Genomic DNA, 72089 nt, shown 5'->3' on the forward strand with positions numbered 1-72089 from the left:
AAAGCTCGGTGACAAACCACATCCTTGCCTTTCAAGCAGTACTGGAAATTCTCACTCCTTTTAAGTTGCAGCCCAAAGCCACTGTGGTTTTACTTGTGTGCAGCCAGTGGGGGAGATTCGGACAAGGCAAGGCTTCAGTGCACAAACCGTAAAAGCTCAATAACCACCCACATAAAAAGCAGAAATGAGCAAATGAAAGAAAATCCACCATTGTGTATATTTTGATGTCATGTTTAACCCATTTCATAGCTTGAAGGAAGGCAGGAAGAAGAGTAATGATGAGTACATACTTAAGGCTGGCAACACAAGGATTTTTTGTTTGTTTAAAAAATAATTCCAAGGTCATCCTCCCTCCATAGCTTTTTCACAGTGGTATGTCCAGGTTGCAAGGTGCACCAGCTCTGAGCACGCAGGAGCTCTGCAGATTGCCTGACCTTGCCTGAGGAGAAGAGGGACCTCCATAACGCAAGAAGTCTGGAGCACAGATGCCTGAGGAAGCTGCTGCACGTTGCCAGGAAGCTGTACCTGTGAGACCTCCACTAGCAGATGACCTTTCTGCTGAACGGACTTGCACATTGCTGGTCGAGAGTTTGTGCATTTCTGGTGCCTGTGAAGACTCTGAATCTTATACACTCCGGTCCTGACTGAATCTCAGGCTCAATGCTTTCCTGAAGAGACATCACTCAACAGTGCCAGCCAGCCCTGTGCAGTTTGTGGTACAGATGATAATCCTGTTGGAAGCAGGTCTGAAAGTCCTATTTTTATTTTGAGTTGAACAATTTTATAGATAGTTTCAATGCAGGTTTGTGTTCAACTACTCTTATTTTAACCATAACCTTTTCACGTTTCCTAGATGTGATGCTTTAATGTTGTGGTTAATGTGACTCAAGACAAATAAACAAAAATATTACATTACACAAGGCTATGGCAGAGCCCCAGGGGAAGACACTGAGACCCTCCTTCTCATTCTGCAGATGCCTGCAGAAACCCTTTAGTCTGAGAATGCTCCTTAGGTATATTCAAGGCCAGAAAGACCTATATTATTGGAAAATAAATACCTCTCTGTACACCATCAGTCCCATAGAAACACACAGCTAAAACTGCTACAGTTGCAGTTTCAGGGAGTCTGGGGTGCGGAGTGGGTCTAAAAACTGGTGCAACATCTGGCACGAGAGCATACAGCTGAGGAAATACGTCTTTGACACACATAGCTCCATTGTGTGTATCTTTTAAAAGGCTATTTCATAACCAGCTTGGAATAAAAGTTCTGGGACAGCCCAAAGGTGGTCGCCAGTGACACTAGATGCCACAATGCTTATGTTCCTATACACTGGCACATGTAGGCAACCTCTTCTCTCCTACACAGGCTGCTGGCCCAAAGCTGATGTGTATGAAGCAATTCATTGCAAGCAGACATGAATGACAGTGTTGGTAACAAATTGGACAATCTGGAACCCATAAAATTTTAGATTATTTTGGCAGGAGAGATGCCAGTGAACATCTTTTTTTTTCAGTTGCCTGCGCTTTCCTAAGAACCAGACTCTGAGGGTCTGAGAGGTCTTTGGGGGCATTCCGTGATTCTGGCCTTTTCGACCCTTGGAAATCTGCCTTCATTACATTATTGCTGTCTTAAGCATTCCTCTCCAAGAAGGGACCAACTGAAAGACATGGGTGCCCGTTCTTCTTTCAGCCCAGATTCACACTGCTGTGGTGCAGATGGAGTGAGGTTGCCTGGTGATTGTAAGGGCAGGCACAGTCATTTCAGGTGTGTTCCATAAAACCACTGTCAGCAGTAAGCCTTCCTGTGCAGGCTAGACATACACATAGCTTTACAACTACAAGCACGGATCACGTCTCTACAACTTGTCCAGCCCTAAGGAGATTTAAGATCATGTCTTGGTTAAGTCAAAATAGAGACTGATAAAGAGAGGAACTCAGTTTACTTATCCTTTTATTTCCTCAGGGATGCAATGACATCTGTCACTCCTGAATACTTGCCACACTTTGTTGTTTAGTTCCTTAAAATAAGTATTATCTCATGAGGTTACCTACCACATTCCTTCTTTATCTGGTATGCTGTCTCTTTTCCTCTTCACCTGACTCTCTCTGAACTAGGAACTGCTTGCCTGTCTTTCTCAGAGATAATAACCTTCTTATCTCTATTGCTATACCTTGTTTTTTCTAGACAAGCTGGGGCCTACAGCCCTATAGATAAGTCCCTCTCTTGTTTACTGCCTCCCACATATTCCTTTCCTACAAGTGGTCTGAACATCCTAGCTGGCTTTTCTGCGTCAACCAGAGCATGCTATTTTGCACACAATTACAGGATGTTTTCTTTGCAAATTAGCAATGCAACACCACGATCTGTGTGTAAATCAGTAACAGATTTATTAGAGACCCACCTTGCCTTAGACTGTAATGACTCTGATCTCATTGTGGAAGCCTGAAAGAATAAATCACAGATGTCTTGCAGGTTGTGACTTCAGTTTTTCATTGCATTTAGGGGGTGAAACAGATTTATGAATTCTTCAGCAGTGCAGACTAAAAGCTGGATTCATTGGCAGAAAGGGTTGATCTGTTGTTTAGGGCTGTAATGATCATCAATATTGATTAAGGATCTGAACAGTAGTTGTGTTCTTTCCCTTATGTTCTAGCAAAAATCTACAGAATAGTTCTATAAATATATTAAGATGTCTTTCCCATGGTATTAACAATACATTAGCCTCTGAGAATGAACATTTACTCTACTTTAGTAGGTAAGTGGCTTCAGATTTTAAGTTTCTTAATTTGAAAGCAGGAATGATCAACTCCTGATAGAAACAGCATACGGTTTATTACAGTAAAGCACACCACTGTTTGTTGTTATTGGGAAGAGCTTTCCAACCCCTTTAAATTATATGTTAGAGGAGCTGCTTTGAATTGCTCGACCTATTTAAAGAGAAACTGATATTTGACTTATTGTTACGGCATCTGCACATACAGTGTCAATCAAAATGTCTACCAGCAAAAAAAGCTTATTCCTACCTTTGAACTGCTTTAGTACATCCATTTTTTTTCCTTTAATATGGTCAAAACATTCTACTTACCCACAATATCAGACTCAAGTATTTACCCCTTCAGAAATAATAGTTTCCACATGAGAAGTTTAAATTGTGTCCCAAAGAAGCCAGTAAAGTCAATGAAAAGGTGACTTTGATGGCCTTCATTAACAGACCTTCATGTGAGGGGCAGAATGCCGGGTGGGGTGGGAATGTCAGTGCCTCCAAGCGCAGCAACAGATGTTGCAATGTGTCCTGCGAGAAGCAGATACTGTGACAGTCCTTGCTCTCCTCTACACTATCTGAGCGGTACAAGCTCTACCCTGCTTCAGCGAACTTGCAACTCTGAATACAAGCAGGAGAGCCTGTGCCCCTGTGGCAAACTGATATCTCCTGGAGTACAGAGGCATTTCCAGATCTCATAAGGAGGACATATACATCTCTGCACTCCTGTCACACTGTCCCACCATGGCTTTTCTGGAATCTCTGTGTTTCCCTGGCTCTTGTGCTTCCAGCTCTATGTGAGTCTTGCTTGGCTTCTCAGTCCTTAGAGTACAGGCATAGGGGCCAGTAGACAGGTAAAGAAATTTGCCTTACACCTGGAATGTTTTCAAAGACTTTTGACTAGAAAAGATCCCTCAGGAAGTTGTTTGCTTTGAAGTGAATTATTCAACACCATGATTCTTTTTCTGCACTGTCTCTGGACAAGAAAGGGACAGGTGCTATGGTGCAGTTTGCTGAATATGTCTGAAAGGTCTCACACTAGAAAGAAAAAGTTCACCATTACAATCTTAAGTGATTAAATAGTATTTCATCCCAAATGAATTTGTGAGATTTTAACAACCCAAGAGATGTAAAACCTAATCCCAGGAAAAGGGAAAGAAAGTAGAGTGAGAAGATTCATTACTTTTAATAGTGCTTGTGAGGGCAATCATTCAGCTTTCATTGCTAGAGCCAGTGTGGGCTTGTGAAGACATCTTTTGCAGGCTGCTACATCAATGTAATCTTTTCATGCTACTATCACCTTCAGTATATTTGTGACATTTGCGTGGTGGCTGTACCCCATACACACTTTCCATGTCCTCTTGCCACAGTGTCACATCAGGGTGTGAGAGAGTGGTGATGAGATCAGCAGTCACATGCTAGCCATGGTATTGGGGTGGTGAGAACAGTCTGGCAGTATGTTGCATAACATCGAAATCCAGGCTGATGCTCCCACTGGCTGGTGGAAATAACAGCTGTGGGCTTGGACTCCAGTTTTGAAAATTTTTATCACAGATGCAGAGAAGAATAGGACTGGAAAAACTCACACAGTGCATCCCTCTGCCTCAAGGCAGGGAGAATTTCACCTCAGTCATTCCTGATAGCTGTTTATCTCATCTGTCCTTAAAGACATCCAATGCTGGAGACTACACAATCTTGCCAGTCTATCTGTTGTGTGCTTCACTGTCCTTGCTATTTAAAGCATGATATTATCTACCAGGCATTTCACAGCGGACTGTTTCTTCTAGTCTTTATCTTTCATTTAGGATGCGGGCCTGGGTTGAGAGGTTCACCCCAAAACTTTCATTCCCAAATATTCTGGATGCTCTGAATGCTGTTCTGCTGTGCTGATGTGAAGCCAAACATACACCATCCATTCTGTGAACTCTCACATACATCACGTGGAGAGTAACAACAGCACGCTGTTAGCAGAGCCTCTGGTCACTTCCAAACATTGCACAAAGGAGCCTTGAATAACTAGAAAAACTAGCAGCCTGGGATTACTTCCACACTACCCTTTGCTGAGCATGCCACATCAGGTTCCTCTACACAGTCTTATGTCTGGCATCAGATCCCTTTTTCGTAGGATGGCAGCTTTACCTTGCCGTGAAGCTGCAGTTGCTCAGCTGCTTACTTCTTGCTCTGCACAAACTTTTCCTGACAGGAGTGTATCTTTGACCTTGCATGGTCCCGCAGTTCTCACATGTGAGGCACTGGGTGACATGGCAGAAGTCTGCTGATTGTGTTTTAATGTTTTGTATGGAGAAAGGCTGTATGATGCCTCTACTTCTCCTTTGAGCTATGATTCAGGCCCACTCATGAATCTAGGGGTAAGCCGCACTGGGACATATGAGGACAACTGGAGGGAATTGAGAGGATGGGCTCATAAGAGCAGGTCCCATGCTCAGTATGCAAAACTTTATGCAGAAATGTCAAACTATATTTGAGTTGTGGACAGTTTAGCTTTTAGCTGGCCTTTTTATCCTCAGCATGGTGAGGAACATCAGTTCTTCTTGCTGTAAGACATTGTTCCACATTTGTAAGTCAATGACTGTTTGACTCTTTATTTGTCAGAACACAGGGAAATAGCCTTGGAATTTTGACAAGATATTAATACCTTCCTCTTTGTCCAGAATTGCTAGTATTATATACTGGGTTGTGCAAGTAGGATTACCACATGAATGGGTCTTATTTTTACTGTCTGTATGTGTGATTCTGTCACTTCTTTTCCTGGAATAGTACTGAAATTTGTACAGAAGTGCCAGCAGTTTAGAGGTCATAATAAGCAACTGAAAGGTAAGAATTGATTAAAGTCTGTTTCAAAAAGCCATGGATGCCATATAACTCCAAAAATCCTCTTCTATTTTCATTTCCAAACAGAGGGGAGGGGGTATTAGATTATGTAAATCAACCACAAGTTGCTTAACCTTTCCATGAGTGCACAGTAACTGGGGAGGACGAAATAAGCCCATTATCAGCAACAGAGCAGTAAACCCTTTTGGGGACCTCCAGTTGATTCTGCTTGCCCCCTCCAGTGCCATTGTGGAAATTACTGTTTGTGAGCTGTTCGTTTCTCAGTGCAGCTCTTCTCATCTCGGGGCTTAGAGCTGCGCGAAACATCCAATGTGCTTCAAAGACATCAGTGTGGAAAGCACCATATTCCCTGCATTCTATCACTACATCTGCAAGGCTGTGCGTTAGTAATTACTGATGACAGCCAATAAAATCAAATAAGCACATGTGCAAATGCTAATGGAGGAAAATAAAACGAAATAATGCCTTAGCAGGCCCTGATTACCTTGATCTTGGCTTGCTGTCACACTAGCCTGTCCTCATTGGGGAAAAAACATGAAGTTCTACAATCTCTTCAGCAGGAAAGGTATGCATGAAGGGGTTTTCATAGGTAATTATTTACAAATTTCCTGCAACCATGCTGCCTCTGTTGTTTTTATTAACATAATAAAATATATTATCTAGAGAAAAGCTTGGTGTATATAGCAGTTAAATTTATATGTGCTATTCTAGTATAACAAATATTTTGTTATAGTTTGCTAGCAATTATTCAGAATAACACAAACAGCTTGGGATGATTGTAGCCTTGCGAACTGACATTTGAAATATTTATAAGTACAGCCATCCTGCCATATGGACCCTCTTTGGAGTTATCAGTCACTGCATCCTACTGCTTCTGCAACTTGGGTTCACATTCTAATGCTGTCTGATTCTGTAACTTGAAGGAGCACAGCTATGGGCAGCGCGATATGCATCACTCCTTTAGCCATAGCTGTCAGCTTCAACAAAGGAGATGAAGGCTCGTAGTGCACATTACTTGCTGAGGCGTTCTGCAAACACCTGCTTAATGCTTGCATGCACTGTTTAATGTAACATGGTTTATACAGCATAATGGATCTCTCTGAAAGTGAGCTTTAAATGCAAAAACTCCCATCACTGATCTTTCACTTTGAATGGTGTTATTACACATTGAAGAAACAGAGGGCATCTTTCCTTGACCTGCTGGTTTATAGGGTCTCTCCTTATCATGTAAAATGCATATGATGGCCTGGCTAGCAAAAGCAGTGTCATGTAAATGTTTTCGCCTAAAATGAGCTTTTCTTCTCTCACATCCAACAGCTTATAAACAAATAGCTAGTATTTACCCATTCAACAGGGACTTGCATCCATGCAAAACTCTTATTGCCTTCAGTGAAATTACATTCAAGAAAATTGTGATGAGGTATGTCCTGAGCAGAGCCACACACTAAAACATATATGCTGTGTTCTTTCTTTGACTAATTAGTAGTATGCTTGAAATCTTTCACGTCAAAAAAGAAGGTGGAAATTCCCCCTGGTGAATTCAGTAAGTTCAGGGTTTCATTCCTGGGAATTCTATCAAGTGCAAGGATTATTGGAAACTGGGACGGGGGGTTAAGTAGGAAATATAGAAAAAAAAAAAAAAAAAGAAAAGAAAAAAGGGGGAAGAGAAAAGAGGAAAGGAAAAAAACCCCTAAAAAATATATTTTCTATGGACATAAAGACTCTGTCCATTTTAAGTCCTCATTAGCTTAGTAGAGTGATTATTTTGGGACTTGTGCATTTTGTGTGTGCATAGGAGAACAAACCCCAGAGGATTCCCAGACTCAGTGTATCTACAAAAGGGGTGAAGTAGGGGTAGGAAAGGGAAAATCATTTTTTGCTAGCTCTGGGGAATTGCTTCAGGCAAACTGGGTGAACAGCTCAGAGAATTAATCTCCCAAAAGCATCTTTTCCCCTCTGACTGCAAAGGACTTGCCAAACAACTGACAACTCCATCTTCCTATTGTCTACACAGTGCTTGCAACAGCTCAGAAGAGTTAATGTAAGCAATATGTGTCAGTGTTATATAGACATCTTCCTAAATGAGACAGTGAAAGTAGATGACAAGATGGACTTTACATGACAGGGAGCCTGAGTAACTACACTGAAGCGGGGACTGGTTGTTTTTTCTACACCGTGCAGTTCTGGAGTGCATCAGAAATGCGCAACCTCTGCATTTTCAGGTTTCTTTATTTGATGACAAAGCGAAAACTCCTGTCATGGTTTAAGCCCAGACGGTAACTAAGTCCCACTCAGCCACTCGCTAACTCCTCTGACTGGGATGGGTGAGAGAATCAAAAGAGTAAAAGTAAGAAAACTCGTGGGCTGATAAAGACAGTTTAATAGGTAAAGCAGAAGCCACGTACACAAGCAAAGCAAAGCAAGGAATTCTTTCACCATCCCCCATCAGCAGGCAGGAGCTCAGCCATCTCCAGGACAGCAGGGCTCCATCACACGTAATGGCTACTTGAAAAGACAAATGCCATCACTCCGAAGGTCTCATCTGCCCTTCCTTCTTCTTCCTCCAGCTTTGTACACTGAACATGACATCATGTGGTATGGAATACCCCTTTGGTCAGCTGGAGTCAGCTGTCCTGGCTGTGTCCCCTCCCAACTTTGTGTGCAAGCCCAGCCTCCCCTCTCATGGAGTGGTGAGAGGAACAGAAAAGGCCTCAACTCTGTGTAAGCACTGCTCAGCAGAAACTAAAACATCTCTGAATTATAAACACTGCTTTCAGCACAAATCCAGAACATAGCCCCATACTAGCTACTATGAAGAAAATTAACGCTATCCCAGCCAAAGCCAGCACAACTCCTCAGAACGAGAGACTTAATGAAAGCCTGATCAAAATGTCTTCGGCCAGAGGGAGCAGACCTACAGGGAACCAGAGCTTCTTTCCTTCTCTTTGTTTCTGCTTTGCTGGTCACCTTGCACTCAGTGTTCAAAACAATTTTGGTGAAAATCCTCCAAAAATTGCCTAAGAAGGGTCCTGCTGGACCTCAAAGGCCAGGAATATTTGCTTTTCTGAATATATCTTGAGAGGAACAAGCCAGAAAAGCTTCTCTTGCTAGCTGTGGTTTTGGCCTTTGCCTATATTGAGTTAGATGCTTTTACAATTTCTCCATCTGTAATTAAGTACAGACCATACCGAGGACAGTGAAAGAAAGTAGAAAGGATCTTCTCTTCAGGGAAACTCTCCAGCCTCTTTGGCCATGCCACAAATAGGAAACGCCCTGAGCATGTCTCCTGAAATAGAGGAGACAAATGAGAAATGTGGGCTTTGTTTGGAATAAAAAGCAGATGAGGCTCAAAGGCACTAAGGCACACAAGTATTAGAACACAGCACAGTCTTTCATTTGTCATGGGCTGCTCATCTGGGATGCAAACACCTTAGATGCCTCCTACTCTTTATCTTAAAGGAAATGCCGGAGACTCCTTCCAATTCTAATGTAAAAGAATGTTGACAGAGAGTCATATTTGGAGACCTGTGGCTTTTTGTCCCGGATTGTGAATCCCTTTGTATATGCTGACTGCCACAAGAGAAAGGACAAATTGGGCCACATGTGTCTTTTGTGTGGGCTGGAGGGTTAAGGGGAGATGGGAGGATGTGGCATGGACAACTGGTAAAATGGTGTTGGATCTGGGTAAACTTCATCTGTGAGTGGCTCTGGCATGTTGCTGTAAGCCAGAGAGGTCTGTTTGAGCTGAGAAGCCGTTTTGAAATTCCCCTTTGTTTTCCCAAATGAGTGAGTGTGTTAGCCAAGCAGGCAGCACCACGTGGCTGCCTGCCAGACAGACCCCCATCAAGCTCCTGCCCGCCAGGGCTCTGCAAATACCAGGGGACCTCCTAGCTGGCTCAGGCCTTAAAACTGTTCCTCCTACCCAGGTCTTGGACAATAAAGACTTCTGGTGCTCATTACACTGGTCAGCCAGCCTGTTCTTTTGGTTGCACAATAGGCTGCACAAAGCATCTTAGAAAAGAAGTGTCACACGAGGTAACTTTTACAGAGCTGAATCCATCAACAGCCTCTAGAAAGATCTTCAGACGGTGTAAACCAGAATTTGCCCTGCTGACACCAAAGCAATTACTTCTATTTTCACTTGCGGTGGATTGAACTTTTAATGAGTTATATTTTCTTATCATACCACACGCACAGGAGTTCACAAAGCCTGTGTTTATTAGTTGCTCCCCAGACCATTTAGACAGAAGCATCTTGATCTTCATCTTGCTTCTCTGCTGCAAGGCAGGAGCAATCCCAAAGAAGCAAGTGGAATTCCAGTGGTGTGAAAGTGGTGGAAGCCAAAACAGAATTGGGAATCAAGAAGTCTCATTGATCTTTACTCACAGTGATCTTTCAGCTACCCTTATCAAATATTAACAATAATGACTTATTTATATAGCACCAACTGTGAGCTAGGTGCAAGAGGATAGACGTAAGTCGCATAGAACTAACAAACTAAATAATACATACATATCAATCTAAAATAATAAATAATAAATCTCATATTCCAGAGTTGCTTAATTTTTTTTCTTCAGAGGTGTTTGCCCTCACTTTTTCTGATCAGCAGGAGGGCTTTGTTAAAAAGGTCGAATTAGAAACAAATCTCTTTGATGTTTACAAAGGCAATAGGGCTTTCACACCTTTCCAAGTGCAATCCAGCTGCAGGTAAAGAACTCTGCAGCTTGTGGAAGTGCTAATTAAAGCCAATAATAACATGACTCACCTTCAACCCTGCTCTGAAGTGCCCAGTGGTTTTTTTGCCAGAAGGAGATGTTGCATCTCCAGGGCACTACATTTGAGGAGCTCTCTTGTTTCAGGGATCTGCAATGTAGCAACCATTTGGCTAGAAGGGGAGGGAACAAAGTTGTTTAAATCAATCCTTGTCATAGGATCCCACTGCTTATTGATATCCTGAAGGTGAAAGGTTAATGCTTTGCTCAGGAAACCACTCATCCTCCAAAATACTATTATTGTTTATCTTGCTGAAATCTATTATTATATTTCCCAAGACATTTTTATTTAATTTCTGTTCCAGGTTGTCTTTACTGTGTTTTCGTAGTATCACTGTACAGACTTAATCCTTTTCCAATCTGATATTGCAAGTCTTGATGGAAAATGCCAAGTGTCTGGTATTCTTTTAAATAGAAAGATTATCAGAAATAAGAATTATTAACTTCAGGCTACTTATTTTAGTGGAACATGAGTTATCACGGACTCTAATCAAGCATTGAAGTTGAAAGTAACAGATCAACTAGAATAAACACTTGTCCCCAGGAAAAATGTCTTGTCATTTTAGCGGCTTGGAACATGTTCTCATTTATCCAGCCATTTTCTTGCCACAGCAGTTATAAAATGGCCAGTTTGAAACGAGATCTGTTTCCATTGATTTTATTCTCAACATCTTTTTTGGTTTTTATTAAGTCTTTGTACCTTCTGGTTAATAAAAGAGCAAGGAACTGAAAAGTAAACAAATCTGCAACATATACAAATAGCATTTCAGGTGGACAGATTTGCCTATAGAATTCAATGTGAAGGAGCTTCAGGTGAAATACTGAATAACTGGAATGTAAATAACTACTAACGTGCATGATAATGCCAGTAAGTGGATGTGTTTCTTCAGAACAGGACCAGTGTCTGTGATGCAGATGCAGCAATAATTGTCTTGTTCTCCTCCTGTTTTCAGCATTTAGGATCTTCCTCTCCTCCTGGTCATTGGTAGCTACTGGAAATAGCTAATAAATTTTTGGTCTGATGTAGGTTGGCAAATAGTCCCTACCTATATTCATTAACCTGGAATTACAAGAATACAGTAATCAGAAACATGAATTGAGTTTCTCTCATAAAAGGTATCTGAGAGGACTCAAAGAAAATACTTCATTTGTTAGAATTTACATAAATCATGTGTTGTTAAGACTATAAAAAATACCAAGGTCCAACCACAGCTACTGAGAAATTATAGAGAGGTTTTTATTAGTATGCTCATTTTCATAACATTGCCAAAGGTGGAAAAAAAAATCTTATTATTCTTGTATTTTTCGATGCCTACTAATTTCCCATGTGTTAAAGTGGAGTCTGAAAATGTTATTCAAATCAACTAAGAAAGTTCTTCCTAATTAGAGTCCTTCGTTTAACACGACAAATTTCCCCGCGTCCTGGAGGGTATTTCTTCCTCTTTGTTTAGACTGGACCCTGGACCTACCGCTTGACCTTCCTTGTCTGTCAGCTTTTTAATAATATAAGGACAGTCAAGAGTAGCTTCACCACAAACAGGTAGATTTCCACACACAAGCCCAGAGACCTGCCACACCTCTTGGGAAAACCTGAGTACTCTTCAATGCATTTTGCCTGGACAGAATTGTCCTGGAAAAACCTACTCAGAGGTGACTCTGCTGGCTCTTTCCCTGTGGGAATCACAAGCTCAGAGGTGACTGGAGAGTGATTAAGCAGTCTGCTCTTTATCATTCAAGGCAGCAGTGTCTGGCTCAGAATTAGAAGCTGCTATTTAGAAGCTCTGCTTAGAAAATAAAGTTTTGGGGGTTTATGGGATACTCAGAATTGAAAAAATTAATGTTAACATCAATAAAACAAAACAATTTGTGGTAGCTGATTAGTCTCCTGACTTATTCTCCAAAACATGAGGTACAGCTAGAAACTTACAGATCAGACCTCTTTTCATTTAGTGCTCTCATCTTCCTTGATCTGCCCACTCACGGTTTTTTCTCCTCCCCTTGCTGGGAGACTGTCATCCTCGGCACACAGGAATACCAGTGCTCACCTTCCTGCACATAGTAAATCCTTACAAAGCAGCCAGCAATCTATCAGTCTTCCAATAGTCACAGCAGGCAAAGGGTTCTTCAGTTTGGGTGCAAAATTGTGGAAAGGCATGAAAATAAATCAGATTTTATTTGCCAAGGGACAAAATTTTGCCTCCAAGCCAGTGGCCTTGAACTGATGATTTATGGAGGGCAGGCGCAGAGTGATATAGTCCTTGAACCAAATCCTGTTGGCCTCTAGAGACTCAAAGGTAAAGGCCAGTAAATGGCCCTCTTCTAAGTTCTTCAATTGATGACTTTGCTGACAGGCATAAGCATCCCATGGAAGCCATGCAGACAATGGTTCCCTGGACAACTGCTGGCAAGTGCAGTCTTTTATGAGTTATTCATTAAATCCATTTCCACTGCTGAAAGACAACCATTACTTCTCCTTTCCTGTAACGTTAGCAATTAAACACTGTCATTCCTATTTCTATCTTCCTGGTGGTTCTCAGCCATTCCCCACTGAGGACAATTCTTCTCTCTGGTCTGTGAAGTAGATCTCTGCTGCTGTGAATGCAAATCTCAGACATGACCCCAACCCAAGGCAGATCCGGAAAAACAGCTGTAAGAATGAGAGAAGCTTTCTGTACTGGCAAGCCACACTTCCCCCTGCTGCTCTTTCTTGCTCCTAGGAGTTATCCCATGTATTTCTCAGTTCAGCCAAGGCTCTTCCACCTCATCCTACTGTTCATCCTCACATCTGGATGTGTGCATACAGAGTCCCCTGTGCCTTCCCAGAGACCTGAATGTCAATGAGCCCAGCTTTAGCATATGGCCTGCCAAAAGCCAAATCTGTAGAGATCATATAAAGGACAGTAGAAGTTTTACCTTGTTTAAGCCTTGATTCTAGAGGGCTTGTTTCTTTTGATTGTCATTTAGTGATGTCTTATAGGCAGGTAGAAGCTGACTGCATCATTGATCATTAGACATAAGCTTTGCTCTCTGTCCAGAGCGAGGCTTTAATCTGTAACAATACAACTCAGCAGCAAAACACTCTCAGCATAACCAAGGAGGCAGAGGCCCTGAGCAACGGGCTATGCCTGTGTTTCAGGAAGAGTCACCCAAACTACCTAAAAGAAGCAACTTGCTGTCTATTGAAGTTTTTGCTGTGCCTGTTTGTCCCAAAGGACTGGCTGTACATGGGCCAGCAGTTATTTGCAGCAGCATTTTGGAAATGAAGAATGAGGGTGGTTGTACATTTGGCGTAGGATGGGTGGGATGTGATCAGGGTCCTGTGTCCAAAGGGAATAATTGAGAAGGTCAGCCCCTTTCCTCTATTTCAACCCTTCTCTATAACAAATCCCAATGGCTTTCCAGTTCCCCTTTCTGTCCACCCTGCTGATCTTTCTGACCTTCCCCTAAACCTCGCAGTTATATCAGAACCTACCTCTCAAGATTTCTTTTCCAAGAAAGTAGAACATTTTCATTTCCAAATGGTAGTTCCAAATGTTGGTTTCCAAATGTTGGATTATTTAAAGAAAGCAAATGTGTGTACACATATTCTCATTACAGAAACAAAAAGGTAACGATCAACTCTTAAATGCCACACACAGTTGCTATTGTAATTCAAGCACAGCATGTAATACAAGCAGCTGTGGTAGGCTATAACATTATAAATGTCACCCCATTGGTGATGGAGACAAATCAGATTATGTGTGAGTAAGTTATTGATTGTGCTTAGATTCCTTAATCTCTTAAATCAATGAAAGGATAGTAGATAGCAGAGGTAATGTGTGCTTGGAGGGCAAAGCACCTTTTAATACTTAGGTTTTAGTGAGCATTTTTTAATACTCAGTAATACCTTAACTGGAAACACACTTAGCCAGCTTGAAGTATATGTTACTATTTATTACCAAGAGGCCTCAATCTAGATTTCTCTCACAGTGTTTATACTAGACATCAATCCTGGTTTACTTCTTGTTGAGTTAATGAAAAGATGTTAGGTAGTTTTATTAAGGAAAATAAAGTCTTCAATTGACTGCCTCTGAAACAGTACAACAAATTCTGAGGAGATTAGCATAAGGATTAAACATACAGATTTTGTTGCAGGAGTTGTTTTCATGAATACAGTCTTAATTGATTGTAGCAAAACAAATATGCACTTTGGTAATGCATGCCGAGTCTCCAATTCAGAATTATTTTAATTAAGTCTTTTGAATGATGAATTTCAATACAGCAGATGTTCTTGAGTATTCAGGTATATGAATATAACCGATGTCAGTATCTGATAAGCCTACAATTTGAGAGTTTAAGCACATATGAAACTGGGCCAATTGTCAAGAGCTGAAAATGGAAGGAATTTGCTAAACCGTTGCTTGCACCTGTTTTGAATTATGATGTTGTCCCCTCCACACTAACCTCAGGGGAAAGAAAGAAAGAGTTTTGTGTGCAGTGCCAGAACATGGGGAAGGAGATGTGTTCACTCCCTCTTTGCAGTTTCTCATTAACCAATTGCAGCAGCTGATTCTTGGGAAGAGGGAATTTTGGTACATTTTATTTACTATTTTATTCAACAGATCTCCCTGCATAGCCACAAGCATTTCGTTATAGAATTGAAGGTGAATAAAAGAGTGCCAAACACTATGATTGAATGATTTTAGGGTTGAAATTATGTCTGCTCACAAATAAAGGAGTATGTAGGCAGTTGTTTGCCTTTCAAATAACGTCTGATTTGACAGGAAGCATCTAATGAATTTAAAAATGTTTGATGTCACTTTGAATTTTAAATGAGATCATAAGCATTATTGGTGATCAAAGTTTTTGGGTGTGTTCTCATGAAATATTCATATAGAGATACACCCCTGTGCATGTAGTTCTTGTGTCTCAGCTTAAGGTCATTCAGAGTCATCATTCTTTTGCTGTGGGAAATATATTGATGAATGGACTTGGCTTTCTTCAGTAACTTGACATTTTTATTGTTCTCTACCTTTAAAGACACATCAGCAGAAGAGCCCTCCCTATTTTGAGCATGTCCAGACTTCCATGGAAAAGCAGCAGAGCATCCCAGCTGTACGTGAGAGACTGAGGAAATACAAAGGTGAAAAGGAAACTCGAAAGGCACAAAGGTCTCCTACTGAATAACATCTGCTTTCAGAGTGCATTTCTCTATCCAGAGAACTTTTAGGCACAGGTGCTTACAAATAAAGATCATTTCAAGGCACCAGCCAATGCAGCCACTTGTAGGGCAAAAATAATCTCATATTTATCATATTCAAGTAAACCTGTGAAAGAATATGAGAGGGAAAATCAGGAAGGATGCTTTATCTGAGTCATTTTAGGAAGGCAGGATGTCTAACTGGCGTTGTTATCAGAGTTTTGGCTGAATTCACATGTGTTTGACCTGGCATCTAAAGTGTGACACCAGGAACAGCCAACCTGAGGGTACAGGTCCTGAGGAAGAAAGTCACCCCAGCTGTCACCAGCACTGCTACACTCATCACCTTGCACTGCCCAGCCAGATTTCTGTGAGCCCAGCATTGCCTGTAAGGTGTCAGAGAGACCTCATGTGAATTCTGGATATCGACCCCATTACCTGCCCTTCTTCCCTTTTCTCTGTCTTCAGTTTCAGAGACCCAGATTTATTTTTGGGGAACCTGAGGGCATGTTTCATAGTCAGGAGCAGCTTTTCACACAGGTACATTTCTATGTTCCAGAAGCCACATTGGTAAAGGCTGAGACAAATGAATTCATGCAGTTTGGTGAGTCAGAGCTTCCCAGCCTGGTCTCTGCCTGGGGCTCACATCTGGCTTGCCTCAAGGTGTAGATACCATGGTTGTCTTTTCCAATGCACTCAAGTTGGGAAATCAAACTCTACCCACAGTTCTGAATTCCCCTACAGCCCCCTCAGATTCACATTAATACACATCTTCAATATTTCACTACAAACATATCAATGTCTTGTTTTACATTATGTTCTGGTTCAAGATGGATTTCAGGGCCAGTTCTATGCACGTTTGAAAATCTCCCTTTCCGATATTTGTTTTCACACCTTTCTCCCTCCTTTTGTCCCTTTCATTCTCATCCCTGAGCTTTTCCGCCCCTGGAAGCCGAAGACAGTAATAAATCACAGATTATTTGATGTGAAGGCAATTCACAGTCTCTCAGCTCCTGGCATGTGGACAAGTGTGTTGGAGTATGACCTAACATTTAAATAATGATTCACCATTGAATATTATGAGAAATTGGCTGATAATTTCAAGGTAATGCCCTTCCAAAGATATACAGTATTAATTCTTTACTACCATATAACTGTATGTTCACTTGGAGAATCTTAAATAAAGTTTACACTTTGCAATTAATTTAGTGAAATCCTGAGTTAAATGACTTGCTATAAAAATATTAAACATATTACAACTGTCTGGACATGGTCTTCTAAATGAAGGGGAGGTTTAATTATTTTAGAAAAGAAATATAAACAGTGTCAAGATTTAACCACTGCTCAATTTAATATAACTTCTGCCTAATTTTACAAATCATTATTTATACAGTTAACATGCATAAAAAATTAATAAATGACCTCCATAATATCGCTTTTGGTACAGTTAGCAGTGTAGGCAATTATTACAGTAACATTGAAAAAATCCACCAGGGAAATCTGTACTTGCTTCCCAATCACAAGAATCACAGAAAGGGGAAGAAAAAAGGGAGGAAGATATGTAAAAAAATTAGCTTCACTGAGCAAACCTTAGTTATGAAGTCAGTCTTGCATCTCTTCTCCAAAAAGAGGGGAGAGAACTTGAAATCAAGGCTTTGAGGCAGTGCGGGACTTGCAAGCACAGAGAGTGCAAGCAAGGTGAAGCTTTCTGCCACTTTCTGCCTTCACAAAAAGCAGCTCCAGGACCAAATGAGAGCAGGAACTCGCTCCCAGATAGCTTTCTGCACTTAGAGTGGTGAAGCCTCCTTGGGGACTGAGAGCTCTGGCCAAAACCCAGCCCAAACATCAGTGCTACGAAGTGTCTTTTACAGGGAAGTTTCCATTAGGAGCCATCTGGCATCCCCAGAGAAGTGCAGGCAATGTACAGGAAGGACTGGGCTGCAGGTACAGAAACTATTGCTCTCTATTATCATATTCTAGTGTTTTCAACCTGTGGTCCACAGGCTATTTCTAGGGCTCCAAGAAAGATAATTAAGAAAAACAAGCTTTCTGGTAGCAGATTTACACATATTCTGAATACTGTCTCTCTATCGGAGATATAGGTGTTACAAGGAGGCTTCCAAAGTGCAGCCTGCCTTTCTTTCTCCAGAGGCTGTGTGGAACAGGACTGAAGTGGCTTTAAAAGACCACAGATAGGTGCCAGATATATCAAAATAGTGCAGAGGAAATCTCAGCCCTCCTGAAGATAGTGGGAGTTTCAGCAAGGACATGTCCCTCAAGCTTTGCTCTGAAATGCGTGCTAGATTTTCCAATAGAGTGAATTTTCAAGTATTTATACCACTTAAATCCTGGCTTCTACAAACAGAATACTATCTCCCCTTCCTTCTTTCTTGCTGACTTCCGTACTTACACACCCTGCTGATTTACATCTGGAAGTGTAGCTGTGATATTTAGAGGCACCCACTGTACAGTAATTACTTAATTCCTTTCCAGAAAGAAAGGAAGGAGGCAGGCAGGACTGAATGCAGATAACATTTTAAATGTTTCGTTATAGCAGCACACCCAAGTGATCTGATCCCATTCTTGTTCCCAAGAAGAAATAGAGAAAGAGAAGGTGAGAAACTTGTTGCATGTCCTTTTGAAGCATGATGTAAAATAAAACCGATCAGAAGTGGGTACTGAGCTACCACAGGGGCTGCTTCAATACCACAGTGCTTCAAAGATACCTGTTTGTCAGAGCCCTAGGTGGTACTTCTCTGTGTTTGCAGGATGAACTTCAGCCAATAAAACAACTGTGCAGCACTCTTTTCTCCTTTATTAAAAGGTTTCTGGCAGATAATAGAAAATTACCTCTTCAGACACTGCAGAGGGGTTTTATTACGCTAGATAATATAATAAAAGATATTCACTCTTCTGTAAAATTATTGAGGGTATTTTTTAAATAGTCTTTTGGAAGGTCAGCTGGTTGAGTCCCCAAACATCCCTCAGCAATGTTATATGCAGATTCATCTCCAAGTCATTTTAAGAAGAGGAAAAACTCTTTACACCCATTAATATAGGAAAGATTCAAACTATTTCCCAGGGGAAAAAAAATAAAGGCTGTTCTTTGGCCTCTTTGCATCTTTCTGCTGTATTGATTCTTTTGTCAGTTGAGTGAGCTGAACAGACTCGCTGAGTTATCACAGGAGCCAGAGCACCGGGGAGGGATGGAGACCAGGGAAAGAAGAAGGAAGGGGACAAGCAGGGAGGTATCTAACTGTGTGGAATCTCACCTTGAATCAATAGATGCTTTACCATTGGTTTCTATGGAGGCCAAGAGTGTCAGGGAGAGATGTGGAGCAGGTCTGAAGTCCCAGGAATTTCCCAGTTTCACATGGAGAAAACCAAATCATGAATGTCCCTGATTCCCATACTTTCTCCCCCTTTCCTGGCATTAACTTCCCAAACCCACTCAGTTGTATTCCCCTCCACTGTTTCTTCATTACCGAAGGCAGCTGAGAAAATCAAGCAGCACTTGCAAGTGTGGATTAGTGAGATTCATCAAGGCTTTACTTTAGTTTATCAGGAGCTCTGACACATGCTGGGCTGTGCCAATTAAGATCCAGCCATTATTCTTAATGGCTCTTGGCAATGAAATACCAGGACATGCTGCCTGCATTCCTATGTATTAACAGAAGAAAGAGCAAAACTACTGTGCATATCCCAGATCATCAACAGAAGAAGTTTATGCACCAAAAAGCCTGTCCTCAGCCTGGAAAACCACAGTTACACATGGTTGCTTTCTCTATGTGAGCTTGTATTTCAGCTGAGAGAGAATTGCACTGTGCTTTAGTGAACTGCCTGGTCCCTAACAAGACCAATATCTGTCTATATTTTAAGTTTAGGAGGGTATTTAACCATCACAGTTTGACGGTGCTTTGTATCATGCTATGTAAGAAGCCAGCATAACGTGAAACACTCTCTCTTTGCACCTTCTGCCTCTCACACTTCCCGGCACTAATTAGTGAAGTCTGACAAAAAGTCCTGAATCCAGCATGTTTGGGAGACTTGGAAACCAGCTCAGCTCCATATTTTTGCAATGACTTTCTCATATCTCGAATAGCTCAAAGCAGAACCACAGATCCTCTTAACCCTTAAGCTTTGGCATGTTTCAAATCCAGGTCTTGACCAGCATGCCAAGACTGTGAGTTGTATGAATCGTATATGAGGCACAGCTTGTGAAACTAAGTGTGTATTGTTACGGCTATTAGGAGTCCTTCAAATTGTTTGAGAGTCAGAGGCCATCTGCTTTCATTCTACTGGATAAATTCTGCCAAAAAGGTGCCAGCTGGACATACTTGCTCTGGACTATCGCTGCAACAAGATTTTGTAACTGAGAATCTTACTCTTTTAATAGTTCTAGCAGAGACATTTTTGTGCCATTCCACAGAATGGAGATGAATATAACTACCAAATATTAACATGGCCTCAGAAACAGTATTCTGAAAGCTTCCAAGATCACTGCTATAGAAAGATAGTATCCTATCTTTAAGTCATATGAAATACAGCAATAACAAATCAGCCTTCTCTGTCATGGTCTGTTTCTTGGCTTTTGTCTTAAATGTGTTATCGGATATTGACAGCCTAAAGTCTCTGTGTGTGGAGGGGATGGGTTACAGTCCCATCTGCTTTAAATGTTCATAACCTGTCTGCTTCTAAGAGCAAAGGACTGAATTATTTGACCCAAGTAGTCCCTTCCAGTTTCACATTTTTTATTAGGAGGTTCTCCCTAATCCCTGTGTCATGAAGGAGCCATTTATTTCAAGAGTGCTCTTCCTAAGGACATGAGTATTTCCTGCCTAAACTTTGCCCTAGTTTGATATTTCCTTTTTTTCATGGTATGTCCCTGTGTGGAAAAACAGATTTTCTGTGCAATCAAGGTGCCTGTACTTTTTCCCTCTGCAGCTGACTTGAAGCCTTCAACTTGTGTAGGTTGCTGATCAATGACTATGTAGCTTGGTCTTTCTAACGCTAAATTGGCTGATTACGAAAACCCACAAGAGAGTGCACAGAATAGATTATTGCATGTATATGGGCCTGCTGGCATGTGAATTCAGCTTTGTCTGCACATGCAAGTGCAAGGTTTCGCAGACAGAAGGAATGCAGGAGCCTTTGGGGTACAACGGTCCTATTCTCATCTTCTGTTGCTACCAGTCTGGCCAAGACTTGAACTCAAGAATAAACAATGAAAATTATAAGTAGTGAAGCATCCCCTCTGCTATATTAAAATTACTTCTGCCTTATCTTGTCAAAGCTATAATTTGTATCACAACGTCACTAGCCAGGCCACAAACAGACCTTCCAAACTATGAGCTAAGCCCGCAAATCACACTCATTAAGGCTTCAAATTTTTGCAGAGTACAAATAAGGAATTTTCTGACTTCGCTTATAACTGTGTATGAAACCTCTACAATTCAGTCATTGTTACAAAAGCTATCTCAGACAGATTTACAGAAGTTGGCACCTCTGCTATGAATCACTGAGGATAACATCTTTATTAGTTTATACATCTTGGCTCTAAAAGCAGTGCTATGTGTAAAATCAAGGTCTCGGAGAGCAATAGCAATGTTTTCACATCATCTAAGAGGACAAGGGTGATCATAACACCAAGAATGTGCTTCAGCAATGGTGAAACAAAGATGAGTGTTAATCTTTAGGAATGCACATGGCTTGTATCTCCCCCAGTCAAAAACATTAAAAATTCAATGTTTTATTAAATAGATTTCTGCAGGGGAAAATTCTGTGCTGTTAATTAGGAATTAAATATTAGTGCAAAACCAAGCAAGCTTAGTGTAAGTTAAGGTTTGCAAATTCTCACTTGCCTAGTAGGAAAGGTTAGTTAGACAATGATAAGTCTAAAGTCTGATTAGGTGTGTAATCATGGTGTTATCATGTTAATGGATTTGTTTGTTGTCGTGTTATCAACAAAAGATTAAGCACATCCCTACATGAAAGCTAGAGGTGAAATCTCTGTTGGAGAAGGTTTTTGGGTGGCAAATCTATGCTTTATCATCACCTCTTTGTGGAGCAATTATTGCTGTATTGGCAGCTTTTCTCTCAGTTCTCACAGGTGGCAAAACCGCAATGTTGAGCAGTTTCGCTTACCGTTGGTATTGCTCCTTGGACTGACTTAGTTCAAGAAGGTTGCTTATTTCAGCAGAGTTTGTTTCACCAGTTAAACCACTGATCATCTTTTCATACAGAAAGGCATCTTTGGCTAAAGAAACAGCCAGGGGCTATGTAAGCTTTTTCTTAATACTTTAAGCCTGAAAGCTGCTACAAGCATAGCACACTTGTGCTGGACTTGATTAAACTATATGGCTGGGCACGCTCCAGACACACACTGCCTGGGAGTCTGACATCTCTCTGCTGGGCTACGGGCTTGCTATTACACTACCAGCAGCCCTGCTTTTACGTGGTGCTGTGCTCAAACTCGAGCCTCCTAAAACAGGGCATGCAAATGAGGTGGGTGGCCAGAGGGTCTTTGCGATGAATTGCCTCTGTCGTATCAGCATGTGGCCAATAACTCAATCAGGTCTTTGCAGCAGTAAGCATCAGGCCAGGAGGAGGGGAAAATGTGGTTTGCATTCTGATGCAAATGACATGCTCAAACTGTCTGTGGAGTTCAACCTATGCATCTTGCAAACATTGATGTCTTGTGCCTGTTCCATCCTGATATGGTCCACTGGGATTCCTCAGGGGTTTGGTTCTTTTTCTTTTGGGAATTGGGAGTTGGGTTTTTGTGGTTTTTTTTCTTACTTCTTGCTGCACCCATTTGCTTTAAATCTTCAGCGTTCTTCCTGCAGAATTCTGTTTAAACACAGCAGGGCAGAGTACTGGGTATTTCAGTCTACAATGACATAAAATGTTATGACAGTGATGGGTCTAGGGTGGAGGTTGTTCAGTTACCACTGTGGTTGCCCAAAAGAACTGAAGAAATATTTTGGCTCTTAGGCTGTGTAAAGTCTCACAGCTTTCTTAAAATTACAATCATAGAACAGTTTCAGTTGGAAGAGACTTTAAGATAATTGGGTCCAACCTTTGAAATCATTACAATGCCAAATTTTGTAAGATCTGAATGTGATCCTCTATGCTTACGGACTAGATACCAAAACAGCCTCCCATATGACAGTGTCTAGAGCTGGTAATGGATATTTGACAGAAAGTGTCATGTCATTGAAATGGAGTTTTCCTACAGAAATACTTTGCCATTTCATTCTGGGAAAACAATAATTAAAAAATTTAGATTAATTTTAACTTTTCCATTTAGACATATTTTGGAACATTCTGGCTTTTCATAATAAAATTAATTTCATTTTCAAAGTGTTTTCTATTTTATTTGGATAAAAAATTATATTAGTCTATAGATTTTTTTTTCCTTAAAGAGGAGAAACTTAAGCGCTTATAAATGAAGAAAATATCAAGATTATAGCTGACCCGTGACATAATTCTAGCTTAATAAGTACTGAAGACTTTATCTATGCATCATGATATGAAAGAGAAACATACAGATCTCTATATAGAGATTACAAACATTGAAATAATCATGAAGTTACTTCTGTTATCTCAGTGAGATGTAAATGTGCTTAATTTTAAGTACGCTATCTAGAGGCTTTGCTGAAGAAGCAAACTGAGTAACTTGATGGATATCTGCAAGCACTAAATAGAGTAACAACAACAACATACTGAAAGAAGGAGTAAAGGCATCACTGGAACCCACTGAAACCTGTGTGTTATTGCTGAAGCAATAGTCCCAGGCACAGTATAACTTATTTTTCCATGCCAATGACAGTAATAACTTGAGTCACTCACAGTTAAATGCACACTGTATCAGACAAAAATGGCATTTACCACAGAATTATCCATCCTGAACTTAGTTTCCAGTCTGTTTCCAGTTCACTTCCATGTTCTTATTATGAGGGTTTTTTTCAGTTTAAGTTTGCACACAATTTGGGCTTGGTTTGGGTAAGTTTTGCTGGTTTTAATTTAAAACCTCATACCAGTTTTGCCCCATGCAGGAATACCAGATCTGCAGAGACTGAGGGATGAATTCTGGCTGCCAAATTTGTGGAAAGTGGACAGGGAGATTGCAAAGCTTGGCTCTGTTGCCAGGGCAAGCCAATCCCACACCTCGGGCGAAATTGTGAAGAATGGTGCCAAGTGCAATATGGCTTTTAGTCATCATAATTGTATTTATAAAACCACCACGCCACCTGCTCAAGTGCTTGAGTCTCTTCTCAGCCGACTAAAACACAGTAGCCAGGTCATAAAATATGTATTAGAAGAACCAGACAAAGTGTTAACTCGTGGCATGGAGAGGGTGCAAGCCTCACCCTTGAGCAAATACAAGCAAACACAAAACCTATAGATTGTCCCAAATCTGGCAGTATCAGTGCCATAGGACAGGGCATGACAAATCAAAGGGTAAGTTGAAGGTGCAGCTGAGCAGAACTCTGCTAGAAGCTGTCAGCCCCTAGCACTGCTCCAGGGCTTTCCTCAAACAGCAGCTTTGGCCATTGATGGTCTGTGCTGCTTTTGGTGACTTGCCTGTGCAAGGTCTTTTGACACCTCCTCACCCCCACTACAAGTCTTGGAGGATATATATGCCACTCTGCTGCAAAATGATAACATCTGGTCTTTCTCCCCAGTCACCATAGTTACCTTTTCATCCGAAGGAAGGATATTGTGCTGCAAAGGGTTTTTTTTTCTGGAGTGGTATATTTTTTTTCAAAGGAAACTCAATCAAGACTAAGAACTGATCAGTTCTGAACTCAACCACATCTTTCCTGCAGCTCATTAACAGCCTGTGAGATTTCCCCAGGCTTTTCTTTCTCCATCCATTTAGTAGCTGAAAACTTCAACAGTTACTCATGTATGGTAAGTCTTGATACGTTTTCACATTTTTACACTAGGTGCCTTAAATGCAGGAACAGTTGTTCAGCAAGCAGCACCCTACCTTTTCCTGAGCAGGTAAACAATCAGTTTACCAGAAAATGGCACCTTAATATTCCCAGATTTACTGTAGGGTCAGAATCAACAATACACCTTTGCAGAGAGAGCATTGGCCATCAGCTTTATTTATTACAAGCACTGGCCAGTACAGAAAACTGAAAATAAATTAAAAAAAAACCCAAATAAACCACACATAAAAAACTATTTAATTGGTTACATACTTTGGGTTTCTTACTTGGTGGGAACACTAATTCTGAAAAAGTATTCTTAGAAGGGGAGAGCTCAGTTCTGCTTTTAGGGCAGGTGAGGATATGATGAAGGAGAAGGAATATAAAGAATTAAATATAATCAGGAATGTTCATTATTCACAGCAATAAATGGGCATTCCTGGCCAAAGATAAATAGTTAACATTCATTTAAAGGAAATTAACTTAAAGGAAAAAGTAGCTTATCATAGATGAAAATGAAAATCAATTTATAAAAGTAACTCTTACCTATATGGAAGAGGATTGTTCTTAGAAAGAGTGTGACTCAGTAGGCCAGTTTCTGACTTTGTCCTATGCCCTTAGCTTTGGCAAACAGAGCAAGGGCCACCGGGAAATTCCTTTTGAATCAAGAACTCCTCAGGTGACAGAAAGATGAAACCAGAAACTCTCCCCACATCTGTCCGCCTCCGGGAAGGGGGAATGGGGGGATGCCAAAGCACCAAATGTGGGCTGGCAACATAATCCCTGGAATCCTGCTGAGTCTGGCATCACTTACAGTGCCCCTAAGGCTTCTCTAATATGTGTGGCCAACTCCCTCAACACCTTGTCACCTTTGTTTCACCTCTTTCAGTGTTATGGAACCAGTCCTAGGAAAAGGTATGTTCTCTAAGGGGGGAAAAAATTAACATTTTCCATAACAGAAAATTAAAGGAAAGAATTTTGGTGTTCTACTGAGATAGAAGCATTTTGTTACATGGTAGCACCACAACAAGCTTGGCCCAGGGGACCATGAGGATGGGATGACAAAAGAGCAGCAGCAGCAAAGCGTCTCCCCAGCTGAGGGGAGCCCTACTTGCACCCCCCAGCCAGCTGTTTCCACCTTTCCAAACCAGACTGCTCTCAGGGCATTCAGCCCCAAAACCAAATATTTCAGCACTTCACTTAAAAAACAAATGGTGAAATTTTGAGCTGGTTCAGAGTAACTCTAGGTGAGACAGGGACACATTAAACACCTTCGTTAGGAATGGTTTGTTCCTAAGTTTACCTGTAAGAGCCAGAGGAAGTGAGATGTTAGACATACCTACCCCTGCTCATGACCAGCCATTTCATTTCCAGACAGGACTCAAACATGACAGGCTGAATATGAAGACAGCTGAAAGTCTATTGGAGAAATATCCTTCCTTTGCTCCTCAGGTTTCTCTAAAAAAAGCATGACTTTTACTGGTTGGGGTTTTTTTGTCTTTTTTTTTTTTTTTTTCCAAGGGGCAGGAGGTGGTTTTCAGCAGAAACTTTAGACATCTTTTAGTTTCACTTAGCCACAAGAAATCTTAAAATGAAGAAGACAACACCCTCTTACTTCATTCTCATAGATCCCTCTTCAGCTAGTTATGCTCAGGCTGTGTTGGTTTGAGGAGCTGAAACCATGTTATGCTGCTCTGTAACAAAACTGTTCCCAGTATTGTGCAACACTTAAGCCACCTTGATGTGCCCTCATTTCCCTAGTAGTCCTTTTTCAATTAGGCATCATCACCAGAGCCCAAAAGGTAAATCTGTCCTCAGTCCCACCATCCACTCTTTCTAAGACCATCACTGTTGCTATTCTAAATCATTCACCAGCCTGGAGAAGGATCATTTTTAAGCTGCTGTAAGTTTCCTACATACCAGTGTAGTGACCTTCCTCCTAAGCCTTGTTTGATGGTCCTGTTCTTCCTATATAGCTATGGCAACCCATTTGAAATGCATTGGATGTTTCTCAACTTGTTAAAATCTACTCTTTAAAAATCTGCTTGCCTCCTTTTTCTGAAGACAATGTCCTGAATAGGACAAGACTTCCCAATAGAGATGATCTGATCCTGAACGTGGATCTTTCACACAAGTATTTACTGGAAACCTGAAAACATTTGGTATAAATTACTACCAGCTCTGAGCTGATCCATTTATATCAAGGACACTGACAATGCACACCTAGACAGTGAGCATGATCGTTCTGCCAGACATCTGTGATTTATGGTTTAAGGAAAGACCAGTCCTTCTCCTTGTAACTGAATAATACACTCACAGGTCAAAAGCTGGATACCCTTACACTCAAAATCCTAGGAAACAGAAAGAGATGTTTTTTCTGTCATATGCTATCTTGCTTTTTATAAACTCAAATTTAACATGATGGATAACATCATTGTAGGAGGCGAAACTGAGATGTTCAGCCAGTTTGTCTACATTTCTGCTAATAACAAGATCAAAGAAAAACAGAAGAAGAGATAAATTAACTTTATTTCACCAGAACATGATATGAATAATGTGTGGTTTTACACTTTTACCTTTTTATTTTCGTGGTTATCTCATGCACTTCATTGTACACAGCTTTTCTTGTTTTCTACATAATGTTGATAACTATCACTTTCATATGAAAGGCTCTTCAACTCTGGCAGGTTACTTTCCTTAAGTTGACTGCAGAGACATCAATGTAGCAGTTAATGGAATGAGATATTTGGCCCCTCAAAAATGGAGACAGATTTAGCTGTTGCCCTGGCAGAACAGAAAATAAATCCTAAATCTGCAGGCACTCTTCTGAGTCTCTTCCTCTACCACAAATAAAGAATCACTTGAGGGATATTCATATATATGCACATCTATTCACTCATCCACTTTATTATGCCCAATACAAATAACAGAAAAAAATTGATTTCTTTACTCACGTAGATATTTTTTTTTTTAATTGAACTTCTGTCAAATTGTAGATGGACTGTATTGTGGCTTTTTCGTTTGCAGTATGCTAAGCAGAGTACAGAATCATGTTGAATTCAAACCAAAGGTTCCCACTTGGTGTTATAATCAAAATTGCAGCAGTGAAACAGTTTAGCTTTTTGCCCACAGAGGCTGGGCCTCCTCAGTCTGTGGAGGCTTTCCAGACTCATTTGGACAAAGGCCTGAGCAACCTGGTCTGATCTCAAGCTGACTCTGCTTTAAATGGAAGATGGGACTAGAGTCCCTTCCAATCTGGATTATTCTACAATCTTTCAATATGAGATAGCTGAAAAATGTTTCAATGAAGGTGTGGAAACTGGAAAACAAACTATGCAGAGCTGGAAAACAAACTATGCAGAAGACTGTTTAAACACTGTTTTAAATAGGAAGTGATTCAATACATCACAACAACCAGGTGACACTAATACCCAGGGGTGCCACTTACTGCTTACAGTTGACTAGAAAGTTGTTTGCAGAAATGTTTTTGTAAATAACAGCAAAAAAATCTGCAAAAAAATAAAATGCAGAATATGATTATATAAATACTTGCAATTAGAAACACAAATCTTAGCAAGAGAGGAACATAAACTTCTAAAATAGAAATTATGATCGCTCCAGGATTATTCAGATCATTTCCATGGTTATTAAACCTGTTTCTTTATTCTCTGAGAGAATATTAGGGTGGTAGACATACAGGAAACTGCATCTGCCATTACCCTAAGCGACTCAATTGTTTGTTTTTCAACTACAAAAGCGGTAAAGAAACTGTACAAGTATTCCTTAATGTAATTTACTACCCTACCACCATCTGCTACATTTGGCACTGAATGTGTAGCTGAAATCTCTTTTATAAGTGTGCCCTGAACCAGGAAGCTGATTCAGACCAGAACCAATTAGCATTCCCAGCCTTTCTCAAAGCACACAGAAACAGAAGCGCACACATTAATTGTGCTTGCATTTTATGTGTTTGTGTTTTGTGAGCATGAATGTGTTGAGGAATCTGTTCTAGCACATAACACCTCTGTCCAATGCTGCAGATCACTGATGCCAGTAAAGAGAGGCAGGAACACAGTAAACGGAGACACATGAGGACCACACAGCTTCTCACTTGTGACCTGTGGCTGGGGATGGATCAGTAGCTCCACGGCAATACGAATCCCTGTGTCGTACACATATGTTGCCCATTGCTGCAACTGAATGTGAGCCAGACCTCGGGTGAACGCTAAAGAGTTCGTTTAGGATTCAAGACTGGATCTCCAGCTGCTGCAAATCAGTGCTGTTCTCATGTTTCCTATGGCTCTGCAGCCTCCACCTTAGCAATTCCCTCTTGGATGGTGTGGTCTTGCCCATTTCTGCTTTGCTCTGTGGAGCACTCAGCAGCCATGCCTGGCTGATGGCACCTGGGATTTTGCAAAACCTGTGAAATATGCTTGTGGCAAGTAGTTCCAATAAAATCTAAAGTGAAAGAAATGTGAATGGGCAGCCACAAACTCACTCCAGCTCCAGTAGTCTTCTGAGTGTTTTGTGAAGGGAGCTAAAGGCTTTGGTGTTTTGATGGAGAAGAAAATCTCCTGCTTTCCTGGAGACCTGTTGGGAAAACTCTCCTGAGGCTCTGGCGTGAAAGCAGATTTGCACATTTATGATGTGACTCCAAGAAATCTGCTGTAGAAAACTCTAAGTCATCCTCCAGACAGACTTCTTTGGATGACATATACAGGAGGTCACTGATAACATGGAGACTAAGAAAATCAGTGGCACCGTATTTTTTTCTCTACTTTGACAGATGTATAGGAGGGTTTTTTTCTCAGTTCTGCCATACAATGGCTTATCAGCAGTGAAAAAGACGATTTTCAGTTCTGCCAACGTATTAATTAAACTTGGGAACTGTACCACTTTATGAGAGGTGAATATCTGGCATAGGGAAGAGAAGGAAGGAACCCAAGGGGTAATTACTATTATAAAGAAAAGAGAAAAGAACATGCAGATCTCTTCTTTAATAAGCAGCAGCAGAGCAGAAAGCCGGGATCTTCCCCATCTGCTGATGCTAAAGCAGAAGAAATATGAAGAGCAACAGTTATCAAGTTTGAAAACATCAGAGTCCAAAAAAAGTGGTGATAAAGAAAAGCCATATTTACCTGCTTAGGAAGGGGCATTGACAACAAAGGGCAGTCTCAATAGACCAGATGATTAAAGAGAGAATTGTCACAGTGAAGTAGATACTGCACAGTAGGTTTTGGGGAGGGAGGAGCAGTGCCAGACATATGAGGGATTACAATCTAGACAAAAATTACTACAAAGCTGATACACAAATGCTTGAAATGCCTTATGCAAAGAGCAACTATCAATAGTCTGCTGTCAAACTCGAAGGTCACATCATGCAAGCCCCATAGGAACCTGTCCTCTGTCCTTGGTTATTCCATATCACGTTATTCCTTGGGTCATTGAATGGAGAGTACACATATAAAATTTGTGGATGACATCTTACTGGAAATCTCATGAGAATTTTTGAAGACAGGATTAGACTTCAAAGTGATCACAATAAATTGGATAAATGACCTGAAATCAATAAGATTAAATTCAATACACATGTTTTATTTAGGAAGGAAAATTAGAAAACGGAGAACATCTGACTAAATCATGGTATAACCGTAAAGAATCTGAAGATTTCAGTGGATCATAAAATTGAAAATTAGCAGCAAAGTGGAGATCGTGGAAGAATAGTAGATGTTCATTTTTACTCAGCACTGACGGTGTCACCAGCCCTGTCTGGGTGCTGCATGTAAACAATGCTACAGACCAATGACAAAAATGACAAGCAGATCAAAAAGCATCATCCCTACAGGAAAATAATTAGACTTCATTTTTTTAATCAGGAAAAGAGAAATATGAGCCCTAAAGTGAGGTAATGGAAACAGAAGGTGTGTAACAGCTTATAATATAAAAGGTTATTTTGAATGGGGCAGAATCAGTTGTTTTCCATATTGACAAGAGACTGGACAAAGAATGTAGACTTAGGTGAGATACTGGGAAAGTAACTTCTAAAAGGGAACTAAGGATCTCTGTAAGATAAGGATAGGACAGTAAGAGAAGGAATCCTCGAAAGTGGTAATTGTTAAAGGAAGGGAAAAGTTATTGCGACCGTGAGTGAGGGAAGGGAGTTGCCTGTAGCTATTTTTGCTGTAACTATTCCATCATAACATAAAAGTTATTATTAGGATTTCACTGTTGGTTTTGTCCCTGCTGATTTGAGAGCAGCTCTCCGTGCATTTCAAGTCTTTGTGTTGTTTCACATGTGTGAAGTGTAAGTAGAAGTATGTGGGCAGGGAGAAACCAACACCTCATTGATTCCAGACCATGTTCTTGCAATAAACAGAGCCTCTGCCTGCAGTTGTACTAGCTCTTGCAGTTGTACTAGCCCTTGTGCTATGCTTAGCAACTTACAAAGACAAGACGGAGATTTCTGTAGGTTTGAGTTACCAGGAAACATTAGCGTCAGTATGGATTCGGTGTTCATTGTGCTTCACCATCTTTGTTGAACTGTCATGGAAAGCTCTTCTAGCTTGTTGGGATTAATGACATTCAGACATTTTATCTGACCTCATTATCCTCCTATTCTCCACCTAGCAGCCACCTTTGGTCATTCTTTTATTTGCCTGCATGACATCTACTGTAATAAATGAGATGTCTTGAATAGGCAACCATCAATTTAGGCACTACTGGCTTTTCCAATATGCAAGAGTTTTGTATGTTTAGGGGTGTGGATAAACATTGATAGCCATCCCATTGTTCTGTTGTTTGGAGGGAGCATTTATCATTGAGATTTATTATCTCATGATTTAAAGAAGTGGATACAACTTGTCAAAAACATTTATCTGTTTAGGGCACCAGATTTTACCTGTAGTCACTTGCATCCAAAAGATTCCTGCTCCTATTTATTCTACTGCAATCAGGAATGAAATCTTAAGACTTATATTGATAGTCACCTGAAAGTCAAAGAGATGTGGAAGAAAACGTAGCCCAAACATGTACAATGTCTTCTGTACCTTAAAGTCATTTTCTCAAGGTTTGCATCTTACCCTTAATATTTTGCATACAACACTTTAAACTTAGGCTTGGTCTTCAAGAGCAGTGGGAACATCACTGCCTATTTTAATTTAGACAGTAGCACCAAAAGTAATGGAGACGTTAACACCAGAGGTTGAGTGATAATAAAGGTTAGAAGGATAGGACCATGGTTGCCTTCAGCATATATGCTCAGACCTGCAGTCCTGAGTTCCTCCTTCAATACACTATATAAACTTGGCTCCTACCTTAGCTCAGCAGGAGCACAGAGCACCACCCCTTGACTTGGACTTTGCCCTAAGTTATCTTATCATCCACATCAGCCTAACTACAACTCTCTCTCTGAATTTCAAAAAACCTCTTATGAAAAGGGCAGAGTTACTTTCCTGTAACAGGAATATGATGGGAAAAGTATGCTAGTGCTATTCGTCGTATTTATGTGTCTACTGCTTTTCTACTGCTTTTCCCCTCAGTGAAAGCATCATAGAGGAAAAATACAAATGTGCACATGCAGAGAACAGAATTGTCATTTCAATATCCAGCCTAGCTATATTTTTTTATCGTTTAAGGGAAGAGGAAAATAGCTTTGCTTTAGAGGCCAGCACAAAGAAAAAAGATTGCAAAGACTTATTGCCTCAATTAACTTATGACAGCAAAGTTTATTATAAATACAATGTTATTTCTTCAAAAGAGAGAGAGAAAAGTATTTTCTCCCCTAAAGAAAAGTAAGAATATTTACTTCAAAAAATATTGTGCAAAAGAGATAAGTTTCAGGGACTGCCATTTTAAAAGTGGAAGATTTTTGGCTAACTTTTATTTATATGACACTGGTGGCAAGCCTTCTTTGATTTTGACAGTAGTCAAATTATGCCAAAGGCAACGGTTTTGCAAAATGCCACCTGAAGCATTGTTTTGTTTGCTAACTTTAGCATGTATGAGAACGTTGCTGAAGGCAGCTCACTTCAAGGTGAATGAAACAGTCACTTGCCATGATGTTTAGCAGTACCTACAAAGCTAGGCAGTTTTCAGTGGAAGTATCTACACACAAGATACAAGAGCTGATCAGGTCACTGTGAGTTCAATAGATGAACTATTGAAGGCTACAGAGATGCGTAAGTGAACATGAACAAAAGCATGATACAAATTGTAATGGGAAGGCAGACTGAGTGATGTTCTCTGATGCTACTGGTTTGAGAAATCTTGCTGCTCCTAGTAAGACAGAAGCTGTTAGAGACCAGCAGGATTTTCTTTACAAATGTGAAATATTTTTTCTGGAAGATAAGCATTCTCTCTGTTCTCTACCCTAAAAGCCTTCTTGAAAAAAAACTCTAAAAAAGCTTTCAATAGCCACAAACATTCGAAATCCAAACATCCAAATTCATCTCTATAACCAAAATCCATTACAAAATTAAGTTTGGGAGGAGAAACTGTATCCCTCAGAAGTGGGATGCATTCAGTTCAAATTCAGGGCCCAAGCTCTCTAAAAGAGTCTTACCCATGAGCAGAAACCATGCTTGAAGCATGGGAGGAACGTCACATAAGTACCTGGGATAACTCTCTTGCTTAAACACAAGTCTATTTCAAGTCTCCTGAGGAGGGAAAGCTTTAACATTCAACTGCCCAAGAGGCTGAGTAGCATTCTGAGGCCTCCACTCTCCTTGGCCTCACTAGAGCTGCCAAGCTACTTTTGCAAGGTCTCAGCAGCACTTCGGCGGAGTCTCCTTCTCTGGAGACATTCAAAACTGGCCTGGACACGTTCCTGTGTGATCTACTCTAGGTGGTCCTGCTTTGGCAGGGGAGTTGGACTAGATGATCTTTCGAGATCCCTTTCAATCCCTAACATTCTGTGATTCTGTGATTTGGTAGGGCTGAATTCCTGGTACCTGTGAATGCTCTGCTGGTCCCTTCAGCCGCTTCAACTGAGGTTAGACCAGGACCTAAGTACCTAACTAGATTTGTGCTTATCATAAGCCATAAAACAGCTATCATTCCTTTTCCATTCTGCAAGGCATATGATACTGCTGACACTTCATTATGAAATGTGATTCTCTAAACTGTTTTTTTTTTTTTGCTTAGATGATTACTTACTATGTTCCAATTACCATCAAATACAGAGTCCCCTTACTGCATTTCCACAGCTGCAAGTTACTGAATAATTTAAGTTACTGTGCTTCATTTACTTCAGAATTATTTTATGATCCAATTGAATGTTTTAATGATATTATGAGGCCTCTGTGACGATGCAAATGGATGGTCACAGAATGGATTAAACAAGACCATGTTCTCTGTGTAAAAAAAATAATTGTTTAAGGAATGGGCTTAAACACACAGTGATGCACACCGAAAATTGGAGTGAACGGATGGAGTTACCATGTTGCTTTCAGTAGGACTATGCAGTTTTACGCCTGTTGAGGAATCTCATCAAAACAGCTTAATAAATGTAATCAATGGCAATGCATGTGAATGAAGGGAGGGACCATTTACTCTTTTCATTGCTGCTTAGTCCACTCACTGTACCTTGTGATAAGGACTGTTTTAGAAGTTTCCAAACTCCGGGGAGAAGGGGGATGCTAGATTCTCATCAGGTGTAAATCAGCATAGCTCTGCTAAAGCCAACAGGCTGCACCAATTGACACCAGCTGAGAACCAGGCCAGTTAATGTTATATTTGATAGTTTCAGTATTTGTCTTGAAGTGAGGTTCATGGCCACTTTGTGATATAAAGTGTAAACTGAAGTTTGCTCAGCTGCACACTATAAATCTCATGCAATGACAGTGCTGTAGGGCTGCACTATTGTCTTTTACTTCATACATCAGGAGAGGGATTACTGTAAGTAATTTATTTTGGAAGGCTGGCAACCCTAATGGGGCATGCCTGATAGTGTTCAAAGGTTCTGATTAGGCACAGTCCACAGAGATGTTCTTTCAACTTGAATCTCCAAAGAAAAAGACTTAATTTTTAACAAATCGCTTTCTTCACAGCTTCATCAATTTGATTTCTTTGAAACTCAGTAGTAAGATGTATCAAAGGAACAGATTGTTTGCCCAAAGCCTATCGAAAAATGCTTTTTGCCTGAACTGAATATACCTAATCTATTTTCACAACTCATTTAGAAATGATCCTGTAAGGACTATTATTCCTATAATGGTTTGTGAAGCTGAAGCCCTAAGAAGTCAGCAAGGTGCCTCTGTGCAGCTGAGATGATATGAGCACGTCCTGGCTGGCTTTTCCAGAAGGGCTAAGCGGGAGGAGGGCTCGGGCTCTCGATGCTGTGCCGGTGAGGTGAGCCCAGGCTGCTCCCTGCTGGCTAGGAGAAAGTGGTGGCGAGCCTGCTGGAGGTGATATGCTTTTCCGTGATGCCATTGACTTTCTGTCAGTTGCACAGTCGCCTCCCCCCGCATAATAATCCAGAAAGTCACAGTTACCCAGCTCTTCGCCTGAACAAATAAAAGCATTGAGATGGCCTCTTGTCTGGTTTCACAGCATGGACAAAGCATTAGAGGACATTAACCATACCAGATCGAAATAAGGTGAACCTTTCTGTTCTTAAATCTGTCATTAATCTCCCCAATACTTCCAACCCCCAGAGAGCCAAATCAGGAGAGACAACAGTTAGAAATAGCTTTAAAAGGATATTATCTCATTGATTTTTGAAAGAGAGAGCTCTTTTAACAAGAATATTTTTCTTTCGGTGCACTTGGTCTCCATCTTTCATATTTATTCATTTGCTTGCTTCACACGGGAATGCAAATCACAGAAGTGTAGGAGGCGTACAGTAGTGTGAAAAATGAGTACCACAAGGGATTCAGGGCTTCATCTCTTCCTATCGAAGCTTCTGAGGCAGAGAGCTTTATGTGCTGAGGATCTTGGGAAGAAAGAGCAATGTGAAGTAGGATTATAGTATCTCCTTTTCAGGGAGAAGTTGAAATTCATGTGATTACCTGGGATTTGTGCTTGAACCTGTGCATATGTTGTGCGTATGTTGGTTTGTGAGATACTCTGGCAAAATAATTTATTTGTAGTCGCTTTGTGGGGCTTCTGTAAGGCAATACCTCTTACATTTCTGTTACTTGTTTCTGAGGCATAGGCACTTGTAAGGCAAGACTCTAAACCTTGGACTTTAATTAAACCTTTAGTCTTTTGTTAGAGGTGTCTTAAATATACCTTCGTAAACAGAGTGAAGCAGCCTTAGGAAAGAGCCAAGATTAGACATTTGCAAGCTAGGAAATCAGTCCTCTAGAAGTTACTTATGCTACTGCTCATCAAGAGACAACTACAAACTGCACCACAATTGGGGGATTCCTCCCCCTCAGCAGTAGCTGGCTCGAAATGAGACTTCTGGTCAATGGAAGGAGACTGGCACACAGGAGGCATTTCCTCCCATCTGAGTGCAGGCTATTGAGGTAGATTGAATGTATCATCCTCTTGAGGTAGATCAACCTAGGTGAGGCAAGTCCCTCCCAAAATGCAGGCTCCAGCGACAGTCCCCCAACACATGCAATTCACAGGTATATGTACTTAATACAGTGTAAAGAAGATTCAGTGCTCTCTCAGTCTCCACTGCTATTAACTCCATCTGCCAGTTCAGCTTATAGAGTAACTGAAAGAGTTATAGAAAACAAGTTTTACCAGCAAAATGATGAAGCCCTTGGATATTAAGCCAAACACATTAAACTCATGGTCAAGCAGATAACTGAGTAAATAGGTCATTATTATGCATTAAAATATTTTGCTATTTACCGTATTCTTAGCACAGTAGTGCAAAAGGCTTAAACAAATTAATCAGAGGCAATAGGAAAAAGAAGACATTTTCAAGAGAAGTTTGAAGGAGCAAGGAAATGACACTGTTTTGGCCAGATAGAGCTAAGTGCAACATGTGGTTGATGCATTTATCCTTACTCTGTGCCAGCTGAGGAAATGTAGGAGAGAGTTCCACTAAGTGTTACATGTTCCTCTCCACTCTCTCCCCTTGGACCAACATACAGTAGAGGTGGTTGAGGTAGTGTCTGCTCCTGCAAGTTTTATGTCAGTTGAGGATTTCCTCATACCCAAGGGATCCTCTACTCAGTGTTTGTGGATGGAGTTCAATCCAGTCCACATACTCGAGTGGCAGATCTGGGCTAAAACCCAAAGTCAAAACCTACAGTGATTTTACCTGGGAAAAAAAATATTAACACAGATCCGTATTTTGTTACAAAGTCAAAAGAATGTCTAAGGGATTTGAACAAAGCACCACATGTATAACACTCTGTGAAGTCAAATCTGGCCAGTAGAAGGACCTGAGGTATCAAAGCACTGATAGTGGCTCTGGATTTATTCAATATTTTCATTACTCCTATGAAATAAGAAGGTGGAGGATGTGTTAATTAAACTTGCAAATGCTACTTCACTAGGAGGTGTCAGAAACACCAAAGAGGATAAAAAAAAAAGAAATAAATACAAAAGGACTTGAAGAAGCTGGAGAACATGAAACAGGATTTAGCTTAGAAAAAAGATGTGCTAATGGCTGAAGGAAAAAGTCATCAAATCTAAAAGGAATGATGCCAAAATAGGCCTATTATTATGATGCTAGAGAGCTCTGTGGCTATAACCTCAGAGTACAGCTTAGATCAAGTGGAAAATAGCCATTTGAGGGAGCTAATTGAGTTGGGCTCTACATACAAAAGGCTTTACATTAATTTTATAAATTAGAGAAGAATCTATTTTTAAATCAACAAAAGCATGTCTCAGATGCAGTCTTCAGTTTTAAAGGCAAGCTGGTTTAAAAATAAGATTTATATTATTAGAATTACTCTAAAAGATGAGCATGCAAGGGCTCTTTTCAAATGGCATGATGGCTAAAATGCTGTCCTACACGGCTGGAGATTTTATCTTCATTCACCTGCCTGTCACTGAACTTGGATACATATTTGTAAGACGGGGACATGAGCAGACAATAAGGCTGCAGCACGGCGGGATTTCTCAGCCCTTCCAAGTGGGATATCACCCATGTGTTCAAGTATACTAACAGACACAGAGAGGAGACACATGGGTCTTGCTGCTCTAACTTGTGAGGTGGTGGTGGATAAAAGACATGCTCTAGGAAGCTTTCTGTGGTACCCACCCATTGAATGTGTTTGCAGAGGACTGGACTTGATAAACACAGCAGCATTTGTGTTGCTACTTGCCACACACCTACAGCAGCAGGGTGGTCTCTGTGCCTTCATTGCTGTAGCATCCTGAGCACAAAGAAGCAAAGCATAAAGAGAACACACAGGGCTGGTTAGCCTGCTTTCATAACTCAACATCCAGTAGCAGATTAATATCACTTAATTAGTATTTAATTACAGGATTTACATTGTCAAAGGCTTTACTTAACAGAGCTAATCCCTCTTCCTGCTTGGCCCCTCAAAGTTGGTGGTATTTACCGCAGAGCAGGAAGGCGCCACCACCAGGAGCTGAGTGAGGTGAGCTACAGAGACCTATGGGCCAAGAGGATGGGCAGCTAATAGTCAACATTTATGTGCGTGTTTCTCTTGGTCCAAGTGAGAACATATGCTACAGGGAAATTAGTGCTATGGATGGGATCCTGAGAAGATGCTGAGTGCAGGACATTCAGCAACACCTGGTCTATCCCACAGGAACTGCAGACTTCAGGGATGTCATAACTTTTTCCAGTTTTTATCTACCCCAGTCAACTGTAGATGTATTTGCTTTCTCCCTGAGATTCATATCTTAGACCTCCTCTGCAAGTGTGCATGTGAATGCCTCCATTCCAAGACAAACCAAGGTGACCCTCTTTCAGATGCCTTCATTTCAAACATTTCCTTTGGGGATTCAGTCCCACCTCCTAAATCCTCCAGTCACCAGGTAATACATGAAGACAGGCAGGGATCTGGTCCATGCTGCTTAAGGGAATGAAAGAACCAGAAAAGAAACAAAAGGAAATGGGGTTCAGTAGCCTCGTGATTACTGGGTCATCGTCTTGCCTCCAAGGCTCCACTCCAACAGTGATTTACCCTCCCTATTAAATAGCTGCTTGATAGAGTTCATAGCTTGAAAAAAGCAGAAATGAGCTGGGCAAAAATGCATCTTCTGTCTTGTTCCTGTGTGGGAACAGCTACTATCTGGTATTTGCTCAGGGCAGAGTGTAAAGCAACTCCCTAGACTTCCACAACACAATGCCTTATGCATATTCCTACCCGGTTTCAAGATTCGCTGTGGGCCAACTTTTAAGGTTTTTTTCTCATACTTTCTTCACCTAATAACACGTTGGCAGAATAAACATGTTGGGATGAAGAGATTTGGGATTTTCTTTTAAAGTGCGTGGAAACTATAATGTGAATCACAAAATTTCATCAATATGGAATTATTGCATTATGACACTGCAAAATCACTGAAACACTTCATAGCAACTGAAAAAAACTCCCATGCACAGGGAAGACTGTGTTTATGAAGTATGCAAGCGTATGGGTAACTGTAGGAAACCCACAAGTCTTGGCATGGTCTTATTTCTTATTTTATAAGCAAACAAACAAAAATAACAAGGCACCCATCTTTCAATTCAGGATTTGCCTATGTTTGTGTATGAAACCTCTCCCTTTAAAAACTGTTTTCCCACTGCTTTGAAGAGGCAAGGAAAAATTTCACAAACACTATTTTCTTGAAAGATATATTTTGCCTGAAAATAGTAAAATCCGAAGTCACATAGTTATTTCCTGATGATTTCACATTCAAATACTGAGCATTATGACAATGCTAAGCCAGCCCCAAGAAGATCAGTACTGAACAGTTTCTTCTTTAATCAGAAAATCTCCCTAGGTCCAGTTGCCACTCAGCAAGTTTTGTCTGAGTTTCATCAGGGCCCCTTTACATTATGCTGCTGATGTAACACAATATCAGTGTTAATATACACTACAGTTATGGTTTTTTACAGTACAAAAGAGGCATAAAGGGGAATATGCTATGATACAGAGAAGTCATTCATACCTTGAACCACGTCCCAGTTCCAGTCCTGCCATCTGCTATTAACTGGAGTGATGTATACCAAAGTAAGTAGTTCCTTTGCCTTCAAAGGCCCGTTCATTTGCCCAGAAGTTATGTAGAATACTTGTCATCCAAGGATGCAGAAGTCAAACATCTCCTTTTGCAGGGGCTATGGATTTCACTCAGCCTCAGGTTCTGGATACTGTGAGAGTGACATAATGATTACCTAAGTTTTTTAAAGGTGCTCCATGCAAGCATGCCTCTTCAGTGAGAATACAAATGTTTCAACATGTGGGTATTATAAGTGGTCAGTAGTTTAAAAAGGTGTCAGAGAGGGAACACACAGACACTGCATTATCAAGAACCTCAGCAAACGTCATTTCAGTGCCTCTTCCAGTGTAATCTGTCCCTGCTGGGTGCTGAAATCCATGGGGTTATCTTGTTTCCTGTCTCAAGCAGGCCACAATGGCAGTGTCTCATATTCCGATATCCTCTTGGAGTTTAGGATTTAGTATTCATAAATATCTGAATATATTTACATGTATTTGTATGGGGTTTTTTGCTTTCATCTTCATGATAAATGGCTTTTGCATCATTTCAGCAATGAGATCTTTCCTCCCATTAAATTTCTCCAAGTAAAAAATGTCCTGCCTGGATCTGTGCAGTTAGAGGAATGGTGTGTAGGAGTATGGATACTCAGTGTGGAATCCACTTCTTTCTAGTGTGTTATTTTTAAAAAAACAAACCAAACCAAAAAAAACAAGCAAAAAACCAAAACCCCACAAATCTCTGTTTCCAAAACTGTTTCAGTCATTTCCAGCTGTTCTCTTTTTAATAATTCTACACCAATTTGCAGTGCAGGCTTGGAAACCTCTCATGTAAGGTGAATCTTTCTAATCTTGCATTCCCCGTAAAACTAAGAACCCACGACATTCAGGAGACGAAACCAAATCAATATGAGTTCAGATCTGGAAGTAAATATCCAAAGGAATCATTTAGCAGCTTCATTGTTGCATTTATACAGTAAGTTGCTCTTGGGGTAATGTTTTGTCATTCATTTTTACACTTGACAAATTTTAATGATTATATTTCCAGGATGGGTGTACTGTAAGATGTCATTAAACTCCTGCCAGGTTTTCTGTTTGAAAACTGCCTTGTTATGTCTATTTAACTTACAGCACATTTAACTATTAACAGGACACAATCAGCATTTTGATTTACAGCTGGGGGAGAAGAGAAAGAAAAAAAATATCTTGCATCTTGGGATTTAAGGATGTTTTCCTCCTTTTGTCTTGATGATCGATGGGATTCTTTGCACGGTTAATGTAAAATGGATGTTACATGTACATACATGCAGTCACACACATGCACACAGAAATGGCTTAGATATAACCACAAGGGGCACTGAATAAAGCAAGTAATTCACATTCTGAGGCTGGATTTGCTGGCTTTTATCACTGTTCTCATATCAGGACTGCTAGTTTCAGCCCACTTGTAAGACTCTCATTAATCTTAATTCATCCTCCATCTACCTTAAAATGTGCCTTGAAGTCATTTTTTTCCTAGCCCTTTTAAACCATGTTCAATCTCCCAGGATAAAGACAAATTTATCAACCTCATACAGCAACATCCACTGTCTAGGAATATTTCAGCCTTTTGAGAAAATCTCTTTGGATCTTCACATTGCTCCTTCTTCAGCTTTGTGTTTCTGAATTTCCCCCAAAAGCCAGGAGTCTCTCATTAGTTACCAGCATAGCCACCATTGCAATATAAATCTCCAGCCATGAGGGCTAAGTACAATTGTTTTAGAAAAGATGACTTGTCTCTGCACAGACTATGTCACTTCCTCATTCATCACCCTCAAGTGATCACAACTGAATTACTCCCCACCACTGCCACTCATTTTTCAGGCCTCTTGCTAATTCATGGAGGCTTGTTAAAATGCTGCAAGCAAAGATGCCCTTCTGATCTTTCCAAACATTCACTAAATGGTTTGAATTTATTCATTGGACTGAGATCATCCTGGGTCATGTCTTTTTTTTGTGTGTGTCTCATTGACTTTTAAATTTTCATTAAAGCTGCAGCATCTTCTTTTGTTTGAAGCCAGATCTGTTGAGGAAAGTTACTGCTTTGAAGGGAAAGGGGTGGAAAGAATCTACACGAAACAACCACAGCCACAGCAGAAACAAAACATGACAAACAAGCAATTAGCATTGTACAGAGCCACCAGCAGCTTGGACTAGCAGGAGTTTGAATTTGTTCTTAGAAGCATTTGGGGAGCAGCTGGTTCCCTTTGAAAGCAAAGGGGATGTTGCCAGAAAAAGGGTTCCAATATTAAGTCCTGCCTTTTTAACTTTACCTGCATTTTGAATTCAACCCAAACAACATTTCCAGAAGAATGACAAAAATAAAACCTTTGCTCGTGATATGTCACAAAGCTTCCACCTGACAACACATGATAAGTTTAGGCTTCCAAGCTTTCTTGCGTTCCTTTTTCTCGTATGTTGAATTTCAGAGCTGCAAGACTGAGGAGAGTCAGAGAAGGAAATTAAGAGGTCTCACTAGTCAATACAGATTAGGGCAAATGCCAGCCTGATTGAAGGATTGATGCAGTGCCTGCCTCCATTGTCATAAAGATGGGACTAGCAAAAACAGTGATACAAAGCAAACACTGTAAACAACAAGCTCCTCCTTTCCCTGAACTTATCACACATTCTGTCGTGGTGATATTGGGAGCTATAATATTCAATCATCTGTCCCAGAAATCCATGCAATGGAAAAAATTCAGAAGTTCCACTGGGAGAGAAAGTTCTCTCAGCTTCAGCGTTGTTCTGACAGGCTTCTCTCATCCTGTGATGGCTGCTTGGAAATGATAAATTGGCCAAGAAGGTCAATGATATCCCGGGGTGCATTAAGACGAGTGTGGCCAACAGGTTGAGGGAGGTTCTCCTCCCCCTCTACTCTGCCCTGCTGAGGCTGCATCTGGAGTATTGTGTCCAGTTCTGGGGTCCCTAGTTCAAGAGGGACAGGGAACTACCGGAGAGAGTCCAGCAGAGGGCTATTAAGATGATGAGGGGACTGGATCATCTCTCCTACGAGGAAAGGCTGAGCAATCTGGGGCTCTTTAGCCTAGAGAAGACTGAGAGGAAATCTTATCAATGCTTATAAATACGTAATTGGTGGGAGTCAAGAGGGTGGGGCCAGGCTCTTTTCAGTGGTGCCCAATGGCAGGACGAGAGGCAACGGGCACAAACTGGAGCACAGGAAGTTCTGCATCAACATGAGGAAAAACTACATTGAGGGTGACAGAGCACTGGAACAAGCTGCCCAGGGAGGTTGTGGAGCCTCCTTCCCTGGAGATATTCAAAACCCACCTGGACTTAGCCCTGTGTAACCTGCTCTAGGTGAACCTGCTTTAGCAGAGAGTTGGACCAGATGATCTCCAGAAGCCCCTTCCAACCCCTATCATTCTGTGATTCTGTGATTCCATGATAAGTGTCTGCATGACCATCAAGGGCTATAAGCAACAAGGGCAGCAGGCAGAAAACAACATCCAAAAAGCTGTTCTCCTAGCTGTTATCATTCTTAGCACCTCAGGACTGAGTAAGATTTGTGGCTTCCCTTTTTGTGCAGCTGCTCCAATTCTGTGGTGATTTCCACTGCCCATCCCCAGGCAGAATCCAGGGGACCAAGGGGGAAACGGGCTGTGCATCTCCCACATCTCACCTGTCTCCAGCCAGCAGCACTCCAGGGAGCATAGGCACAGTACAGTTATTTCTCCCTTGTCCTTGGGTACCAAAATCCAGCTTAATACTGAGAAGCCTTCAGCCAGCTCTGGTATGATGTGTCCAACATGTCTGTCGCTCTTGCCCTTCCCTGCTCCCATGGAGAGCACTACGAGATGAGTTACTAGCCCTCATAATGCAATTTATCTGTTTCTTCATGGACAAAATTCAGAAGGTCAATTTCCAGATACTCTGCAACAGAATGTCATTAAGGGGACTTTCATACAACATGGTAATGCTAGTGTCTCTTTTTAGCCATCCTTCCAACATAGCTGAGTCTCAGAAAGTATCTGGGCATTGAGTCACACTCGAGCCATTGAATGTCTCAGTAGTTTTTCCCTCTTGGTACTAGCTCTTCCTCTACAATAAAAGGAACAAGAAGACATTTAAAATAATTGCAATAGCTATGTCTAAGGTAGTTACTCAGGATAGCTAAGCACCTCTTTCAGAAATGATATTACAATCTTTTTATTTTTTCATATAAATGTCTTGTTCAACTTATATTTTCCCACCCACAGGCCAATACCCTTCTTTTTTAAAATAGTTGATATTTTGTCCATTTTGCTGATCTTTCTAATACAAAACAAAACAAAACTCCATTCTCAACAACTTCTGTTGATGACTGAGACTTTCATGGTTAAGGGGGAAATATTTGCAGCAAGTATTCACATACCTTAGTGCCAGTCTAAAGACTTCTATGTCTGATGAACTAATTTCTAATTGACTTGTTCAGATACAATGGTTTTCTAAGGGTCTAATTTGTGATCTGAAGCCAAAATTGCCAGGGTGTGAACATTGCAGCTCCCCTTGAAATCACATCCCACCACATCAGTGGAGTAAGAAGATATGACAGGGTGTGCTGTGCTGTCGTACCCAGCCCTTCCCAGACAATCTCAGTGATAGACTGCAGAGCCATCACCAGAGATCTCCTGGCATCCACTCTTCAGAAAACAGATCCACATGGCTTTGAAGATGGTCCTATGAAAACTGGGACCTCCACAGTGTATTGGGTTTTGGGAAAGTTGTCATCGTTGAGCACCTAGAAATCTGGTCCTAAATAAAGTGGGAAGCTGGCATCTTCTGTAAGTCTGGTGTTAAAACTTCTCTTCAAATGAAAAGTTTCAAATCCTATTGTCTGCTACAAGTAACAGTAAGTTCTGCTACACCAGCTCAAGTACTTTGAGCCTTGGCTAACCAGCAAATCCTTCTCAGGCCTGGCACTGACTTGGAAGGAATCTAATAATTAAATCGCTGACATTTCAAATACGCAAAGTCAGAGTGATTTTCCAGTTTCCAATGTGTCCCTCTCTAATTCAATATGTATTTAGGTGATACTCAGCTGAGTTAAGCAAGATGACTCCTTTAGGATCCTTTCTCTTCCCTCAGGTAAAAAAGTCAAGACTTGCTCCAACCTCTTTGAACATTCATGGAGTGTTTATAATATGTAAACACACCTTTATTCCATTATTTGTCACTAACAGTTTTTCCACAGCTCATTATTTCCTGCATGAAATAATGCTTAATTAGGGCTGAATTACAAGGGAATTGCTTTGGAACTGCATAAGCCATCCTTGCAAATCCCCTAATGAATTCAATGTGATTGCTGCTATTGCATTGAATTCTAAATGGAGTCATAATGATTAGAAACCTAAGGCATACGTGCCTTTTATCGATCGGTATGTGACAACAGGATTTCTTTGTAGACAGAGTCATGAAGAAAATATGTTGATACCAGTATCTGAAGATTTTTAGCGTCTCTTGAGAAAAAGCTGGTGACTGTGGCATTTAAATCCAAGGCTACAATGACAAATTAGTCAAATCTTACTAGTTTTTCCCAGACCTATTGGAGTTGCAAAGTTACCAATCTTGCTGAGTGCACAAATGAATTTAGGTCTTTGTACTGAAAAGAGGGATGATCCTGAATTTAATCAGAGTTACACAATACCCAGGTTCTTAGCTCAGGTATAGAGCATATATTCACAAACCTGTCTCTCCACAAGTCTCATTCTTCTGCCGTTGTAGTCACATCGTAGAAAGTTTTTCTCTGGTTTTGCTGGATGATCAATTGGATCCCAAGTTCACAAAGTTGTTCTGTAGAGATTAATTCACCCCTGAGATGGGAACAACTCTGCACTTTCTCGTTTCAACCCTAAACTAGAACATGAGGAACAAGGATGTCTGTGTCCACACACCATCCAGCCTCAGCTTTCACCTCTGCACTGCAAAGTTCTACCAGCCTGGTGATGTGTGGAGTAGCATCACCAATCTCACAGTTAGGACATCTGCCTTTGTGTAAACTGGGAGGAAACTGCCTGCTGTTTCAATATACTTATTTATTATTTGTCCAGTCATGCTTATGATCTTTGGGGAAGCATGTTGGGACTCAGCTCAGTACCTTCTTTCACTTGTGGGTTATTAACTTTCCCTTTCTAAAATTCCTGTTATCATAGTGTCTCATGCACTGAATCCTGTGACCCTTGAAGTTAATGCCAAAACCACTACTGATTTCAGCAGGAATATTTTCAGGCACGTTGTGTTTTTGGTTTTTTTTCCTCTTTTGCAACAGATCTTCTCAGTTTGCCATACCCTTCAGACTTTGACATTTGGAATAGGTTAGGCTGACACAAACACTTCACTTTAAATGCACATGTAAGATTTATTCCCACAGACTTATATTGGTCTGTGTTCAAATTAGCAGTGGTTCCAGGCAGTCTGCTTCCTTGGGATATGCTGGCATAAATCTACTGAATTTGGGGGAGTTACTTCTGATTTTCACTGATAAATGCAAGAAAGGACTCAGCACTCTCCACCTAAAAGCCTTAGATTAGATTTCTCCTGGCCCCATTAATGTTGCCACTGGTATTCTTTCTGTATTTCTTTTGCTGTATATGTCAGTAAGTGCTTTCTCCCCACCTTTTAAAATTCCTTTAACTATTAAGATACTCTTTTCCTTAAAGAATTCCTAACTGATCTCTCAGTCTGAAATACATCTGAATGCACTTTGGAAAAAAACTCTGTCACTGAACTACATAAACAGCTATAGAGTTACAGAGGATAGTCTGGGTCATCAAGTCTCATCCCTCTTGATCTCAGCAAAACATGTAATGGATCCTTACTCAAGATTCTCTATAGAACATCCCCTCCCCACAGACCACAAACTATAAGATGGTTCTCCTCTACTGAAAAACTAAGTCAGGATCATTCATGAACCACTTATCTCCACAGAGTAAAAGCTACCTGGATTATAATAAACATCAGAGAAAACCGTGAGACACAGATTGTACTTACAAGATACCATATTTTAGTGGGACAACACTGAAGGAACTGGGCCCAGAAGAGAATTTTTAACATATCTGAGTCCAGCCATCAGTGCATGTTAATGTGGTGGCAATGTCAGAGGCAGTGTAGTCATGGCATTGTCATCAGTCAGAGGCACAGGTAAGAGAGAGTAGGGAAGAACAGATAAAAAGTTCGTACAACTAGGCTGTCACCCTTATATGAGGTCTTTGCAATGGGATCTCTAGCAAAGAAAACTTCCACACACTTCCTGACTGTAAAGTTGGAACTGGGCCTTGAGTTTCAATGCTCTAGGACTATCTCTGTTTATAATCGTGCTCCCAGTTACCGGCTGTGTTTGCACAGGTTGGCCTTGGCAAGATGCAAGTAGTAATCTTCTTGGGTTCAAATGGGAACTTGCATCTGACTTGCAATTGTGAGAGTCAACAGTTGGGTAAAGAATCCTTTCCACATGCTTAAACCAGGTCAAGACATAGACATGCTGTGTGTTGCTAAAGGCAAATGTTGAGGCAATTATACTCCCATATATATTCTGGCAGAGTGGATCTATTCCTAAGACTCATTAAAATGGTTTGCTTCTGACATGTTCTGGTTTGCACTAAGCATTCAGTGCTTTAAAAGTAATAACATAGAGGAATATCCTTCCCACAAGCTATTCTGCTCTCCTTCCAAGAGATGCAATCTGAGGCTGAAATCAGGAAGTATTCATGCCTTCTGAGCACCCTTCTGTTCAGTCCACATGCCCAGCAGCTATGTAGACAAGGCCTGTTAATCACGCACATCTTAGAGATAAGTGTGTGAAGACATCAAGAAATGTGCACATATCTAGTCTGATACAAACATTTCCTACAGAGCACTGTCATGCTCTTGTTGTCTGGCCTGGATGCTGCTGGTCACTCTCTGACAGCATTGAATGTTTGACCCTTCCCAAATGGCTGTGCACATTTGACCCTCCCATGAAAGGTGAAGAAGGATGAATGCAAGTCTAATCCCTATTTGTGCAATATGGAGGGTAATGAGTCTCAGCAATGGCAGGCAGTGACTTTAAGCGGTATGCATGTAAAATATGCAGCTATATTAACCAGCCAGGCAAGGAAGCAGAGACATTTCCTGAGGTGGGAAACATATTGAAATGCTAATAGACCCCGGCAGGTATTGTTGGTCCTTTGGGGAAAGATACCTAGGAGGAACTTCTTAATTGTATGTTCATCAGATCCTTTCAGCAGATCAAAAGAGAGTACTGATACAAGCAAATAAACTTTGATGTGTGCCTTTCACTACTGGTACTAATTGGAAGGAAATTCCCTGGCCTGTGGACCAACGTACTTAATTTAAAAACACTGGAAATGTTAATTGGATAAGGGGGGAGGATTGATTAGAAACATGACCTCATGTCTAAAATGATAATGAGGGCTCTTGACACCTGAACAACAAAAGGTCATGAGAGTATAAACAATGAGAAAGAACCATCAGCTAGAGCTCAGACAGTGACATATGAGTCCCATGTGAGAAAGGGTGTTGGGCAGAAAGGAAACTGCCAACTCCAGAGTTGAGACAGTCAAGCACACTCTAAAATGGAAGACCTGTATTCTCTACTCATGTACTTCCATTCACCTTCATTAAAGTTTCAAGGATACAACCGAGGCAGAGTTTTGCTCTACATGCTTAGTTTTCTGCTCATCAAGAACCATTGGGTCCTTTCTTGTGCAGCCTTGTAGCTGAATAGCTCGGCGATGTACAGGTCAGAGAAGATTACTCCTTGATGAGGAGTTAGGGAGGCTGACAGATAACCCTCGGATAACTGGCTGGAAGGGGTATGAAGAGATATGCAATCTTCTCCTGCTTGTAAAAGGTCATTCCCTCACCTTTAGCAAGGAGAGTCCCATAATTAGGTCAATAGCTGGATTTCTGCTGTTGGGAGAACAGTACTTGGGGGTATATCTCATCTCCTTGACAGAATGGAGTTTATGTCTTGTATACAGCCATGCATTTGGAGCAAAGTAGAAGAGAAGGCAATGTACGTATTAGTTTTGAGATTCATTTTGGCAATAATTCCCTACATAAACACTGTGCTTGCAAATTGCTGAACTTCTATTGAGTGTATATTCTTTCTAGATTTCCTTTTATCTCTCCTCAGACATCTCTGTTACAACATTTACAGAGGATGTTTGCAATTTATAAAAACAGTTCATGAGGAATGACGCGCTTTTTTTTTCCCAGAAAACAGTTCTAAGACCAGGGAAGGGCTATTTTTCACTATTGGTCTCATCATTGCGCATGATGGGCTGCATTTTAAATTCCAAGATTTTAACTCAACTGACTACACTGACAGGGTCTGTTTGGATACTGCAAAGTCATTTGAGGATGGGTTTGGGGTTTAGGGGTTGCAGTTTTGTGGGGGTTTTTTGCCTGTTGGGACACGTACAGATACAGTAGAAACCTAAACAGGGTCAAAGTAGAGAATCATAGCTCAGCATCTTTCCACTGGAGAGTCTGTCTGTGAGATGACAACTTTGTATGAACTCTTTAATATCCCTGGACTTCTCAGCCTCATATTCAGTACTGAAGCAATAATACAGTGTGGTGAGAGAGGAGTTACTTGAGTAGAGAGATTATGTGTAGATGTGTTTTGAGAATTTGTGTTTGATTAGTAGTTTCCCACACAGAGATTATGTTTGCAAACTGCTGAACCTCTGTTGAGTATATATTCCCTCTGGAGTTTCACTCTACCTCTCTTCTGAAGTCTCTGTTATTATATTCTCAATCTGGTTTGCAGTCTTCAGATTCCATTTACAAATTCTTCCAGCCTTCTTCCTCCTTTATTCCCAAACCCTTTTAATATCTGACTGTTCAAGTCTCACTTTTTCCTTCATATATACTTTACCATCACTGCCTTTCACTCTAATGGCAATGCAAGAAAGATTTCTTATCTGTCTTGCTCTTCTGTATACATTTAATCAAACTTCTCTTCCTGATAACTCCTATTTACTATTATACTAAGTTAAAATTATTTGCAGATTTACTTTTTTTTTGGTCTCTGTTTTGACAATCCATAGTCCTAGTCCTGCATTGCCAAAACCTCTCCTATTTCTTGCCAGGTTGTTATGCACATTGAATTGATTTCATGAAATACACTGTATTCCCCTCTTTTTTGTCAAAAAGCAAAAAGAAAAAGAGAGGAAGGAGTGTGGAAAAATATTAGGAAATGGGTTAAACACAGCAGCAGACACACTTAATAGTAATCACCCTCTAAAGCTTAGTACAACTGTCCTTTTTGCTTCTTAGCTTTCTTAGAACTTGGGCACACTTCAGCAGTTCCTCAGGAGTAAAGCTGTACATGGATAGATTTTATACTTTTAGCATATGCCATGAGGGTATATCATTTTAAGCTGAAAAAAAAGATATTTCACTTCTGCATCTCCTATGGAATCCCATAGACCTTGACACTTTCACATTTCAGAACGTGACGAAGGAAAACATTACTCGGAGTGGCTCCATGACTCATTTTCAAGCTGAACACACACTGGTTTATACTTGGCCCCCAAAGCTACTGCAGTCAGCCAAAGCAGAATCATATCTGAGCCCTTAAAAGTGGGTATTGTCAGTAGGAAGCCTATCACTCATGTCAGAGCTGAGGGGGCCAGGAAACGCACCCCAGACTTTGGCATCCAACTTGCACAACTGCCCAGCAGTCCCCTGTGTGAATCTGGATTCTCTGGGACAATAAGGGAATGAGCAAAACAAAGCAGAATAAGCTGTGACAGAAGACAATTAGTATTGGCAATGTATCTCCATGCTAGTGTGGTTCCTAATTGATTGTCCGTGTCTTAAAAATGTAATTACTGAGTGTACTTGTACCATGGATGCATGTTTAAACTATTGTACTTGATGAAGACATTAGCAATAAGCTGTTCATGTAGCCACTGGAAACAACCCTTATATGATGAGGAGGGAGTGGGAACAATAATACTGTGAAAGAAGACATCATGCTACTGTACCTCTCTCCTCCTGGGTCTGGATTCTTTCAGTATGTCGTATTTCAAACTATCCCAAATGGGAGAATGACAGGTTTATTTTAAAAACTTTGAGTGACAGAGGGCTCCAGACCTTATTATTTATAATAATAAATTATGATAAAAGAAGCATTCTCAAATGGGGTAAAGCTGTTTTAGAAGAGAGATGATTTGTTTGAACTAAAAGCTAGAAGTAGGCTGGGTTTCCTTGAGATGTGGAATGGTGTTTTGTTCTTCACCCACCCCTGCAATCTTGTGCCATACTGCCCTGCTGCAAAAACTAGATACCAAATCTGATACTGGACAGGAAACCACTCCATGTTTAACTGGTTGCAGTTGTGGATGCCCAGTTCAGAGCTCAGATGAAATGACAGAGAAACATGAGGCTGCAACACCCTTGAAAAGAGGAAAGCAGAATCAGGAAAACATATTAACGGTCAATTTTTCAAGATCTCAGCTCCTGCTTTTGTTTCACTCTATTTTGTAAAGTTCTTGGGGAACAAAAAAAAATAAAAAAAAGAAAAAAAGCATGTTAATGTAAAGGCAAGAAAGACTGGCACAGGAAGTTCCAGCCAGTTTTTCTTCCAAACTCAAGATACCAGCTGTGACTGTAATTTCTTTATAAGGTCTTGCTAATGATTGTCATTGAAAACTGCCAGTCTAAGTTAATAGACCCTCCTTCTCATAACCCTTCAATGCATCTACAGTAGTCAGCCACTGGAGGATGTGAGGATGCTCTCCTTAACATGTCTCAAAACTAACAGCAGTGGTTATCTGACGCCTGACCACGCTGCGTCCGCTCTCATCTTCTCTTGTCACTGTAAATCTGAACTACCACTGGCAAAATATCAGTTCTGGGTTCTCCTTTCAGATGCTGAAATAGCTCGGTCACCACTCAACACTTCAAACAGTGGAGAGGACCCTCCTATAACCCCCAGACCACTTTGTGAGGATCCCAAGAGGAATCCTTTTGCACAGGCTGCTGCCCCTCCAGTGATGCTGCTGATGTTGTCATCCTCTTCCTCCCCTCAGCATGTACAACAAATGCAGTCTTTGTACTCCTTAGCCTGGCCTTGAAAGTAGGCTGACATTTTTACAAGAAACATTTTTTGCTGATTGTTGTGGAAAGGTCTTGTTTTGTCTGAAGCACAGTCTCGGAGGGGAGTGGTAAGGACTCCATTGGTGGGATGTTTAAAATTAGACAATAGGCTATTCAATGTACAAATAAGGATAATCTTGCCCCAACATAGAAATGAGTTAAATGATGGAAACTGTTCCACCTGTAGCTGCTCTGAGTCTGCCTAGTGCTCTGTTCCCCTAGACTGTGCATCATCTGGGACTGCGATCAGAGACGAAGATGCCAACTGCAAAATGGACTAAGCAAGATCTTGAATTATTTTTGTCTCTCAGATTACACACTGCTTTGTAAAAGACTTTATGGGGAACGACACTGAATGCTTGCGTAATCCAGCCTCTTCCAGAATGTTTTATGGGGCAGGGACATCTGCAAATAACTGTGAACACCAAAAAAAAAAAAAAAAAATTATGGGTTTGGGGAAGCCCCAAATACATTCCGTTTGCCCTCATGATCTACATCCTCTTCACACCACTTTGTTCCGGTTTTCCTTTCAGTACTTTCCAGGATCTCTGTGCTGACATACCCTGTGACAGAGAAGGGAGGCACAGTGCAGTAAAAGGTAGCATTACCAAAGGGCCTACATAATTGTTATGGGCTTGCTCTTCAGCAGGACTAAGTTTTCAAAAGTTAATGACATTATTGCAGTTACACTCTTTATGTTCAAAAGTAGAACAGGTTCTGAATGGTAAATGACACCATTTTGCTTTGTGTAAATAAATTACTTTGGCTTAATGACTTCTAAAAAATGTTGCTAAACTCTGTCAAGTATTTTCCTTCAAAGGAGAAATAAGTCCTGTTAGGAAATGAGCCCTGGTGCCAAACACCCTATCTTTCTTGTTTACGTGGCTGTGTTTAGTTTCATCTTTAGTTAACCAGTCTTTGGTGACTAGTTAAATCCTGTGAGATCACCTTAGGAATTAATTGCAATTCAACACAGGAATCTAGCCCCACACACTGCAGGGATATTTCTACCTTACCTGCATTTTAATGGCTCTACCAGTCCATCATGCCTTAGATTCTGCATCCTTTCCCACCAGACATTAGCACATTTTGACCTCAGTTTAGAGGAAACAAAGTGCTGCAAATTACTTTTCCATAACTAAAGCACCAGATAAGATTTTACAAATGGAAAAGTGAGCCACAGAGCACCATCTATGTTACACCCACTGTTCAAAAAAAAAAAAGAAAAAGAAACAGCCAGCTACTATAGGCTGTCCCACCCCATCTGGCACTGCCACACATTGCTTTGCAGGATTCACCTTATTCCAGAAGTAAATTAAAAGTTACCACTCAGTCTTTTAAGATGAAGAGGTTAAAAAAAGCAGCTGGTATGTTACAGCGGATATTCCCAGCAGAGCCGTCAGGCAGGTTTTCTGCGTACTTGAGCACCAACCGCCCAAAACTCACAGGTTGCCTGTTACTAGACACAAAAAAACATTATGAGAATTATTCCTCCTGCAGTTTTTGCCACTGACTCAGTGCACAGGCTGAGCAGCATTTTGCAGCTGGGGCACGGTATTTATATTTATATTTGTAACTGAAGAGACTTGAAAACTTGTACAGACATTTACATTCACATCAAATCCCAAGATATTCACAAGAGGATCGACAATTAACTCTGGTGTCCTTGACAATTATGAGCAACAGCATGTTTGTTCCAGGGTAAATTTCTCCCTGTGGCATTTTCTGCTTCCAGTCCTTAAGTGTTGTACAGCCTGTTGTTCACTATTAAAAGAAGATCCAGGCAGGAAATTCAGAACTTCTTCAGATTTCTATTATTTTTCCTCTTTGTCAACTGAGATATTTAGAAATTTTCTATAGAAAACAAAAGAGTGAAAATAGACCCTGGAACAGTGCTTTGTTCTTACTCACATTTTGTGTTTTAATCTAAGAACTAGTTTAGCATCTCACTTCTTTTGACCAGCAAGTCCGTGTGCTCTTTAAAAACTTTCAAAAGGAAAATTTCATCAAATCTTGTATGTGCCTGTGAAAAGAAGCTTCAGTCAGTTTGTATTTTCATGAGGGGCACCCTTCAACTAGAAGTAAAAAAATATTTCATTGTGTTTTCTTAAACTTGTAGAGTGATTATACATATTTTGGATTTATGGTGCTTTCAAAATTCTAGAGTGCCGTTCTGCTATGATTTCTGTGATAAGCACGACACAACAAATTCAGGGGCTCCCCTACTAGCTCATAGCTATTTGCTATGAGGGAATCACATTTTATGTGTTCTTAGTATTAATATCCAACCAAATGTCAATGCAGGAGTTAAATTGCTATTCTTCAGGAAAAAAAAAATTCTCTTAGATTTCAAGAATAAAAATTGAGTTCAGACTATGCAAAGGTCAGTTGGCTTAAGTTTTGTTAAAAACCAAGACAAGGCCAGATAAGGATCACTGGATTCAAGTGAATGTGGGCTGGCTTCTCTCACAGCTGACAATCTCTCCTCCAGTTTGGTTTTTCATTTGTAGCTCTCTGCTGAAGAGAGATTGAAGAAACCCCCAGGCCCACATTGTTCACTATTGTTCTCCCAAGCCAGCAAAGAAAGCAAAACTTCAAAGCCTTATAAATATGTTATTAGTTATGAAGATAATGATAATCATGCATATTACAGAAGTGCCTGTGGGATAACTATGACATGGTCTTTTACTGCTACGAAGCAGCAGATGGCCATAGCCTTGGAAAGTCTGTAACCCAAGTGGGCAGCGGAAAACCACATTGTTATCCTAAGCTTTCTTCAGAGGTGTGTCTTTGAGTTAAGAAGTAAATTAATCATTGCAGAAGCTCCTTCTGAACGAGGAGTCTAGCACAGACAGCCACAAATAGATCCAGATTTTTTTCAGATAAAATCCAATTTTTGTTGGAAAACATTTGTTTCTTGAGACAACATGGATTAACAAAACTTGCTGGGTTTGACGAACTTTGGCCAAGTCCAGTGCAAGGGTCCTGGCAGCTCTGGCAGGCTTTTGCATCCATCGCAGAACAGAGAACCAAATGCTCCCAAGTACCTGCTCCATGCTGTCCACTGGTGGATCACAGTTGCACCGAGGACATGGATGATCTCTCTGAATCAGATCAGTGAAATTGCCTTTTCCAATCTTACTTCAGGGCTCTTGAGTGATTTTTATTTGATTTTTTTTTAACTTCTGATTCAAAATGCAAGGAGGAAGCATTGGTTTTCCACTCATTCTAACAATGAACTTTGGTGAAGATATCGAGGGAGCAGCCACTGCTTGCTGACCCTGATGCAAAAAAATGTCTCTGCAATGGCAATCTTTCAGCTGACGTTTGTTCACCGTCCTGAATCAAAACAGACATGAGAATATGTTGTGATTCTTCATGAAGAAAGCTATTTGTATAAAAGAACATAGAAATCAAAAAATCCACAATTCTATAGGCATTTGCAATTCACATCTAGAGCCAAATCCAGTGCTTGGACTCTGGCTCATCTGTAATTTATCCATAATAGCCTAAAGTAATTTGCTTCATTTGAAATACACAAGGATGATTTTCTCTGGCTGTAAGAGAGGTGAGGTACCTGGGTTAGAATAAAGATTATCCTGGTCAGGAAAAAGGAGGAGTTGTGACAGCAGGGGACTGAAGATGAATAGGACTGTACTATCTCTTCTGGTTTGTTTACAAGTCTTGCTATCAGTCATCAGTGCCTGAAGCTAGAGAAAGTCTGGGCTTCAACCAGCTCTTTAAAGTGTAGATTGAGTTACTCCTCTTGTTGATGTTCCATGTGGATCATTTAATTCATTCTGCAGAAAATGTGAAAATCGTGTGGCTACAGCAAGTTAACCCAGCAGCAAGTTGTCTTATGAGCTTAGTTTTCTCTATTTTATTAGGAAGCATTGGAACGTATCCCAGTGGCTACATCAGTGGCTCCCCTAACATTTCTGGCAGAAAAGGAGTAACCTGTGCTTCACGCTGCAGGGATTTCAGATGGTATATTCAGTAGTTCCAGATGACACACAGATGATACCAAGCCCGTCTATGAAAATGCTTAGAGCCTCAATTTGTGTCAATGATAAATAAAAAATAATGTTCATTGCTGGCTTTCCATGCAAATTAAGAAATTTAACCATTCAGACTAGAGATCAGGTTTACTGCTCTATTGCCTGATATGGCTTAAATGAGTTAAGTAAATGTATCATGGACTAATTTGCAGATCTCTTGTTACAACAGTTCCATCTACTCTGCCCCAAACCCAGCGAAAAACCCAGTGAAAACAGTGAGTTTGAATTATAACAACAAGCATGCTTTTTATCGGAAGAAAGAAAGAGACTTTACACTTCTTCCTCTCCTTCACTTAGATGACACAGAACTGGCATAATTTTTGTTCCCAATTCATCTGTCCAAAGTTTCAGCACAGTGATGGAAGTACAACTGCAGCAAAGGAATGAGAGGAGATGGGGCTAAGTGAGAAGTTAAACTATCTCCTATACCTGTTGCAGGGAACGAGACATGGGTCTAGTCACTGCAGGGGAACAAGAAGTCACATGGCAGCTCTTCTGTAGATGCCTGTGCTAATGTTGTCTTTTGGCAAAGGAGATGGAAAAAGACATGTGACTCTGATCCCCAACAGGGAGTTCAATAATCTCAGCACAGTGTTCTGTTGTATCACATATGATACACATTTTATCAAATTTCAGGTAGGTTCTCATTCAGCTTTATTTTTCTGCCCCAATGCAAAGGTCAATCTGAGCTACAGAGGTCCTGGAGTTCTCACCTCCAAGTCTCCAAGAGATCTACTTGTCAATATTGGTTAGTCTAAGAGAATGTGCTCTTCAGAACTAGGGGGAACAAATAATAGGGTTCCAGCACTACTATCTAATAAGTTCCCTGATGCTCAAAAATAGTAGAAAAATCATTGTTTTGTACAGTGGTTTCCATTTTCTGGTGGAAAATCACATTAAATAATCATTTTTGTGGTACATGGAAAATTCCACCTGCAGTACATGTGTTGTATTATTGCAGAAGAGGGAAATCCCAGATATTGTTTACAGAGACAGACAACTTGTTTATTCAGCATTGGCTAGAGCTGGCCAACCAGCCTTAAAATAAAACTGTATGTGAAATGCTTGTGGGAACCAAAATTATTTACTATCAGAAATATCTGTTCAGTCAATAAATTCAGCTAAACCTTCCAAATACAGCCTGCAGTTTGATTAATGGAAGAAGCTAGAGAGCTGTGCTTTAGCTAGGATTCAGGATATTACTGATCACTTATTTTTGATGGATGGGATGCCTCTTTCACAGGAGGAGCAGGGAAAGCATCCTCTTTAGTAGTTCCATAAAAGAACATCCCAGGGAAAGTGAATAGACAGGGTGATTTCTGGTGTGACACTGTGTACCCTGTGAGGGCTGTTGCACTAACTTTTTACCTGGTGGAAAGTAGGGGGTAACATTTATTCAATGTTATAGCTATGCCAGAACGCTGACATCAAGTTATAGAAACTGACAACCAAGGCATATGGACTCTGCTGGAGTCACTCACCTAAGATTTCATCTCACAAAACACTTAGCTTTTTCTTTATGATTGTCCCATAAAACACTCCTAGGCGGAGTTTTTTTCTCACCTTGATTATTCAAACCTCTTCTTCCTGTTGCTTGTTTTAATATCCTCTTCATTCTCCTCTCACTCATTCGAAACTTCTAGCTGTAAATATCCTTCAATGGCCCTCTTCACTTGGCCACATACCTTTAATTTGGTGTTTCAGGATCACATGAAAAGGAGGTTATCTCACCTTTTTATTTATTTACTTACCATTTTTTGAGAAAAAGCCCCACAGGCTCAAGGCATTAGAACATATTTCAGATTAAATCATAATGTACCTCAATAAGCTGCAGAGGTCAGGACCAGGGTAAGCTAGTTTTGGAATCCCCAATACCCTGGTCCAGCATTCGTAATCCAGCCTTTATAAATAAAAATGTCTTGAAAAAAGAAATCAAGGTTGATGGGCACCATTACTTGTGAGGTTTGGAAAGACAAAGTTTACAAAGTTCAGCTTGCTCAGCACCTGCACTGAAGGTCAATCCTGTTGGGAACAGAAAAAGCTGCTTTACATTTACTCCTCATGATCCTCACCTTTGTTGAGGGAAGCCAAAGAGGTTATGAAACTGTATTGCAGATCCACGGAAAGATGTTTTTTTCTTTCTGCCTGACCTAGTGAGAATGCCTCTAGTGAATTTTCCCCTTGACACCTTCCTGCTAGAAGCAGCCAATTGAACAGCTTTCCACAGAACTGTTCACAAATGGCATAGTCTTGCAGCACCCTTCATTAAAAAATGTTCTGCCGTGCATTTGGCATGCAGAAGGGAGCACCTCAGCAACTGTATGTACATTGGCTCTCTGTGACAAGCCTTTCAGGCAACCATGCAGGCTACACATGAACAACTTACCCAAAATGCATCTCACACCACAGGTTTATGTTCTTCATTTTTGACAGCTCAGAAATAACCAGCCCCCTGGCATGCATGTTCATATACCACAGCTGGGTTCAAAGCGGGTGATGTCTCATATTTTGGGGGCTAGAAACAATTTTTGGTCTTATTGTGGGGTATTTGCATTAGTTGCGATTTTCAGCAGCAGCCAATCAAGCATTGAGCAGGTCCCCTGGGTGGCAGCCAAGATAGCATTAACTCAAGAACTTTGTAATAGCAATTTTTCCTATGTTTCCCTCTGTGTGCTTGTGTTTTACATCTTGCTGAAGTCTCACTTTCACCTTTCTAGGTTGATGATGTTCTTCTAGCCTGATGCAAAGCCCAACCACTGCCAAGGACTGACGGCTCAGGGAGGTAGAGTCAGCTCCAGGGCACATGCAGATTATTCTATGCCCCAAAACAGATGATTTGGTCTATGCCAGGCTGGTTGTTTCTTGCCGCTGAGAGGAGGTGACCTGGGGTGTGCTGGAGTGAGGGCCACTATGGGAGGAAAAGGGATGCCCTGCCACTTCATGTCTCACTTCTGCTCATAGAAAAAACTCTCCTCTCAGCTCCACCTCAGCCTTCCACATAGCCAAAGCACTTCTTGGGGCAGAAATCCTCAGTTTTGCCTCCACCTCTGAAAAGCTTAGGTCATGTTTGCCCCTGAGGCTACGAACGGGAGTAAGGCAGGCACCTACTGAAGTTGAATTGCAGGTCAAGGCACTATCTGGCAGTCATTCTCTCAGCACTGATTTCAGCCACTGTGATTAACTCTGAGCAATTCTGTTTGTACAGAGCAAGTCATTCAGTTGTAGCTTTGGAAGGAGGTTATTTTTGTGCAATTGCTTTCAAGGTCCAGCAGCAGAATCAGATGATACTGAGTCACTGATCACCCTAAATCAGTGGTGACCAGTGTGGTCTCATTCCTAGACACAGTCCATCCAGGTTTAACTAATTACACGTTTCTTATTATCTGCTGGCAGCTGATAATTCATTTTTGACATATCTCTCTCTGAAAGATCTTTGTAATAGTTGCAATGCCAAGCTCCAGTCAAGATGCAGAAAGGATAAAGCAGCTGTGTTCCAAATACTTAACTTGCAGAAATTACCTTTTCAGGATTGTGAAACAACCAGCGTGTCCACCTGGAAGACAAAATGCTGGATTTTTCTTCATAAGTGAAGATGTGTGATATTTAGGAAGGTTAAAGAGGTGATGGACAGAGTAAATGTCTCTATGCAATATCAGACAAAGAACCTATGGCTGCAATTAGTTTACTGTAAGATCTGAATGGCAAGGCTTTATACCGTGTTGTTTTTCTCCTTGACTGTGCTATCAAGTGGCATGTGAGGTGCAAATACTTGAGACCTGACTCTGCCCTCCTCACTCAGCGGAAAGTCCATCAGAAGCAGCAGGAACGCTGCCCTAGCTAAGGATTTCAGGTTGAATTTCAAAAAGTCGAGCTTGCTGCTGCTAACTGATTATGCAGCATTAACTTTGCGATTCTCCCTGTGAAAAAGATAAGCACTGAGACTTCCATTTCACAAGCATGAAAGAATAACAGAAAGCAAGTTTCTCTGCGGTTTTCATTGCTATAGAAAACGTATGTTTTGTGTTGTGCTGAATGTTGGTGCAAGTCAGGTGTCAAAATCAAGATTAAGCTCCCCTCAAGCCCATCCTTGGAAGATCTACCCGGAAAAGAAGAACTCAGTAACACTACAAACCTTAAGGCAAACCCCATTTTGGGAAGAGTAGGCACTAGCAGGATCACACCTTCTTCAACAGCAGGGGTTAATATAAAAGTGTACAGCAGAGCCATCTTTTCAAATTAGTATTTCATTCCTAAGTGCCCTTTAGCACACTAGATCACAGAACAGAGATGACATTTCTATTCTTGCAAATGTGCTGCACTCTTCTAATCAGGATGTGTTGTGTCGGTGTTGCTGGCTGGTAATACACCCTGGCCTACTGCAGCGATCACGTTTGCAATATCTTGCCATCCCAATGGTGAGTCATAAGGCTTTTTAAACAGGGCTGTATTGATAAGGAAGGACTACTTGGTAAATGTGTCATGTTTCAAGCACAGCTGAAATATGAAATGTAGCAGGGATTAGAACAGCTTTTAACTAGGACAACATACTGTTTACATGTATAGACAAATCTTATGTTGATTTATAGTCTCGTTCATACCTATGTTCTCTGTAGCACCAATGATGGTGTAGCAGACAGTGCATTCTCCTACCATCCTGCATACTTCAGTTTAGCATTTCCTTCATCGTGCTGGGTTTTGGAGCAGTACAGTAAATCACATAAGTGACGTCGGTTAACTTAGACCCTACTCTGATGCTGATGCCAGAAGAAAAGGGTTTTCAATGTCTCCAGTTATTCCAGCTGAGTGTAATAAGAAAGGAATTACCCTCTATGTTTAGCCACAACCCAAGGAAGATTTTGATGGTTTGCATTAAGATCTGGAAACAGCCTGGGAACTGGGTTCGTACAAGGTGAGGCAAGGCCTGTACATTAGCTGGATTTGCATAAAGATTAGTGGTCCCACATTGTACTGTTTGGGGTTTTGCTCATCAGCTGGAGTTACTCTCAGCTTCAGCACTGTATTGAACTCCAGACAGAAGGTCAAGGACGGCTGCAAACAAGAAGATACTTCACATACGTGGTAAACCCATTTTAAGGCACCATGGATCTGTTTCATCTGAGCATGTTTCACCATCTGGAGGTAGACAAGGAGGCTTAGAGCTTTCACATATGTAAATACCCCAGATTGTTGATGTTTCAGATGGATTATGAGTTTCTTGAACAACCTGCCTGAACATGTTCAGCTTTTTGAGACTGGATAAGAAGTGCTACATTACAGTCAATCACTGGTGGGAAAATCCATCAGGAGCTTTTAAATGCAAATAAAGAGGTGACCCAGTACTTCCCCTCTGCTAGTCAAGTACTATAAGTGCTGCAGACAGCAGACAGACCCTCATGTTCTTTCTAAAAAATATCTCCTATCACCATTGCCTGTATTATCAAGCTGACTCTCGGCCCTAAGAAAACCTCACAAGCCTCTCCAGAAAAGGAAGACCTAGCAGGGGAAGACACAAAGAAGTCAAACACTGTCAGGATACAAAAAAATAAATATAGGGAAAATGTGTACAGGTCTCATATCTGAAAAATAAGAACAGGAAATCAGCAGGATACACAGACAGGAGTGACCCAAATATTTCCCCTCATCCCTGAACATGTCCAGGGATCTGCTGGACACTGACCAGACACTGGGCTTGGTGGAGCTTTGGCCTGACCTTCTGCAGCCTTTCTTGTATTCTTTTTGACTAGTGAGGGAATGTACATATCAGAGAAACTGGTATGTTAAGGATGGCTGATTTCCCACTAACATCATTAATACCTAGGTCAAAAGGAAAGTCCGAGACTTGCTTCAAATCTTTAGGGAACTCTATCCACAGCAACCGGTCTTCAATGTTCAGACCTCTCTTTTCTCCAGAGGATAATATAGTATGCAAGTGGGTAGGAGGGGTTACAAAGAAAGCTATTAACCCTAAAATAGAGGTCAAAATGCAACACTAAAGGAAAAATATACAGCATTTACGGTAATGTTTTTCATTAAGAAAATGAAAGAAAATTTTACAAACCCAAAGATGGTAAAAAGAACGAGGCATGGTTTGGTGTCATCAATTTCTAATTAGCATTTCTACATCGTCCCCATATGTGTGTATTTTGCAACAGTGCCTTTTGGCAGCAAGTAAAATAAACGTAACTAGCAACCACAGCATGCTTTTTGAAACATGACAGAGGTACCCAAGAGACCAGCAGCTTTAGGTTACAAGTCATAACCAGTGCAAGCCCGTCTCAGTAGTGAAAGGTATACGTAGGCTTAAGCGAGGCTTCCTCTTGAAGCAATTTAGACCGTCTCAGGTCTCCTGTGATTGCCTTGTAGATATCCACCAGCAGCCTACAGTACTGACAGGGAATTTGAGCTTGTGTAACTGACATTTTTGAAGGCTGGCAGGGAATATAATAGTAAATAATTGGTGATTCTCACATGAATTTACTTGCCAGAGAGCTAGTATTACATCAGCTCAGACTCTGAGCAGGGGACAGTATCTCCTTCAGCGTAACCTAAATGTAATGTATTACATGGGGGAATTAAAAACCTTGGTATACCCAGATTTTCATTGAAAATTGGCTCCATATGTATTCAAAATTTTGGATTTGGAGCCTGCCACATAATTTTGATGGAGTTGCCCTGAAACCAGTGAGCCAGTATAGCAAGTTCTTGGGTTTTGAACTGAATTCCTCTTATGAAATACAAAAACTTAGTGTTTACCATTACTCAGAAACAGATCTTGATTAGGAGTTGACACCCATTCATCTGCCTCCCAGTCTTAAGATGTCCAGATGGAAGTGCTCCTAGGGTAAGACCATAAGCTGGGTCACTAGAGCAATATTTTATAAACATTTTGGAACAGTACTAAAAGATCATTTCCTCATTGCAGTGAGGAGAAAAGGGGTAGGTATCTGATCCAGTGGTGAGAGCGCTTGAGTGAGACCCAAAAGATCCGTGCTGCGCTCGGGATCCCTTTTGGTAAGTCACTACACTTCTCCACATCTTGTATTTTCATTTTATATTATTAGACAAGTGTCCTTTTTATACATGCTTTAATAACTTGACTTGAAAACAGCAAAAAAAGGGCTCAGTAAAAAAAGGGGGCTTAAACAAGAAGTCAGTAGCTCTGATCTTCTCGTAGCGCAGTTTCTGGCTACACACTGGGCTGCTGTTTAGCACTGGCTTACAGTGTTGTTTAGGAACTGACCCCAAAGCCTGCATTTGCTCACTTTGTCAGAACAGAGATATATAGTGCATATTCTTCCACTAGAGTGAAAGAGTCAAGACTTCCCTACAGAAACTGGATTTCCCTTGAGGGTTTCGAATACAAGTACATCCTGACCTTACTCACTGTCTGACAAAAATATTGCTTGTGGTGCTTTGTTTCTCTGACAGGTCTTGAGAAATGCTGTTATAAACTCAACATTTCAGGCTGTGTGAATTGCTAAACCTCTTAATTTTTGGATTAAAGCAATTTGAACAGTTCTTTTTTGTACTCCACTTGCCACCTTCTGTGAATAGCCAGAATCCTGAAAGCTGTTGTATTTTTCACAAAGAAATGCTTTTGTCCAAACTTGCACCTGATTTTGTCACCTGGTCTTTCTGTAGGGTTACCCCACTCAGCTGCAATAGTAGAGTGGATAAATGCTACCTTGCTAGTCCAGAAGGTCTATACCTGGGTTACAGGAGCACGCACAGGGTTCATGGCTTGAGCAGACTGCCCTGAATACGTGGCAACAGATTTGTTTCAGTATTCATTTTCTTGAAGGTAATTTTTCATCCATCAGTGTTGCAGTTTGTAGCTTTCTTTTTTCCTAAATTCCCAGTCTTTTTTTTCAAAGCGTAACACTTTACCTGACCCTCCCTCACTGTAAACATGTAAGAATGTTCAAGAAAATGGTGAGCTTCATCTGAGGCAATTGAATACACAGCAGGACTGAGGACAGTTTCCAGTTTGTGGGGACCCCTGATCTGACCAGTCATGCCAAGTCCGATGCATGCTATAGGAGGACAGTAGACACCAAAGTGAAGTACTGTATTGTGCTGAACTAATATTCATTCACATCTTGTTTACCTACATGAGACATGTTGGCAGGGATTCTTCATTCTGGACAGTATTGGTGAAATTCCACCTTCAGTGTCAAAACACCCTCTGATTTCAGCAGGGCCAAGATTTTGTGAGTCTTCTTTCTTGGGACATGGACCATATGCCTTTGATGGAAATGAAAATATCAATAGAGTTGCAAGCATATTCTTCTACCTGGGGCAAAGGTACAAAGAATTTTCTTGCCACAGATTATTCCAGAAAGCTTTGTAAGTATTTCACAAGTCTCTGGAAGTGCTGAGTAGGATTCCTGCTTTCAACAATCAAGCCTCAGGACATTAGACTCAGGTTAGTCTTATACTGTAAAGGAAAAAAATCCTTAATCACCAGCACAGATCTACTGATCAATGAGAAAGTTACTTCTTGGCAGTGTACACATCACTTTTCCACCTTAGGAATGAGTGTTATGTCTTTCACCATCTACTTAACTTTCAGACTAAATTCTGTTTAGTGTCTCGTCAGGATAAAGCTGGCATAACTCCAGTGAAGACAATGAAGCAATTCCAGATTTACGAGGATGCCATGGAGAGCAGATGCTGGTCCTCCAGTTTTATAGTTGAGACAAACGAGACCACAGACAGTGTGTTCATCATTGAAGGGAAAACTGAAGTCTAATACTTACTGGTCTTTAAATGCTTGACCTCTTCCTGAAACAGCAAATAAAGGGAAACTGTATGAGGATTATATAAAGTGAATCAATGATTTGGGACTTGATACTTCCCTCTTAAATCAAGAGTCATCTCTTCATACTGAACAGGCTAGCTAAGCTCCCTCCCACTTGTGACTTATTGATACTAAGAAGTGCTGGGAGACACCAACAACAATAAGACTGCATTGGACATCAGTAGGGGACACAGAATAAATTAGGAGTAGTTTAAAACTTTGGGTGGAATGGGGCGGGGGGGGGGGGGGTGGTGGAGAAAGCAAGAAGCCTGCACTCATGCTTACCCTAGGAAAAGTGTAAAAAAGGAAAATGACACTGGAAAAATAGAGACAGTAGAAAAAGGAGAGAAAAAAACTTCAAAAGCAAATAGAGACTGATGAAAGAAAATCAAAAGAATGGAAAATTCTATTTGGGCCTATTTTGCCTGCTGAACATTTTTTTCAACAGCAAGTATATGAGGCAATCCATATTCTTAAGCAAAACAGAAAATCATTCCACTGCAATCTAGATAATTTCCCACTCCATTTGATGATATAATGTACTAAGAACAAAAAGCTCTAAATTGTCTACAATAACCTACCAGTCTCACTTTTCAGCAAAAAGGAATAAACTTTATTCTAAACTGTTTCACTTACAGAGCTAATGCCTTTTCCAGACTCTATGATGTATTCTGTATGTACTGCGCTCCTCCCACATGGAGGTGGAGGTGCTGAATAAGTTCTTCACACAGGTGCAGCTCATTTAACAGAGCTCTACCCATACACACCACAAAGCAGTGTCTCCTTTCCAGAGGCCTCCCTAAGACCATTTCAATTATGATGGGCATAAGCAAATAAAAGGAAACGGAAATTGTATTAAATACCTCTAGCTGTGCTAAGCAATTGTTTTTAACATCATTCTGTTCTTCTCCTGCGGTAGCAAGTTGCTGTTGGTTTTTTTTCTCCCCCTTTGCAGAGTGCTAAATCCAGCCGGAATGCTGTTATGAAAAAATACCCAAGGGAAGTGTGATGGAGAGTTTCTCTTCACTGATTTCTCTTATAACATTGTTTCCTTCCTTCCTCCCCTCTCCACCCTGTGGACTCCATCCTCAGCCCGTTGATGTCAAAGGAAAAACCCACACTGACCTCATGCGGCTCTGGATCAGGCTTCCATTCCTGGGCCATTTGTTTTTATAAATGAGCTAACAGGAGCACTAAAAGATCCCGTCGTGGAGCTCTGAAAGTGCCATCCTCTGCCCTAATAGCTAGTGTGAGTTTTCAATGGAACTGCGTCGTCTGAATCCAGGATAATATTTTACCTTCAATATACCACCATTATGAATTCATTTGACATTCAATGTACAGCAATAACAATGAATTTGCTGGATATTGAATGTCGCATACTTTCACAAGTACAGCATTTCATTGTAATGCACAGCAGCATTAGTTTGACGATACCAGGGTTTTTCCAGGATCCTTTCTTTATGTCCTGCCTTTCTCCAGAATAATAAATACTCCATAACAATGCACAAGAAAAATAAAATGATACTTTGCTTTTGGAGACGAATATGATCTCTATACAGACCTCCAGCAAGCTGAACAACAATGCTTCCCGGGACACTGTGAGCATGAATTTGTGTGCAGAGGCTTTTTCTAAACAAAAAATGGGTGCCCTGGAATATGAATCAGGGTTTGTTTTGTTTTGTTTTCCTTTGTTTTGTAGTTGTTTGCTTGGGTTATTTTTCCTTAATTTATTCCAGAGTGATGAAGAAATAACCTTGCTTCAAAATGTTCTGCAGTAAAAAAAATAAAAATATATAAAGACGTTAATCTGAAGGATGGTCAGGAGATTAGTTTTAAGATGAGCATTATAGAGTTCCTTGCTGGGTATTTCGGGCAGTGAGGGACTACATGGAGTTGTTCTTTGCAACACAAGATGTGAAATTCTGGGCCAAATCCTACCTCTCTTTCTTAGACAGGTTATCCATAGGAGACGATCGATCCACACTGCAAGACTGTGTTGAGCTGGAGCGACTCCCACCACTGGTGGAGTGACGGGCTGGGAAGTGAGGGAGGCATTGTTTCCTCCAGTGGGGCAGCAAGGGGTTGCATGGGGTTTTCATCCAGCATTAGGGAGAGGCAATGACAAGGAGGGGCTACAGCCTCCTTAGACCTCTGGCCAAGCCTCACCTTTGTGAGGACGATGTCACCCTTGAAGTATCTGTGCCAAACTTCACCCCATCACTCCAACCCAGGTGATCAGTTGTATGTCTCAGTACAGAGAAATTTCATAACTGTGCACCCAGCTGGTTTTTATAGTGAGGATACAACCATGCAAGTGCTTTTCTGGATGAGTGAATCCATGCTACTTACCTGGTTTTTATTTAAGATGGTCTGCTGGCCATCAGCTGGCCCCATATCTGCACAGGAGTGCTGAAGCCTTGTCATCCACGACATCCGTATCATCCCCCAACGTCTGCTGCAGAGGTACCCAGGATGGCAGCCTGGTACCTCATCCTCCTCAGGAGACACAATGAGTTGTGTGTAGAACGGGTTTCCCAGCTAGGAAAGTGGTCCTTCATCAAGATGAAGGTTTCTATAAGTGGTCCTTCAGCAAGATGAAAAGAAATATGACAAGGCTTCATCGAGAAAGACCCCTTGATGGGCATGTGGAAGTCCAAGGAATAAGAGTAGCCTGTGATTAGCATGTTTTAATGTGGTTTACTGTAATATGAGTGTGCCAGCCCTGTCTTTATTTAAAAGCTCTTGGAGCTGCAAGTTTTGAAGCTGTCTTTTCAGCTTTTTGTTTGCTTGCATGTATTTTAGTTAGGCAGCTGTTTCCAAGGCAAGGTGCCCTTCAGTTTAAAATACAGAAGCATGGTGAATATATTAAACAGTGAAATGAGTAAGACAGCAACTGTAACTGTTGCAGCTAATGGCACATCACCCAGCCTTGCACAGAAAGAGTTGAATCTACACTATTATTTGCAATGAATGTGCTCCAGAAGACCAATCAGCATTTTGAATGAAAGAGAACCTGGTGGAAAAATTGCTCATCTCAGACAAAATAGTGAAGGCAATAATCAGTGGGATAAACCAAAACGGATGGCAAGACCTCTTTGTTAAATATCAGCTCTTCAGACCCATACAACAATAGAAAAGAACTGCGTCCTAAATAAGATATTGTTATGTCACCTGTCATGGGTGTTTAATCATGTCTGGACAACATTATTTTTTCCCACTTATCTCCTAGTGCCAATTTATTATCCCCAGTACTGTATGTGGGGTTTCAGGCAGCTGTCTACGTATGGTAGTCTTGGAGAAGGTTGGGTTAGGAATAAGAAATTCTGAAATCTGTGTTCCTTGTACTTAATAAGCAGTGTGACATTTCTATACCCAGCTCTCACACCACAGAATGGCCAAGAAAAAATTTCACCGTAATTAGATCCTGTTGATGAAATGATGCAGACAAAAGGTCTCTATGCAAGGGGAAGAAATGGGCTTGCCTCAGATATTTGTATGCCACTTATCTAATGAGACATTGATTGATAACTTACCAATCTCTGCATTGCTTTTCATAGTGCAAATACACCAGTATGTTCAGATATATACACAGATAAAAGACAAATAGAAGAGGCAACGATCAATCCAAACAGAAGTGTTAATGAAGAATTACAAATAGGTAAGTGACTCTAGACAATACACAAAAGGCAAAGGTTTAGATCAAACTATCTGAATAGATGATGACTTAAAAGTGTTCAAAGCAAAGCACAGGGATGTCCCAGGAGGGTTTTTGTGTTTTACCTGTTGATTCATACAATTGTCTCTTAGATCAAATCAAATATTTCCTTTGTAGAGTCCATGCGGAGACAGAGCACAGACAGACTGTTTTTGATGTGTCAGCATGTCAGTGGTGAGACACTAGACACATGATGTTGCACTCATGATGAGCTTTGCTTCATGTGCTTCACTGCTTGGGCAGCAGTGAAATGGTAGCAGAACTACTTAGCTGTACTACCTGGCTAATGCAATTACCAGCTTTGAACCAACCCAGTCTACGAGCAAGATGAGCGCAAAACTGAAGATACTAATCACAATGGTACCTCAATTGTCTGTAATGCTTTTTGTTCCCCAAAGCACTTAATAAGCAAGAGCAGGGACTGTTTCATGCACCGCTCAAAGGAACATGATTGCTTAATAGCACATGGCAACTCTGTCCCAGAGCTTTGGATCAGAAAAGAAGACTGGCCCACCTAATTGAAAGTGTAAGGCATTCACATAGGCAGTAATCTTTCAATATGCAATGTGAAGAAGATTTCTATCCTTACTCTCTCATGAAAAGTGCAGTTTAATGCTTTGGGAACACCAATTACTGTGACTTGAGTTTTACATCTTCACTGATGGCAATCGCAGGAAGTCAAACCTGTTAACTCCATGATGGAGGGGCTGCTTAATTTTATTTTAGAGGAAAAAAGTGTAATGCTTACCGAATTAGCTATATCGCTTCTTCTAGCAATTCAGAAGTCTTATGGACTCTGAGTTTCTAGATACAAGATGTGACATGATAACATGTCATAACGTGATTATAAAGCTGCTCTTTATAATCAGATGGAATCCGATCATTAACCTAAAACATCCAGCTATATTTACTGCCTCTTTTAATAAAAATATGAATTGCATACATATTCCATCTAGATATGTTCATGAGCTGCCTGAACACACAAACCCTGACATTTTTCATTTTCATCAAATGCTGTGTTATGTTGCGACACTTTCACTCTACAGTTAAGCTCTTTTAGTTTCCTAGAAAGAAAATCCATCATAAGCTATGTGTCATCATTTCAACACTTTGCTTCCTGTCCTTTAACGTAACTCTTACTCTAATAACCTGCAACTGAAAAGGCACATTTGGCCATATGCAGTCTCCAACTTCAGAATCTGTTTAGAGAATTAAAAGGCTTGGCAGGGGAGATGTGGCGTTTGGGTTGAGCCTTTTACAGAAACTAGAAAAAACTTAAAGACACAAGAAGCCAGATTATTCAGAGATAAATGAAAGCATGAGTTTGTGTTACTGAGATGTTTGAGTATTTTCCTGGACTTTGTCCTGTACAATTAAACAAGGTATTTGAGTACATGCCTAAATTAAAATCTCTGTAGCGTAGCCTCATTTCCTCCCACAGAGTTTATTTCGACAATCTTGCCTGTGCACACTTCCCTTCGTTCTCTTTGTTACTGTTTCTTTTCCTTTCAGGAGCCCTGTTTCAAAAAAAGTTGCACTGTGGTCACCCAACCTTTAATTCAGTTCCTGAAGCACACCGGAAATTTTGAAATCACTTTCAGAGAGTAAAGTCTGATTAAGTGCTGTGACATCATTCTAGCGTTCATGTTCAATCCCAAATTAAATCTTTAGTGGTTTTGGTTTTGTGTGTGCATGTTTTCTCTCATCAGCTAAATCACAAGGCTTGGAATATTTGAAACATATCTCCCTTTCTCCACCCCAGTCACACCCCAAATAAACAACCCACCCATAAGTGTTTATTCTGCATTGGACCCAGTTTTGCTACATCCATACCCATATTTATTACTTCTTATATACTATTACTGATAAGGTTATCCAGGTACTGCTGGATATAGAAGATTTGACTTGCTCCAAAATCTCCCATGCTCCATTTTTTTGTGAAGTTCAGCTGTTTCTTGTATAGATTCCCCTTAACCACCTGTGCAATTCTCCATGGAGCTGTCTGTGACTTTTGTTGGCTTCTCACATTGCTGTTTGTCATATCCAGCAATTTCTCATGTCATATCCAGCAGTTTTCCACATCCTATTCAGTTAGCTAAACCTTAGCTCAGTCAGCACCTGGTCATCTGCCTCCTGCTCTAACACTCTGCTTGCAAGAACTACAGCAGCCAAAGTTCTGTCTTATGAATTCCCGTTACCTCTGTCACTGTGCACAGGGTTCAGTGAAACTGTCTTCGTTTGCATACGGCTCAAGTGTTGTCACAGCCTTGTGTTAAACGGTACTTCCACCCCAGCTTTCTTTTCCTCACTATTCGTGGTCTTTTCCTGTCCTTCTACCTGCAAAACCTCCTCCCAAAATCCAGGCATAGCACAAATGGCTGAGGGCAGGTGGCACAGCACAGCTCATGGAGTAAACCACCCCACCCCCCCCCCCAAGAAAAAAAAAAAAGGATGAAATCATCCAAAAGCCGGTACTGTCTTATGACCTATCCATGTCCAGGAGTGGTATGTACAGATTAAATCCATGCCAGGCAGCACACTAACAACTAAATAAGGAAAAATATTGTGTGTTCACATATAGCTGTAGAGATTAGGGACTGAGAAATCATCCTTCACTATTTCAACTCTTTTCTTTGATCATATATCAGATCTGAATGCGTCACATTCTTATAGTTAGCTGCAGACTGATGATTCGGTTCCTTTCTCTACAAAGCAAGTCCTTGGTAGTAAGAGGTGGCAATATCAGCAGAAAACCTTGAGAGATGCAGGTTGATTGCACCACATCACTAGTGAACATACGGAAAAAAATTAGCAAAGGAAAATGACATAGCTTTGTAAATATGTTGTTTTATCAGTGGTCATCACAGCTAGAAAACCACTTAGCAAACGGGGGAGAAAAAAGGGACAAATGTGGGGGGGGCAGGGAACAGACAGGGAAAATGAAATGGGAGTAAGTGACAGTTTGTCAATTCTGTGTACAAATGTTGAGACAGTGAACAGCTCCCACCACCTATCACAAGCTATCTCGCAGAGCATTTGATATTGTACTCCAACTATTTTTTTGTCAACAGCTGACCAGTCACCGTGAAATTTTCTCAATTTTACACCAAGCATTTTTATCAGTTCAATATTATAGTACATTCTTTCTGAGCTTAACAGCATCAGCAAAATAAAGAATGCAAATAATGTTCCTGATCTGGTAACAGCAGCAGCCAGATAGATCACTGTCTCTTTCTATTTAAACTGAATATTTATGTGTTGAATTTTAAATATCATCTTCGTATCACTTTTCAATAAATTAGGTTCTTTTTCTTACGCAAAATGTCTTGAGCTGTGACCGCACAGTGTTGGTGTTATAGGGACTATTTTATTTCCAGCCACAGATAATTTATTTAAGAATGTCCCAATCATATCATGCAAACTTCAGCTGGCCAAAGAAGTCACCATTTTGTCAAGAGATAATAATGTTGACTGTAATCTGTTTGCCAACTGACCTCTGTTTATCATTGTGTACCAATTAAGACCTAAGCTGAAAGTATGTCTGAGGAAGAGCTTGAAAAAACAACTGAGAATACAGACCCTGCAGTACACTAAAATCAGCAATAAGATTTAGGTGAAAATGTAATTATTTTAACACTGCCTTGGTGTAATTGCAGAGAGCAGGATCTACAAATAACGTGATCCAGAGTCTTGCAATTATCCATTCTACCAATCTTACACCCACAGAGATTTTCTGGAGATTTAAGTCCAGGCCTTCAGGAAACATGAGCACTGAAATTATCTG

Source organism: Leptosomus discolor, chromosome 3 (assembly GCF_034619465.1).
Source record: "Leptosomus discolor isolate bLepDis1 chromosome 3, bLepDis1.hap2, whole genome shotgun sequence".
Lineage (NCBI taxonomy): Eukaryota > Metazoa > Chordata > Aves > Leptosomiformes > Leptosomidae > Leptosomus > Leptosomus discolor.